This window comes from Amphibalanus amphitrite, unplaced genomic scaffold, assembly GCF_019059575.1.
Source record: "Amphibalanus amphitrite isolate SeventyFive unplaced genomic scaffold, NRLGWU_Aamphi_draft 001340F_arrow, whole genome shotgun sequence".
Classification (NCBI taxonomy): Eukaryota; Metazoa; Arthropoda; class Thecostraca; order Balanomorpha; family Balanidae; genus Amphibalanus; species Amphibalanus amphitrite.
In genome coordinates, this window is record NW_024882833.1 from 1,961 (window position 1) to 74,049 (window position 72,089).

The 72,089-nt window shown below is 47.6% G+C and overlaps 1 protein-coding gene and 2 long non-coding RNA genes across 12 annotated transcripts; 2 read left to right on the top strand and 1 right to left on the bottom strand.

The window, feature by feature from the left end:
• Nucleotides 1–6,945: 6,945 nt before the first annotated feature.
• LOC122372287 lies at nucleotides 6,946–20,838 on the top strand. 2 transcript variants are annotated; one of them, XR_006254845.1, is made up of 3 exons: nucleotides 6,946–7,265; nucleotides 18,667–19,086; nucleotides 19,757–20,838. It is a non-coding gene; the product is annotated as an uncharacterized LOC122372287 (long non-coding RNA). The 2 variants fall into 2 exon arrangements; XR_006254844.1 differs by lacking the exon at nucleotides 18,667–19,086.
• A 5,066-nt stretch (nucleotides 20,839–25,904) lies between these two features.
• On the bottom strand, nucleotides 25,905–32,633 carry LOC122372283. Its single transcript, XR_006254842.1, has 3 exons — nucleotides 32,270–32,633; nucleotides 31,431–31,812; nucleotides 25,905–26,625 (listed from the first exon to the last, which is right to left on the bottom strand). It is a non-coding gene; the product is annotated as an uncharacterized LOC122372283 (long non-coding RNA).
• Nucleotides 32,634–44,748: 12,115 nt separating this feature from the next.
• LOC122372284 (actin-related protein 2/3 complex subunit 1A-like) lies at nucleotides 44,749–70,687 on the top strand. 9 transcript variants are annotated; one of them, XM_043349280.1, is made up of 9 exons: nucleotides 44,749–44,786; nucleotides 49,348–49,423; nucleotides 49,725–49,881; nucleotides 51,126–51,229; nucleotides 54,644–54,816; nucleotides 58,517–58,743; nucleotides 61,843–62,019; nucleotides 65,341–65,521; nucleotides 70,357–70,687. In XM_043349280.1, exons 2-9 carry the CDS (start codon nucleotides 49,351–49,353, stop codon nucleotides 70,393–70,395), a joined length of 1,131 nt encoding a protein of 376 aa, XP_043205215.1. In that variant the 5' UTR covers nucleotides 44,749–44,786; nucleotides 49,348–49,350; the 3' UTR covers nucleotides 70,396–70,687. The 9 variants fall into 9 exon arrangements, with proteins under 9 accessions (XP_043205215.1, XP_043205211.1, XP_043205209.1 ...); XM_043349276.1 differs by lacking the exon at nucleotides 44,749–44,786 and adding an exon at nucleotides 46,899–47,011; XM_043349274.1 differs by lacking the exon at nucleotides 44,749–44,786 and adding an exon at nucleotides 46,943–47,028.
• Nucleotides 70,688–72,089: the final 1,402 nt, after the last annotated feature.

Genomic DNA, 72,089 nt, shown 5'->3' on the forward strand with positions numbered 1-72,089 from the left:
ATATTGACACTTTAAACGACCATAATCGATGCTTGTGAATGATGGCCCATCGTTTGCGCAATCATTTTCTTTTGAATGGCTGCACGATCAAATCACACACGATTCACCTGATCAGGTCAGGTCACCCACTATCACTGAGGCCACGTGATCTTGCACAAGGTCACCCAATGTCGCGCAAGGTCACGCAAGGTCACACAAGGTCACACAGGTCTCCCGGACCGCGCGGATGCAGGTACTCACCAACTTGTACATGGTGATCGGCTAGAGAGATGCTACCCACTGACGCCGGCCAGCGGGCCCAGAGCGGCTTTATACGTTCAGCGGGAAGATGACCTTCCGTGCACTTTCATCGCCACGGCAGTGACCGGTCGCGGATCAGCTGCTGCGGCTTACTGGCCAGCCGTGTGAGCTGGCCGGGGGAGGCTGCGGGGCAGAGATGGACCGGCTATCTACAGCGCCGCTGACCGCCGCTGCGGCCGGCGCGGCGCATTTTTTCTCGTCTCAAAGCCGCTGGATGACCGTGAGGTGTTCTCGCGCTCGGCACGTGCTCCAGTGAACTGACTGGGAGCCATGTATCGCCTGAGCTGTGACGAACACGTCAGCATGACGTTTCCAGAGAGAAGGTAGCTGAGGTAACGGGTTAAAACCGCAGTCCGGCGGTAGAACGCAACGAGATTTTCCCGATTTCGCCGAGAGCTACCGCGGATGAAGTTACAAGAGTGACCACAATGCTAATGTCTCACCTCGCAACCGCTGATGTAATCGTGTAATATCTATTTCATCCTTATTTCGTAAACAGCCATGCCTAAAAGCCGAGTGTCACACGTCATCATTTCCTTCCTGCACACATTTCCGATTAAATATTATATAACCCTTATATAACCCTTTCTATGGTAGGTACGTATGTTCTTGAAATTTGCTCATGAATATTTGTTTTTCAGAATTAATTATGTATCCTCTACCTAACTATTCTGTGTTCGACATTGTGTCATTTTATGGATAATTTATCGCTCCAGCATATTAGGTGGTTATGTATAGGTACCTACCACTTCGATTACATGTGAAGGCCTGGCTACACTATGCGTTTTCTGCGTGCCTTTTTTTTGCGAGTTTGCGTGTTTTGCGTAATATCGTTTTAGAAAAAAGGTTATTATTAATTCAACTTCTTTAATATTTATATAAAAGTTGATAAAACGTTCATATTAATTAAAAGTTTATATAAAAAATATAACAAAAACGTTATGTCGTTTCTTTCTAGAACGATATTCCGCAAATCACGCAAACTCGCAAAAAACGCACGCAGAAAACGCATAGTGTAGCCAGGCCTTGACTTAGAGATATTTTGCGTTTACGATGCTTCTTGGTTAGATAATCGTTATTTTCGGGTTTCGATGTTCTGTCATGAAAGCGACAGTGCCACCCCATTTGACGTGTTTTTTTCGTTATCACCTACTCAAGAAGTTGCGAGATAAAATGCTAAAAAATGACGAATCTGACCTTTGATTCAAGCCGTAATCCTGCAAAACGTCTCACCAAACCACATTTCCAGTTCAGAGGCTAGAATCCCCTGCACCTGTAAATTTCCTACTTATGATGAAGCTGGGAGCTTCCATCGCGGGGTTCGAGTCCCTGCAGCTGCTCCTCGCACCCTGGCTCTCGCGCTCCTGGTCAACACGCTTCCTTCAGCTGCCCTGCCGTTACGCGTGTTGTTCCGCTAATTAGGATTTATCTACTTCGTTAGGAAGTTCACTACATGGGACCGGAGTTTTCCAAAATGGTTTGTATCAATTGGCATGGGAAAGAAGCCTTCAATTTTAAGATCCAAGGAGAAGTAAAGCATAAGAAAGGTCACTTATCACCTGTTATTCTCGTTTCGAGAGTCATGCTGTTAGATTCGCACCATCATATCATATGGATTCCCATTTCTCCCTAATGAAGGACTACCTCTAATCGCGGGCTGACCAATAGGGCCCAGCTCCTGAATTTTTTTTTAAGCTTTAGCGACCTTCAATCGCACCAAGGCATCATGGGCAGTGGCTAGTGAGTCTATCTGCCCTACACTGGTTCAGGCCGGACCGCAGCACCGCAGCTTAGCTGGACATCCCCGACAGATCGGATCGGTGCGGGAGCGGCAGACTCCGTGTAGAGGTCCCCGAGCCTCTGCGCGAGCCGTCAGGAGGTCGTGCTGCAGCCGCTGCGACCTTGATCACAACCGCCAGTGATTTCAGCTGGCATCTTTCCCTAAAGTCTGTCGGTGATTTTCTGCAGAATCTGCCTGATACCCATCTGGTACTTTTGTTGTAACTTCTTAAAGGAAAAGGGCCACCTTTAACATGGGGATTGAAACTGAGATAGCCATCTTGTAGCCCGTGTCCGAAAACCTACCTGTATACCTACTTACGGCCGATTTCGGCCTCCATTCGTAGTTATCGGCAATTTTAAAAGAAAATACGCCAGGAATGCGTCCTTATCCCAGGAATGCGTTCTTATCCGACAATACAGCCACCCGCGGCGAGGCTTTGGTTTTTTACCAATCAGCTCCAACCAGCTCAGCTTTAACCAATCAGCTTATCTGACACAATCCGACGAGTCTGTCTTCTGAACGCTGATTGGCTTGAGTGTGACGTCATCGCTATGCCATCATACAGTAGGTGCCGTAGAGAGTATCAACATAGTACCAATCATATACCAATATGTTAAATAGTTTTAAATACTTTTTCGCGAATTGTGCACTTCTGGCACCAGTTTTAAAAAGAAAATGAAAAATAATAATGTCAAAATGAAAAACAACGATATCTTCATATTTCACGAAGGTGGCCCTTTTCCTTTAAGGCCGCCCCACCCTGGACCTCGCATGCGGGTTGCGAGTTTGCAGGTTTTGAGTTTGCGGGCATAATACTAATTCATAGTAATTAGACCGTTCCTTTATGGTAACTTTATGAATGTAGTGAGGCCGGTACACCTTCAGAAAATTACACATAGTCGCAATACCAGCGCAACGAACCAAAATTCGGCTCCAACGAAAAACCCGCAAACCTCGCAGAACTCGCAGACCTCGCAGCGAGGAAAATCGAAAGTTGACTCAAAATCAACTATTGGAATGCGATGCAAGGTCGCTCGCAAGCTAAAAACATGCAGACTCGCCTGTTAGATGGTAGTGTGGGTCACTTAGCTTAGATTGTATGATTTGAACTTGAATAAACCCGAAAACCCAAAAATTCGCAACCCGCATGCGAGTTCCAGTGTTGGGCGGCCTTTAGTAGTTACCTATCTGACTTCCATTGACGCAGCATTGTTTTTTATAGAGTGTACGGGAACATCCAGCCTGTACTCATAACTCGTACACCTGTAGATAGGTAGGTAGGTATTTTTGATGTTCAGATTAGGAATAAGTAGCTATAAAGCACAATTTTGACAGACTTAACCGAACGAGCAAAGAGACCCCTTTCAATGGGTACTTAACCCTCTCCGGCCGAGGGGGGGGGGGTCGGGTGCCGCACCCCCATAGGGTTTTTTTCGCGATAGCTCCGAACACGCTGGCGATAGAGAGCTGAAACCTGGCATACCTCACTTTTGATTCAAGCCGGATCTTTTGACACCAACCGCATTTTCGGGTCAGGTCAGGTCACTGACCTATGACGTCATAAGTGAACCTCTGCACGGTCTTCAGATGTCGCAACTTCGCAACGCCCTCACTGCCAGAGGTGATGTCACAGGGAAATGAAACTTGCAGGATCTAGTATCCATTATGAGTCTCACAGCTTGTATATCTCGGATTTTTTCTAAAGGTCATATGAGGTCAGGTCATTTTCGTGACCTCACCATTATAAGTCAATGGGGAAAAATGAAAACTGCTATTCTGGCGCAGGGAACGATCTCCAACTATCTCAAGCATACAGAATCGTGATTTGATGCACTCCTTGCAAGGTTAGATGCGTCACTTTTGCAATGTTGACCTTGCGTAACGTCATTTATGACGTCATCAAGGTCATATTAGTTTTTCGTCAATAACTCTTGATCAAATTAAGCTAGCGAGTCGGAAAAGCCACCAATGGACTTAGGAAGACCTGCCGAATCGAATAATATGCGACATGACCTCTTTCGACCAACTTCGTGACCTGGGGGTGCTGACCTGACCTTGACCTGAGGTCAACACCCTAAGCTGACCTGACCCGGACAAAAAGTATATCATTCGACGCGTCTGAGCGAGGCGAACACGATGCTGCCAAAATCGCGGCTCTGCGGCCGTTTTTTGTGAAGTTATTCACCAAAAACTGAACCGTACCCTGGGGCACTTGACCTGACCTCAGAGGTCACCGGTTGACCTAGGACCTTAAAATCGGGTACCAATCTCTGCGTCTCGTAACGGCGCACACGCTCGTTTTTTTCCGCGACTCGCTAGCTCTACCAGGGGCGAAACGGCGAGGGGGGTCGTTCCCCCCTCCCCCTCGGCCGGCGCATATGTAGAAAACCAATAGGTCCGGCGAGGGTTAATATTTGACCTGCGCTTGAGCAGCTATTATTAGTAAGAACGTCTTTTCCTCACAAGTTGTTGAAAATTTCAGACCCACCCAGGTCATTTGAGGTCAGGCCATCAGGTCGCGCCAAAGACCTAACCTAAAAAATAAAACATGCAAATCAGCCGCGCCGCCCTGGCGAGCGGATCACCTCGGCTGCATCGGCTAAGCGCTTTGCTTTGAAACGTTCAGCGATTGATAAGGATGACAGGGTCAAAGTTGATGAGCAAGTCTTAGTCGTTTGTCTCGGTTTTTCGAATCCGGTGAACAAAGGCCAGAGACCAGTTTTCGATCAATCCAGAAAAATGCTAGCCACCCGTAATTCTATTTCTTCAATTCTGAAATATCCCGCAAATAGTACATACATAGGTAATACTCCTCCACGTGAAAAAAACGGTAATGTGAACTTCGAAAACATTCTGACTGTCAGGCACGCTGATATCACATTTCACTGCAGCAATTACTTTTTGCGCTTCTGGCGGTATTCGGGGAGTCTAAACTCTTTAAAACCAGTATAACGCCTTTTGGGGCGACTAACGGAGCGAGCGAGAGGGTGAGCCTTGCACGTGCGAAATTTCGAGGGGGTACCTCCAGCTGACTTGTGCACGGCACCCTACTAACCGGTCTCTAGCGATGTGCCAAATTTGAGCACAATCGGCCCAGCCGTTCTCGAGATCTGGAAACGGCATCCTGCACGTGCGCACGTGCAAAATGGGTCCCAACTGACTTTTGCACGGCACCCTACTAACCGGTCCCTAACCATGTACCAAATTTGAGCGCCATCGGTCCAGCCGTTCTCGAGATATGGAAACGACCCCTGCACGTGCGCACGTGCAGCAGCGCCCCAACTCTGGCACATGGATATGCAGTGCCTAGTGGGTGCCTACCTACATGCCAACTTTCAGCGCCATCGGTCAAGTAGTTACCGAGATATTGCAGCAATTACAAAACGGACACCTCTTCGTTTTGCACGTGGCACGTGCATAAGGGGTCACCCACATGCATCGGGAATAGTCCAATACTTGGTAGAAGGAATGAAGCTACCCTACAAAAATTACCCCGTGTAAATCGGTCGAGTGGTTGCTGAGATATAAGCCTCGCAAAAGCGTGACCACGGCCGGCCGCTCATACTCAGAAATTTCCGTTAATCTAAGAAAAGACTACGCTCGCTTCGCTCGCTCCGTAAAAAAAACCGGTCGGCGATTTTTTTTCGGTAAAGCGGACAAAACTGGCTTTAGGGCCGTTTTGCAACCATTGAAGGTCAATCAGAGAAAGTTGAAGCTTCTTTTCAATGGAAGTCATACTTTAAGTATGAAAAAAATGTGCTACAGATAAATCAATTGAATACTTAATCGGAATTTTGCGACCGTGACCCCAGCCCACCCTAAAAGACCCCTGGGGCCATCTTTTCTGGGGTCATGAAAGATAACCGGCAGCTTTTCGACAATACGCTGTACATATTAGAGATATGCTAGAGCGGTGAAAACACTTTGGATGTGTCGATTTAGTCATTCAGCCGATCTAGTGTTGACACATGACATCTCAGTCTCACATAAATCACTAACTGCCTTGCTGTTTTTGTCACCCTGCATCTTACCCTATGCATTTGTGTTCGGGTCAAAAATTTGCTGACCTCACCACCATTATAAGTCAATGGGGAAAAATGAAAGCTGCTATTCTGGCGCCGGGAACGATCTCCAACTATCTCAAGCATACAGAATCGTGATTTGATGCACTTCTTGCATCAAATCACGATTGATGCGTCACTTTTGCAATGTTGACCTTGCGTGACGTCATTTATGACGTCATCAAGGTCATATTAGTTTTTCGTCAATAACTCCCGATCAAATTGAGCTAGCGAGTCGGGAAAGCCAGGAATGGACTCAGGAAGACCTGCCGAATCGAATGATATGCGACATGACCTCTTTCGACCAACTTCGTGACCTGGGGCGCTGACCTGACCGTGATCTGAGGTCAACACCCTAAGTTGACCTGACCCAAACAAAAAGTATATCATTCGACGCGCCTGAGCGAGGGGAACACGATGATGCCCAAATCGCGGCTCTGCGGCCGTTTTTGCGAAGTTATTCACCAAAAACTGAACTATACCTACCTTGGGGCACTTGACCTGACCTCATAGGTCACCGGTTGACCTAGGACCTTAAAATCGGGTACCAATCTCTGCGTCTCGTAGCGGCGCACACGCTCGTTTTTTCGCGACGCGCTAACTCCACCAGGGCCGGGGCGAAATGGCGAGGGGGGTCGTACCCACCCACCCCCCCGGCCGGCGCGTATGTAGAAAACCAATAGGTCCGGCGAGGGTTAAATCGTTGCGCATCGTGGAGGCACCTACTCGTATAGTGTATACCGATTTTCAGCCAAATCGAAAGACCCCGCCGTTTCCCGTCAAAATGTTAATAGTGTGGAGAAGGAAATCATGGCCTCCCACTCCCGATGGAGGCCCCAAATGTCGGACCCCTATTTTTTGTATTTGTCTGGGTGTCTGGGGCGCATAGCGACACGGGACCGCCGGCTGGCTGGCCGGCTGCCCGTCCGGTCACGTGCTTGCGTCCCGACACCCACCATAAAACCTATGTTCTCTAAATACACGCTCTCACTCCTCCTCTACCGACTGTGACGCCAACACCATCCGCGGACCCCGGCTCCGACGAGGGCGGCCGAAATGGCCGGCCCACAATTGGTGCCAGCGGTGGTGGTTGGTTGTCGGTGGAGGACTTTTGGCTTCAGGTGAGTTCTCTTTTAAATTAATTTTATTTGCTATTTGTAATGTTTGAAATTTGATATTTGAGATTTGATATTTAGTTCCATTCGTTTATCTACATGTGATTTTTTATTATTTGCTAGGCTTACCATGGAAGATGCTACCAGAAATTTTAGTATTGAGTACAGCACCCAAATGAAAGATATTTTAAGGCGAATTGCTCATTTAGAATTAGCTGTAGCAGAAGAGCTTATTGCTCAACAAGATCAAAATCTATCAAAATCTCAGAGCCGAGGACGTGATCGTCAATCTCGTCAGCAAAAATGCCGTTATCGACCTGTTCGCTCAAAATCACTCCACTCTTCGCGTCATTGCTGTCAAGAAAGAAGTCATTGCTGTTCAAATTCTTATCACCATGAATTTTCTAGCTCTCACCGAAACTTTTCACCGCGTCGAAACTGTCGTTCTCTGAGCCCAAACGGGTTCCGCTCACTGCACTAGGGGATGAGTGCGTGAGCGTCGCTTCAGATGACAGGGACCGTTCAGCACATCCCCCGGTTTTACGTGACGTCAAAATTTCGGGTCAAACTTGTTCAGCTCTTTATGATAGTGGAAGTAGTGTCTCTTTAGTTTCAGAAAAATGTGTGCAAAAATCTGGCTTAAAAATACCTTACCAACCTCCCAGTGTCTCTATTCTTGATGTTACTGGAAACCCTATTGACGTTGTAGGTGAAGTCAATCTGAACATTAGCATTCTTGGTCAAACAGTTCAACACAAATTTTTCATTACAGCAAAAAGTTTGCCATTCAAATGCGATATCATTCTCGGAATCGATTTTATCATTGCTCACAAATTGATTTACAATCCATCGAGTCGTACGGTGAACTTTCTAAAACCAATTCTTTCTTCCAATGTAGTCGAAAGACGCTCAAAACGTCTGAGTCCCAAAAGACGTAAAAGAGTACGTTTTCTTTTATCAACAAAGGACAACGAAAAATGTGTCGATCAAATCGTTTATCCTGATAAAACGGTAGACATGTTCACAACTGCAGAAAAACATGCATTAACTATTGATGACGAAAAGTCATATCCATTATTCGTGAAACAAACAGTAGAAATTTCTGGTTACAGCGAAAAATTTGTACGCGTAAAATTACCACATTTTCTACAACCAAATGATTTTCCATACCTAATTCAAACGCATTGTGATCAAAGTATTCGAGACATTCAAGTTGCCCGTTCTATAAATTTCTTGGAAAATTCAGGCACGCTTGTACGCGTGATTAATGCTTCAAGTAGCCCAGTCATTTTGAGAAAAAATCAGAGAATCGCACAAGCCCATCCGACCAAAAAGTACCCCTTCAGTCAGGTCACAGACCGACCCCATCCCACCAGACAGAACGCTGACCTTGCTCAGTACCATGGGTCAGTCAGTGCCAACTGTCAAACAGCGCCGTCTGTTCCCAATTCCGCCAGCGTCTCGCCACAACAAAAAACGGTCGCTGGGCCGGATTTGGCTGCGTCAGACAGCGGACGCATGACAGACGTAAACAGACCGACGACTTCTATCCCGAGGACGTCAGGGCACAGGTCTGTCAGTGACATTGATTTGAAACACATCCCAGTACACTTTCGTTTTAAACTCCGTGAACTCTTAGACAAACATCGACATGTCTTTGGAAATGATATTTCTGACATACAACAGACAGATGTTTACAAAAATCACAATGGATTCACAGACCACACTCCGGCTGATCAACGAACAAGTCTCCCATTTGCTCATCGGGAGATAACTAAGGAAAATATTAAACGCTTGGTAACAGCCAGAGTTATCAAACCATTAGTTTCACCATATAACTCTCCAATCATTCTTATCAAGAAATCAAATGGTCAATATCGCCTCGTTTCAGATTTGCGACTTCTCAACTCCAAAATCAAGGATGACAAGTTTTCTCGTTCATTTACATCACAGGTCAAAGATCAACTTTCTGACTGTGAAGTTTTCTCTACCTTGGATTTCCCTAGTACATTCCACCAAATTTCTTTGAATGAATCTTCAAATCATTCTACGGATTTTGCAAATCATGACGACAAATATCATATGAACGATAAACCAATGGGTCTTCGTTCAAGTTCCTCCGTTCTCAACAGAGGGTTGCAAATTGCACTCAGTAGTCTTCAAGGCATAGATGCATTTCTATAGGCCCGGGCAGCGCTTGTCGAACAGCACTGCGGATCCGAAGGTTGGGACTTTAATTGTGAAAAACCGCCCGCGCCGCCAAACGCAAACACCGCAAAACGCGCAAAACGCACGCCTAAAACGCCAACGCAAACTTCGCAAAAAAACAATCGCCCGCCCGCCGAAAACCGCAGAAAAAAAACGCACAAAATGCCGCAAAAAAAAACGCGCGTCCGCCGCAAAACGCAAACACCGCAAACACCGCCGCCGCAAAAAAAACGCCCGCATCGCCCGCCGCCAACCGCGAAACGCCGCAAAAAACGGCCGCACGCCGCGAAGCGCAAAACGCCGCAAAAACGGCCGCCCGCCGCAAACCGCTAAACGCCGCAAAAAACGACCACCCGCCGCCCGCCGCTAACCCCAAATAACGGCCGGCCGCCGGCAACCGCAAAACGCCGTAAAAAACGGCCGCCCGCCGCAAACCACAAAACGCGGCAAAAAACGGCCGCCCGCCGCAAACCGCAAAGCGCCGCAAAAAACGGCCGCCCGCCGCAAACCGCCGCTAAAACGGCCGCCCACCGCCAAACGCAAACAGCAAAAACGCCCGCATCGCCCGCCCGCCCACCGCCAAGCATAAAAACCGCAAAAAACGCAAACACCGCTGCAAAAAAAAACGCCCGCAACGCACGCACGCCCACCGCCAACCGCAAAACGCCGCAAAAAACGGCCGCCCGCCGCCAAACGCAAACACCGCCAAAAACGCAAAAACGGCCGCCCGCCGTCAAACGCAAACACCGAAAAAAACGCAAACGCCGCCGCAAAAAACGCCCGCCGTAGGCAAAACGCAAACACTGACGCATTAAGACAAATATGGCGTCCTGCGGCAAATGTGGTGCATTAATATCTGCCGTATAAGCAGCCATCCCTTAATTACAGCGCATCCTAATCGTCCAATGATCGACAAAGTTACGCACATTCTGCGCTTTGCGGCAAAAATGGCGCTTTGAGACAAACGTGGCGCACTGCAACAAACATGGCGCATTCGTTCATGTCGCTTAACAATTCATCCACCCACTAAATTCTAGTCCAATCGGACATAAACTGACAAAGTTATGTTCATTTGAATAATTCACTATAAAATATCTCCGCAACGGAGGTGCCCGGATTTGCACGTGTGCCACGTGACCACCGGTGGTGTAAGCAGGACTTGTTCCCTCACTGAATGCACCATTTCAGGCTTCTTAACTGGTGCAGTTTACGTGCTATAAGGCCACAAATCGGCAAACACACGATAATCTGGGAGGTACGTGACTCAAACACGTGGCCACGTGGCAAATGCCGGACCTCTGATAGCTTCACCGTTCACGCCACGTGATGACCCATCGACGTGGCCATCAGCATGTAAAAGATGACCCCGGCCGGTGTCACCGTCTCTGAACAGTGGACGGCTAAACTCGAAAAACGGGAAAATTTAGGGAAATTTCACCTTTCGAACATATAATTCCCCCAGAATTTTCAATTTTTCATTTTACAAAAAATCCGAGATAGCAGTTTTTTAGCCCCCTTCATCCTGTGCCTATACCCGTTTTCAGATCGACCCTATCATAAAAACTGACGGCCTGACGACTATTTCCCCCATTCCTTGCATTTCAAAATGCTAGTATATTTAAGCACCAAAATTGACCCCGTGCCACGGCACGTGCAATAGCACGTGCGCCACGTGACCACTAGTGCGACAAGCTGGACTCATCTGCTCACGGGCTGCACTGATTTGGTGTCGCTAGCTGAAGTCGTTTCCGCGCCATAGAACCCCAAATAGGCCAATGTCGGATTTTCCCGGAGGTTACCCCATCAAACACGTTTGCACGTGGCACGTGCTTTTCAATCGCCCCATATCTGTCCCATACCATGTGGTAGCCGACCACCCGGGGCACAACATATTGGAACATTTTCAAAATCTAACGTGGAAATTTTTTGCAAAATCGATTTGAAAATAATTTTTCGAATTCGCCATAGGCTCAACATGGGGTAACTGTTTGTGACGATTACCCGAAATTTTGTCAATTATATTTTAAATAATTACCACCGTCAGTTGGGGTGCCTGCCCGAGATCCGACCCTAAAAATATCAACAAATATAATTGACGAAATTTTTCGCAAATCGAATTTCCAATTTTCCCCCATGTTAACCCTATGGGAAAATGCACGTGCCGATTACCCCAAAACGGGTTAATTATATTTCAAGCGACCGATGCCAGCCGGTAGCTCCCCGATACGGGACCAAACGCTGAAAATGGCAAGAAATTCTACCGTGCCGTTTTTGAGGGATTCAAAATGACCCAAATCGCGGCAGAAACGCTAAACACCCCCCTAGAGAGGTAGCTCAGGTTGGGATTTTCAATAGAAAATCACAATTCTAAAGAATAGTGATTGTCTAATTGAAAAGTCCCAACCTTCGGATAGGCCCGGGCAGCGCTTGTCGAACAGCTCTGCGGATCCGAAGGTTGGGACTTTAATTGTGAAAAACCGCCCGCCCGCCGCCAAACGCAAACACCGCAAATCGCACGCCCAAAACGCAAACGCGAACTTCGCATAAAAAAAAACAATCGCCCGCCCGCCGAAAACCGCAGAAAAAACGCAAAAAACGCCGCAAAAAAACGCCCGCCCGCCGCAAACCGCAACAACGCAAATAACGCCCGGCCGCCGTCAACCGCAAACGCCGAAAAAAACGGCTGCCCGCCGCAAACCACAAAAAAACGCCGCAAAAAACGGCCGCCCGCTGCAAACCGCCGCTAAAACGGCCGCCCGCCGGCAACCGCAAAACGCCGAAAAAAACGGCCGCCCGCCGCAAACCACAAAACACCGCAAAAAACGGCCGCCCGCCGCAAACCGCAAAACGCCGCAAAAAAACGGCCGCCCGCCGCAAACCGCAAAACGCCGCAAAAAAGGCCGCCCACCGCAAACCGCCGCTAAAACGGCCGCCCGCCGCCAAACGCAAACAGCAAAAACACCCGCATCGCCCGCCCGCCCGCCGCCAAACACAAAAACCGCAAAAAACGCAAACACCGCCGCAAAAAAACGCCCGCAACGCACGCACGCCACCCGCCAACCGCAAAACGCCGCAAAAAACGGCCGCCCGCCGCGAAACGCAAACACCGCCAAAAACGCAAAAACGGCCGCCCGCCGTCAAACGCAAACCCCGAAAAAAAACGCAAACACCGCCGCAAAAAAAACGCCCGCCGTAGGCAAAACGCTAACACTGACGCATTAAGACAAATATGGTGACCTGCGGCATATGTGGTGCATTCATATCTGCCGTGTAAGCAGCCATCCCTTAATTACAGCGCATCCTAATCGTCCAATGTTCGACAAAGTTGCGCACATTCTGCGCTTTGCGGCAAAAATGGCGCTTTGAGACAAACGTGGCGCACTGCAACAAACATGGCGCATTCGTTCATGTCGCTTAACAAATCATCCACCCACCAAATTCTAGCCCAATCGGACTTAAACTGAAAAAGTTATGTACATTTGAATATTTCACTACAAAATGTCTCCGCAACGGAGGTGCCCAGATTTGCACGTGTGCCACGTGACCACCGGTGGTGCAAGCAGGACTTGTCCCCTCACTGATTGCACCATTTCAGTGTTCCTGGCTTGTGCTGTTTTGGTGCTATAAGGCCACAAATCGGCAAACACACGATAATCTGGGAGGCATGTGACTCAAACACGTGGCCACGTGGCACGTGCCGGACCTTTGATAGCTTCACCAATCACGCCACGTGATGACCCATCGACGTGGCCATCAGCATGTAAAAGATGACCCCGGCCGGTGTCACCGTCTCTAAACAGTGGACGGCTAAACTCGAAAAACGGGAAAATTTAGGGAAATTTCACCTTTCGAATATATAATTTCCTCAGAATTTTAAATTTTTCATTTAACAAAAAATCCGAGATAGCAGTTTTTTAGCCCCCTTCATTCTGTGCCTATACCTGTTTTCTGATCGACCCTATCATAAAAACTGACGGCCTGACGGCTATTTCCCCCATTCCTTGCATTTCACAATGCTAGTATCTTTAAGCACCAAAATTGACCACGTGCCACGGCACGTGCAATAGCACGTGCGCCACGTGACCACTAGTGCGACAAGCTGGACTCATCTGCTCACCGGCTATACTGATTTGGTGTCGCTAGATGAAGTCGTTTCCGCGCCATAGAACCCCGAGTAGGCCAATGTCGGATTTTCCCGGAGGTTACCCCATCAAACACGTTTGCACGTGGCACGTGCTTTTCAATCGCCCCATATCTGACCCATACCATGTGGTAGCCAACACCCCGGTGCACAACATATTGGAACATTTTCAATATCTAACGTGGAATTTTTTGGCAAAATCGATTCAAAAATAATTTTTCGAAAATGCCATAGGCTCAACATGGGGTAACTGTCCGTCAAGATTACCCGAAATTGTACCCTATGATTTTTAAATAATTAACATCAAAAGGTGAGGTGCCAGGCCGAGATTCGATCCTAAAAATATCAGCAAATATAATTGACGAAATTTTTCGCAAATCGAATTTCCAATTTTCCCCCATGTTAACCCTATTGGAAAATGCACGTGCCGATTACCCCAAAACGGGTTAATTATATTTCAAGCGACCGATGCCAGCCGGTAGCTCCCCGATACGGGACCAAACGCTGAAAATGGCAAAAAATTCTACCGTGCCGTTTTTCTCGGAATCAAAATGTCCTAAATCGCGGCCGAAACGCTAAACACCCCCCTAGAGAGGTAGCTCAGGTTGGGATTTTCAATAGAAAATCACAATTCTAAAGAATAGTGATTGTTCTTAATTGAAAAGTCCCAACCTTCGGATAGGCCCGGGCAGCGCTTGTCGAACAGCACTGCGGATCCGAAGGTTGGGACTTTAATTGTGAAAAAACCGCCCGCCCGCCGCAAAACGCAAACGCCGGGAAACGCGCAAAACGCCAACGCAAACTTCGCAAAAAAACAACCGCCCGCCCGCCGAAAACCGCAGAAAAAACGCAAAAAACGCCGCAAAAAAACGCCCGTCCGCCGCAAAACGCAAACACCGCAAAAAAACGCAAACACCGCCGCCGCAAAAAAACGCATCCCTCGCCGCCAACCGCAAAACGCCGCGAACAAACGGCCGCCCGCCACCAAACGCAACACCGCAAATAACGGCCGGCCACCGGCAACCGCAAAACCCCGCAAAAACAACCGCCCGCCGCAAACCGCAAAACGCCGCAAAAAAACGGCCACCCACCGCAAACCGCCGCAAAAAACGGCCGCCCGCCGCCAAACGCAAACACCGCAAAAACACCCGCAACGCCCGCCCGCCCGCCGCCAAACACAAACACCGCAAAAAACGCAAATACCGCCGCAAAAAACGCCCGCATCGCACGCCCGCCGCCGCCAACCGCAAACTGCCGAAAAAAACGGCCGCCCGCCGCCAAACACAAACACCGCAAAAACGGCCGCCCGCCGCCAAACCCAAAAACCGAAAAAAACGCAAACACCGCCGCAAAAAAAGGCCCGCCGTAGGCAAAACGCAAACACTGACGCATTCAGACAAATATGGCGCCCTGCGGCAAATGTGGTGCATTCATATCTGACGTTTAAGCAGCCATCCCTCAATCAAAGCGCATCCTAATCGTCCCATGTTCGACAAAGTTACGCACATTCTGCGCTTTGCGGCAAAAATGGCGCTTTGAGACAAACGTGGCGCACTGCAACAAAAGTGGCGCATTCGTTCCTGTCGCTTAACAATTCATCCAACCACCAAATTCTAGCCCAATCGGACTTAAACTGACAAAGTTATGTGCATTTGAATATTATTCTATAAAATATATCCGCAACGGAGGTGCCCAGATTTGCACGTGTGCCACGTGACCAAGGGTGGTGTAAGCAGGACTTGTCCCTTCACCGACTGCACCATTTCAGGCTTCTTGACTGGTGCTGTTTACGTGTTATAAGACCACAAATCGGCAAATACACGATAGTCTGGGAGGTACTCGAATCAAACACGTGGCCACGTGGCACGTGCTGGGCCTCGGGTAGCTTCGCCGTTTATGTCATGTTATGACCCATGGCCGTGGCCATTAGCATATAAGAGATGATCCCGGCCGGTGACACCGTTGATGAACGGTGGGCAGCTAAACTTGAAAAACGGGAATATTTAGGGAAATTTCACCTTTCGAATATATAATTTCCCCAGAATTTTAACTTTTTCATTTTACAAAAAATCCGAGATAGCAGTTTTCTAGCCCCCTTCATTCTGTGCCTATACCCGTTTTCAGATTGACCCTATCATAAAAACTGTCGGCCTGACGGGTATTTCCCCCATTCCTTGCATTTCACAATGCTAGTATATTTAAGCACCAAAATTGACCCCGTGCCACAGCACGTGCAATAGCACGTGCGCCACGTGACCACCAGTGCTACAAGCTGGACTCATCTGCTCACCGGCTGCACTGATTTGGTGTCGCTAGGTGAAGTCGTTTCCGCGCCTTAGGACCCCCAGTTGGCCAATGTCGGATTTTCCCGGAGGTTACCCCATCAAACACGTTTGCACGTGGCACGTGCTTTTCAATCGCCCCATATCTGACCCATACCACGTGATAGCCGACACCCCGGGGCACAACATATTGGAACATTTTCAAAATCTAACGTGGAAATTTTTTGGCAAAATCGAGTTGAAAATAATTTTTCGAATTCGCCATAGGCTCAACATGGGGTAACTGTCCGTCAAGATTACCCGAAATTGTACCCTATGATTTTTAAATAATTAACATCAAAAGTTGAGGTGCCAGCCCTAGATCCGACCCTAAAAATATCAGCAAATATAATTGACGAAATTTTTCGCAAATCAAATTTCCAATTTTTCCCCATGTTAACCCTATGGGAAAATGCACGTGCCGATTACCCCAAAACGGGTTAATTATATTTCAAGCGACCGATGCCAGCCGGTAGCTCCCCCATACGGGACCAAACGCTGAAAATGGCAAAAAATTCTACCGTGCCGTTTTTCTCGGAATCAAAATGTCCTAAATCGCGGCCGAAACGCTAAACACCCCCCTAGAGAGGTAGCTCAGGTTGGGATTTTCAATAGAAAATCACAATTCTAAAGAATAGTGATTGTTCTTAATTGAAAAGTCCCAACCTTCGGATATGTTGACAATATTCTTATCGGTAGCAAAACATACGACGAGCATTTAGAAAAACTCGACAATATATGTTCTCGTTTAGAAGAAATTCATCTTGTGATCAACCCCGCAAAGTGTGAATTTATGAAATCTCAGGTAAAGTATCTGGGTTTCATACTTGACAAACATGGAATTCGTCCAGATGCATCCAAATTACAAGCGGTACAAGATTTTCCTGTGCCAGAAACAGCGAAAGATGTTCGTATTTTTCTTCGGTTTGCGAACTATTATCGCAGACACATTCCAAAACTGGCTGAGCTTACTGCTCCGTTAATTCATTTGACAAAGAAAAATGTTGATTTTATTTGGTCAAAAGAGTGCGAAAAAGCATTCTCATCGATAAAAAGGTCAGTACGAAAATGCGCTTTATTAAAATTTCCAAATTTCGGAAAAGACTTCTACCTATTTACACATACAAGTGATTTCGCCATTAGTGGCGTACTTGAACAAAAATATGGTGATGAATTTCACCCAATCGCTTTTATTAGTCGACAGCTTAGCAAAGCTGAAAGAAATTATTCTACTTCAGAAAAGAAATGCCTCGCAATTTCATGGTCTTTTGATCATTTGCGATCTTATCTTTTAGGTCATGTCACTCATGTCATGACAGATCATTCACCATTAAAATGTATCTTAAAGTCAACTCATCTTAGCGGTCGTTTAAAGAAATGGTTTGTAAAACTATCAGAGTATGATTTTGATGTCACTTATCTACCAGGTATTTTGAATGTTACAACTGACCATTCGTCTAGTGCCGAATTAGATACACAAAACAAAGCAGACTTTCTTGGCCATGTCTCTGCAGAAACCGCAGGATGGACAAAAGAGAAAATCAAAGCTGAACAGCGAAAAGACCCAGATTTGATGCCAATCATTGATCGCCTCGTGAAACCGAAAGCTAAAGGCCCTGATCTGAAGCTGAATGAATCTCTTTCCAACTTTTTCTTAGGTTCAGATGGCTTACTTTACCATGTAGCCAAACAACATTCGAAGATTCGTCAGTTTATGAAACAACTTGTAGTTCCAAATTCAAGGAAAAAACTGATGCTTGAGAAAGTCCATGACACTTTTTCGTCAGGACAAAAGTTATTCAGAAACATTCTTTCCAAAATTCGCATTCAATTTTACTGGAGGAACATATACTCCGATGTCAAAAGGTATGTAGACTCCTGTCGTTTTCACATGAACCAAAGTGCTCACAGATTTTGGAAACGTGCACCAAGGCAGTGCACAAGTACAAAAGAGCACCCTAACATCGATCGTCTTCAAAACTTGGAAGACGATCAAATCGACACCTGCGTCGATTCACAGTCTCTCAGCAACGAATCTGCCATTCGTTCCGTGGGTAATGCCTTACAGAGCAGCAACAACGGTGCACGTTCACCTGTTACACTGCCGGCAAAGCCAGGGACGTTGGTGACTCCTTCTGAAGAGAATGGGATCGACCAGAGTGATCTTACACGGCTGGAGGAAGATTGGCGAAATTGTCGAGCAGGCCGAGAGGTTAGTCAGGCTGATCACCTGCGGTATAACCTCTGGTCTCGCAAAAACATACGCCCCCCAGACCGTCAAGAAGGAACATAGCGCTCACATAGCGCCCATTTAGCGCTCAAATATATTATTTGCCTGCAGAAGACATGCTGCGTTACAATGAGGTTGACGAGGTCCCTCCCGCGCATGTAAATAGCCGACGTACGGCCAAAAATGGTGACAGAGATCCCATTTCACGTGATGCGAACGAAGGTTGATGATTACGTCCCTCGCGCACACCGCCAGCCAAAGGCTGAGCAAAAAGGTTTACTCAATGTAAACAGAAGAGAGCAATTGCAATTTCATTGAGCTCAATTCATTGTAAATAAAGCATCCACGATATAGATATATATGCTAGTATGATAGGTGAATGATTCTCATTTGTATGATTGCCAAAACCTATGTTGTCGCTTGCTGTTGCCATCTTTCATTTCTTTACATATGTTGCAATGTCAAAAATGTCTTGATACTGACACATTAGCCCTGTTTCTTTTTCAGGTTCGTGCTTCTTGTGGCGGAACGAGTGCAGCGTCAAATAATACCCAAAGGACATGCATGCTTCTCGATATTCCCAATTAATTAACAGTATACTTTATCGAACTAACTACTGATTAGCTTTAATTTTGGTCATCTGGTGAACAAAAAACGACTCCTATAACATTGACCAATAACGTTTGGCCATTCTGAACAATTTACACCAGCGAAAGTAATAAGTGGCAATAAAAAAATTGTCCACAGAAAGTTTGCCAATTCAACAATTTACAGCGATATAACTACATTAGAAGTATTGCTGTTTGCATGCCTTCCCAAACGATTTCACGGGTATGACGTGATACACAGATGCACTCGTTCAGAAGACGCCACTCTTTAAAAGGACTTCTTTTTTTTCAACCGTATATTTTTTTTATTAAATAACAAGTAAGTTCTAAAAATAGTTAGATATTCCAATAACACTTTAACCCACTAAAAACATTGGCCTCTTCAATTTATTCGTTAAAGTAAGTCACTTGGGAGTACTATTAAAACCGGTCTTTTGCTAGTCATTGGCTCATTAGCCCCATTTTTTTCTCCTTACTACTCACTTTGCGACGTAAACGATCTCTCGATCGACTGACCGGCGGTACTGCCCGTTTTTAACAATCATTCAATGTTTTGCTACCCGCTGTGTCAAAAACATGTCTTCTGTGTCATTTATATAATGATGTCTTCCAATGAATGTTCAGCCTTCACAAAGTTCATACTGCCGTTTTATCACACAATTGTTATCACACATCAGGGAAAATGTATCACTGACCGGCACAGCGATAGCACAACATTGTAATAAAAAGTGTATGTGGATGCATGTTTGAATACTTGGACACGGAAACAAATTCGAATGTCCTACGGACCCGAATGTTTTGGCCTTTGAAAGTCCATGGGTTCCGTGGCACGCCTGGGGAAGCATTACGACACTTGTGTCGCCCAGTGCTACGTGCCTTTTGTACAAATGTTGTACTGTACAGCTGTAAATATGAATGACTGTTTTGTATGATGTATATGTTGGGGCATTGTTTCGGCACATTTTAATTCGGTTCTTTTTCTATTACAGTCCTTGAGTTTCTGTTACCCATCTGGGAGTGGCCACTATCTGACTCCCCGAGCATCGACTACGGAGAAACGCCGATACGCATCACGGTCTGCAAAAGCTGGCTGATGATAGTCATGATGGGGTCGGAAGCTCATCGCCGATCCGTCTGGCTGTCTCAGTCGCTCTGCATCTGGTCCACGAATCACACACTGCAACTGCGGACGCCATCACCGACTGCAACGGCTGCAACTGCAACCAGCAGGTGGCCTAGGTCCAAAGCCAACGCCTGGCTGACCCACATGGCCGCCTGCCGTCGCTGCTACCTCATCTGCTCATCGTGCTTCGCTGTTCTCCGTCCGTTCGTCCGTCACTCTCGTCGCCCGTGCCAGCCGCCATCAACATGGCTGAGCGCACTATCGCCGCCATCAAGGCGCTGTCGATCAAAGGGGTCACCAACACCCTCGCCAGTTCCACCAGCTTCCGGTACGCTGACGTCTCCGGTATCGGTGCTGTGCGGCGGCAGCCAACGCTCCGTTGACAGGTGTGGCCACACTGTCACGGCGCACCCTGGCCGCTGCCCCTCACGATCAACTCGGACATCATCTACCCGCAGAGGTGCCTGGCGCATAACATCGACAACGACAAAACATGGCGACAACGATAACGACGACGACTAGCGATGACGACAAAACCGAATCGGAGAGCAGCGACAACAGCAGCAGCAGTAGTAGCAACAACAGGCGTACCAGTACCAGTAGCAGCAGCAGCCGTACCTGCAGCAGCAGCAGCAGTCGTACCTGGCTTTCCATGCGCGGTGTCATACGTGGATCTATGCAGTTAGGGTCGTGATTGCTTATTGGTCGCCTCCTCTTGTCAGCTTGTTGGGGGAGGAAAGATATGTGGAGAAGGAAATCATGGCCTCCCACTCCCGATGGAGGCCCCAAATGTCGGACCCCTATTTTTTGTATTTGTCTGGGTGTCTGGGGCGCATAGCGACACGGGACCGCCGGCTGGCTGGCCGGCTGCCCGTCCGGTCACGTGCTTGCGTCCCGACACCCACCATAAAACCTATGTTCTCTAAATACACGCTCTCACTCCTCCTCTACCGACTGTGACGCCAACACCATCCGCGGACCCCGGCTCCGACGAGGGCGGCCGAAATGGCCGGCCCACAATAGGCCGTTGGCGTTAACTCGTTAACAGTACAAAATACCACCTCTAAGGAGTACATTTTCGAAATCAGCACATCGAGGACTGGAGGCCCTGTAATCTGTATGCATACCGATTTTCAGCCTAATCGAAAGACCCCGCCGTTTCCCGTTAAAACGTTAATTGGCCGTAAACAGGGCTGGAAAAAGTGTTTCGGTGGTTGTCGTCCAAAGGAAAACGGGCTTATTTGGTTGTCAACTCGAGATGTCTAACCCGCGCCCCGCTGAGGGTCCTTGATTTCCACGCCCTGCTCGGGAGGGGGGGGGGGTCAAACACCCCGCCCCGGTCACGTAGTGACAAGCAGTAAACGGCATTCGAAAGAACGTCCAAAATAAAAGCGAAAATATGACATTCGTTTTATAGGCTAAGTCAAAGGTCAGGTCACCAGAGGTCATTAAATGAAAGATATTGCCTTCCAATATTTCTTTTTAACACCGGCGCACAACTCGGGAACCAATTATGTAGAGCTGTAGGTACAGCGCCGCGGAAAAGATTAGATAGCCCTTTTGACCCTTTCGGTGACCCTTCGACGGTGCCACTGGTCGACTTCCACTCACCTTTGAACAAAACGTGCTCAAGTTGGTACACTTCAGTCGTGCAGACGCCACGGACCCTGCATGCGAATATATTATAATTCCGCTCCTTTTTGATAGCGCAGGGCGCTCAGCCGTCAGGCTCAATTGTCCGACGGTCCGTGTTCCTCGACCTCGGAAGTCCTGAGCCACCATATCCTCGTGGGTATGACATGGCGTGCCCTCCCCTCGGCCTCATCAAAACATCACCGGCACTGACACGGTCCCACTCAAGATGTCCCGCCGCGGACCTACCCCCAGGCGCCACCGGGGTGGGTTTTGACGTCACAAAAGGAGCCCCGGCGGATTGGAGGGGACGCTAACTGGCCGCCGCGCCGGCCGGGGGCGGCGCTGAAGGGTGCGGGCAGGGGCCGGCCGAGTCCTGGAATGTACTAGATTTGCCAGACACGTGTTGCCAGCGGACAACCACGGCGACCACTTGGTATGCCATTGGTCGTCTTTATGAGGGTCGCCGATCGGCCGTCCGAACGATGGTCGAACGACGCAGTATATGCTAAATAGCTACGGGGAGTTGGAATATGTCTGTAGCTACCAAGAAATTTTCCACTGGGATACCGCCGCGTACGGGAGGTAACGGACTCGAACTGCGAGGCGATGTGATGGGGAGGGGTGCGTATTATTTAGGCCAGGGTTCATAATGTCCAGGGCACAATGTGCCCAGTGCTCGAATTGGCCAGTGCCTTGAATTGGCCAGTGTTCACATTGTCCAGGGATTACATGGTCCAAAAGTGGCCAACTGGCTGCAGCTGGGTAAATTCAAAGAGGCCAGGGTTCATAATGTCCAGGGCACGATGTGTCCAGTGTTCAAAATGGCCAGGGTTCATAATGTCCAGGGCACGATGTGTCCAGTGTTCGAAATGGCCAGGGTTCATAATGTCCAGGGCACGATGTGTCCAGTGTTCAAAATGGCCAGTGCCTTGAATGGGCCAGAGTTCATAGTGTCCAGGGATTACATAGTCAACCCAACCCAACCAAACCTAACCTAACCTAACCTAACCTAACCTAACCTAACCTAACCTAAGCTAACCTAAGGTAATGATGTTTGCCTACCAGGGATAAGGAAATAGTGTCTCGCATGAATAGATTGCAAGCAATAGTAAATCAAATATTTTTAGGTTAAGTGGTTATGCATCAGGCTTCAGGCCTTCGGCCTGAAGCCAGATACATAACCACTTAACCTAAAAATATTTGATTTACTATTGCCTGTAATCTCTCCTAAGGCATTGCCTTCGGCACTGCACTGCTTTGCATTGAGCTGATTCCGTGTTTTTTACATAATGACGTCACTTTCAGTGACTATGTAATCCCTGGACATTATGAACTCTGGCCCATTCAAGGCACTGGCCATTTTGAACACTGGACACATCGTGCCCTGGACATTATGAACCCTGGCCATTTCCAATACTGGACACATCGTGCCCTGGACATTATGAACCCTGGCCATTTTGAACACTGGACACATCGTGCCCTGGACATTATGAACCCTGGCCTCTTTGAATATACCCTATCTGCAGCCAGTTGGCCACATTTGGACCATGCAATCCCTGGACATTATGAACTCTGGCCCATTCAAGGCACTGGCCATTTTGACACTGGGCATAGCGTGCCCTGGACATTATGAACCCTGGCCAGAATGAATGCTCCCCATGGGGAGGGACAGAGAATGGTTTGCCGTGGGCAGAGTTGATTGGGTTGCTTGGGCAGAGGCGGATGGATTGTGCGCTTCTAACCGCACTAAGCGGAAGGAGTTAATCAGTTCAGGCGCTGCGCGTGGTCGCCATAAGATCGTCTTCTCGGTTGTCGTCGACAACGAGAAAACGATACAATTTTTCACCCCTGGCCGTAAACTTGTTAACGGTGCAAAATACCCCCGCCCCCCAAAAATGGACATTTTCGGAATAAGCGCATCGAGGAGGCTCTGTATGCCAATTTTGAGCTAAATTGAACAAGGGCGGCGCCACCGTGGGGGCAGTGGGGGCACACTGCCCCCACTGGCAGGAGGCCGTGGGGGAAAGACTATGTTTTTGCCCCCACAAAATTTGGCTGATGTTGAAATGGAAACAGAAGACCGGTGCAACATTCATGATAGGCGGTTATACCTAATAGCACGCCTGTTTTTGACGGTCCCCGTATCAAGTATATCAGCAGAACGTTCGTTCTCGGACCGTCTGTCGCATATCTCCTACTCCCACTCATTCTCCTACTCATTTTCATTCACCAGGATGCTGCCCTCGAGCTTGACCTCGAGGAGGTTGAGAGGCAGGTTGTCAAAATCGGCCAGAGAAGAGATCACCCTCTTTTAGGAACCCTTAGACTGAGACTGAGCTCACATAGGTATGGCAAAATGTGATAGATATGTGTGTCCGAGTTATCTGGAAATGTATTGGATCGCCCTAATTGAGCTTATTCTGGCATATCAATCGTGTGCGAGAGAATCGCACATATAGGTACGCACTACGGGAAAAAGAGAACTAGGTACTGATTATTGTTTTGAGAAATACACCATTTTACATCTCAACGAACAACATAACGTTTTCACAGGTTTGTGTCTCGCAATCTAATTTTATAGTTTTATTTGCTCGCGACCTTAGCCCGCCCGGGCCCGGGGGTAATCCCAACCATCGCAGCCCGGGGGTACCCCCCCCCCTTGTCTAACTCCGTAAATAAGGCAGCTACGGAAACAAAAATGGTACCAAACGAAAGGTATCTACGCGAAGATTCTAAAGCAGCTAAAATTTTTGACCTCAGGTCAGTTTTCAAGGTTAAAAGTCAAGGTCAAAGGCAAAAACCGGCACTTTTGTAGTGGTCTCAAAGTGCGTGTTCCAGGGGACGGCATGGTGCATAAGACCGGCTAAAATGGATTTTAAATGAAAGACGAGAGTCTGAGGATTCCGATGATGTGCATAACATTCAAATTCAAGGTCATGGTCATGATCAAAATTGACCACAAACTTTGCACTTTTTCTTATATCTTGTATACTAAATTCCGAGATGTTTTGAAATGTTTTGAAGCTTAGCGGGCCCCTATTTGTGCTTTAGCTTACCATACAATGCTGCTACAAGGTCAAAGTCACAAGAGATCCTTGCTAGACTAGGCTATTTCACTTATTCAAGTCAGGAATACCTCATAATTAGACATGTTTTGCCATCCTATCCTGAGGCTCTAAATTAATGCTTAGAGCAAAATGAATGCCATAATCGTGATCAGCGGCTACTAAATCATCACAAACGACCTTTTATGTGTCAAAGGTCATTCGAGGTCACATGAGGTCAACATAAAACTTGACCTTTTCCAAACAATATACATGTCATTCGACATGTCTCGACGAGACGAATGCGAAAGTACCGCTGCCGTAGCTCTAGGACCATTTTTGTTGAAGTTATTTGCGAAAAAAATTTAAGCCCCAGCTTAAGGTCGTTGACCTGACCTCTGACCTCAGGTCACCAAAGTTACTTAAGTATTTTTTCCTAGGTCAAATGCTACACAACCGTGCTCGTAATTTGTCTTATCTCTAAAACTCTATTTTTGGCAGCTGGTGGAAGTTCACGTCTGTGACACCGAAGTTTGCCGTGCAGGAGTTTTGAAAAATCGGCCCTGAGATGTTATCAAGAAGGCTAGGTCCTTTTTTATCAGCATTTCTAACAGCAAGTTTCCTCTTTCTATCCCTAAGCGTTCATGAGGTATCGCAAATATTCGCCTAAGGGGAGGCGAAAAACGCCCCCCGCCCCCTTCCGGGCCCTCGAGGGTTAGTGGTTAAGCTCAATACGTACACTGTAAAAAATGATAGCACGTTTTGTGTTATATGGACAAAAACGACTCGGTACAGCCGTATCTCATAACACGCCACCGTGTTTTCTCATACACGGTAAATCCGTGCTACATAACTCGGTATGAGTTTTGACTTTCCAAAAAGTGGTATTCCGTAACTCGATAAAGACGTGTTACCGAGTTCGATAACTCGCCAACATGTTTCTAGCGTATCGAATAACGTGTAAAATAGCTCGCATTAAAGATGTTAAGTGTCCAATAACACCACTGGTGTTTCTGGGCTCGGATAATTATCGGCTACATAAACTTATTTGTGTTAACATATCCGGAAATTAGATGTTAGTAAACTCGCCATAAACGTGTAACGTGTTTCGTAGCTCGGTTCGTGTTCATATACTTCCCGTCCAGTACCTCCTTTTAGAATGTATATTAACGCCAAATGAGCTGCATTACACGATTCAATGATCACGTTGAATGAATATATGAATATATAATTCATGTGGACTTATTGCGATGAAAGGCGTACCTTCTTTGATGCAAACGGGGCTGTAACAGGCCCAGCCGCGTTTAAACAGAGGTAACGTCTTCAACCGCAATAAATCGACATGAAGTATACATTTATACAACTCATTCCACATAATTATTGAGGCGTGTAACACAGTTCGTTTTGCTTTAACACACATCCTCGTTAGCCAAGTTCATTAAGTCTCAGAGTACAGATCTACTCATTATATATTTCAACAGATTGTTCACAGTAAACAATACACATGCGCTCTGAGCCTCATCAGAAGTAACACCACGGCTTTATATGGTACAACGTTTCTTTGAGCATGATTGTAATCAATAAAAATGGTAATATTGACCTTGTGCTCATAATATCATAATATCATAATATTTCATTGATTAACACCACGGCGGACGAGCAGTGGACAGTGGTCCTCCGCGATCAGCAACACTAGTATTGTGAAAGACACCTATGAACAACACGTCTTTGGACCTGGCGATGGGAGAGTAGAGGTGCCGTTTCACATGCATTCACTGGCGCGGTCTTCAGCTTGTCGAGCCGATCGTCGCAACGATTTTTTTAACGACTTTCCGGTCGACATTTGGGAGAGCTATTGCGTCAATACTAGCTGGGAGTTCTGACCGCTGGGGCATTGAATTTTCTCATTGAACACGGGGAACATTGCCGCACAAACTAGGAGGCGCACACTCAGAGGCGTGTTGTCTTCGGAGATGGCAGCCTCGCTCCCCTCCACCCATGACACTATAGCGGTACGAGAGGAAATTCTAAAAAGCGTCCAACTTCTGGTTCGTGTCTGAAATAAGAAAAAAATCATGTCAGTAAATGACGAAGTGCATGAATGAACGGCATAATGATACATACTCTAAGCTTCGCACGGTGGGGGGTCGGGGGGGGGGAGCGTTGGCCACAGCTGCCAGTTTTTTGCGAGTGTAAAAAAATCGGCGAGCAGCGCTGCGAAACTTGGTTTAGCTTATAATACATCAATTTCACATCGTGAGTAATATTTTCGATCCCGGGTCACATAAGGTCAGGTCACAGTCCAAGTTAAGTGATCATGCCTCTTTAAACTTTGTGATTCAGTCATTTCTAAAGTATATTCGTACATCCCAGAAGTTTGAAACTCATGCTATTGCATGAGCTTGTCAGTATGAACAATTTGCATTTCTCGGAATTTTGATATCTGCGACGTAAGGTCAGGTCGATTTTGTGACCCCTCTATTGACTTTTAGTCAATGGAAGAACATTTAAATCCGCTTCTTTTGGCCGTAAATACCCTCAAACATCGGGACACAGATGAACATGGCACAATGAACCGGAAAATTGCACCTGTGACCCCCTTTAATGCCTCTGAGGTCATTTCAGGTCACGAAACGTTTCAAATAGTTTCTGAAAACACCAGGAATGTGTTCAGCTTAAAGGGACCCTCCCACCTTAACATTAGATTTGAGTTGAGATAGCCAAAATGGGGTCCCTGGCTCACAATTACCGGTTTCGGCACTCACAACATCGAGAAATGCCTTAAATCGGAAATATTGAATTTCAAAATTGCAGCATTTTGATTCAGAGGGGCTAATGCTGAGGAATACCCCTCTGAATGTGTGACGTCAGCGCAGATATCTAACGATTTTTAAATGTTGACTAAAACGTTTTGTAGCACGCGGTGGTAGGGGAGACCCGGGAGGTATGGGCCGGTTTTGTGAAAAGGCAATTTTCTTCCAGTGAGCAGTGGCTAAACCCGGTTTTTCACTCTGTGCACGTGAAATTGCCTTTCGCCTGCAAAGTGTGCCTGATATTAGACATCTGGGATCAGCTATTTTGTCTTGAGATAACTTTAAATAAATAATGCGCTTTTTTGATCTATCAAAATACACCGGGAGGTATGGGCCATGGCTCGGGAGGTAGGTATGGGCCGGTGCCATGTTTCATATTCTTTTCTCGACAATGAGAACAATACTCGTAGCTGGTATCTACCTTGATCTCTCTTAGAGCCCAGGAACCGCATAAGCGGCCAACAGCTTATTTCATGGAGGTCACTTGGGCACATATGTATTTTGGTAAACTCAATCATGCACCATGAAATGAAATAAATAATATTTTTCGGTTCGAATGAAATTTGAAGTTAAATTTTCAACCTTGCGCGACAAAAATAAAACTTATTGAAGATGACACTCATTGAAAGCATCTTTTTATTGATTTAAGATCAACGGGGGTGGGTGGCCCGAAACTCCCGGTTATGACGCCAGAATTTGCGTAGCATCTCAGCTCATAATCCTGCAAGAAAGCTTCAAATTGTCTATCCAGTCTTAATTTGCATGCTTTAAACTTTATGTTAGCATTGGTCTGACATCATAAAACGAGCCTGGTTCAAATTTATCACGAATTTTCTGTATGTGCAGTATTTTACTCGAAGAGGGCAAAAACGCTTACCTATCACCGCTCATTGCCAAAGAAGACTGAGGAAGATTTTGAAAATCACGTGGGTTGTATAACGGAATGGCTGCTACCAGTTTACGCGGTCAAATGTGTAAAGATACGCAACACTTCTTCAAAACTGCGATGGCCCATACCTCCAGGGGGCCCATACCTCCCCGGTCTCCCCTATATGCTATTTGCGCGCAACATCTGCCGCAAACGCCGCACTTCTAAAATAAAGTCGCTAGAAACAGCGGAGATCCCAAAAAAGTAAACAAAAGTAAAAGTCTTATCTTGAAAACCGGTGAATATTTTTCGGTGAAATTTGGTAGATATTCGTTTTCGCTCTTTCTGAACCGAGTGACATCACTTTCATGCCAATTCATAAACTTTTTGAAGGTGGGAGGGTCCCTTTAACCCGCGCCGGGCCGGGGGGGGGGTGTTTGAACACCCCCCCCCCTGCGGTTTTTCGCAGATATCTCAAAAACGGCGGCGCGGAGCGCCGCCGTTTTTGGCACACCTGTTTGTGCATCTTTTCCGCACATGTTGTGAAAATTTCAGACCCAGGTCACCTTAGGTCAGGTCACCAGGTCACGCCAAGTGACCTCACCTCAGAAAAAATAAGAATGCTCGTCATAGCTATACCGATTGATCGATTGCCTTGAAACTTTCAGCGATTGATTAGAGCAACATTATCTATAAAATGTATATCTCGGAATTTTGATATCGGTGACCTAAGGTCAGGTCAATTTTGCGACCTCTCCATTTTAAGTCAATGGGAGAAAATTGAAAAGCGTCTGTTTTGCACGAACGTTATTCTAGACACTCTCAAACATCGAGATGTAGGTAAAATGGACTCACTGAACCGGAAAATGGCAACTGTGACCCCTCGTTATGTCCCCGAGGTCATCTCAGGTCACGAACAGAATCTAACAGTTTTTCGCTAATAACTTCTGATAGAGACGTGCTAGAGCGCTGAAAACGCCTTAGATGTGTTCGGCTCGACGTTGCGGATCGACTGATATGCAACATGACCTTTTCCGGTCAGGTCATGACCTTGACCTGAGGTCAAATTTTCAAGTTGACCTTTTAAGGTCAAATTATAGTTCATTCGACGCGTCTCGACGAGAGGAACACGATGGTGGCAAAAGTAATGTCATGACTCTTTTGAGTCAAAAGTTATTGCCGAAAAAACGTTTTTCGTAAAAACGACTATTTTTGGAGTTTTTGCCCCCTGGAGGCTAAACCGTTGACCTGAGGTCAAATCTGAGAACATTACTCAGAAAGGTCTGTAAAAGGGCTATCGAATGCGCTTTTCCGCGGCGCTGTAGCTCTATCGGTTCCCGAGATAGCCGTTGGCAGTTTCCAAAATGTTGAAATAGTGGACATTTGACCTTTGGCGACCTCTGGTGACCTGACCTTTGACCTGACCCAAAAAATGATCGAAGTGTTTTCGTCCTTATTTTGGACGTTCTTTCGATTGCCGCTTACCGCGTGTCGCTACGTGGCCCAGGAGCCGAGTTAGAAGGGGGGGGGGTGTTCAGACACCCCCCGGCCCGGCGCGGAATCTCAGAGCACCGGCCCGGCGCGGGTTAACAATACGAATCGAATGACTTGCAACATGACCTTTTCCGTGACCTTGACCTGAGGTCAAATTTTTAAGTTGACCTTTTCGGGTCAGCTTATATAGGTTATTCGACGCGTCTCCCCGATGTCATTTTTCTTTGACCTATGACATCACAGGACGGCAAGCAAGGTTAAATTGTAGCAGTTTATAATGACAAACATTTTATTAAAGTGACTTATCATTTAAAAGAGACGACAAAACGTTGTCAACGTTTTCGTTTTCGGAAATCAACGTTACGTTGATACCTATTTAGTCAGGAAGAGAGGGGCAAGTTTCGTAGATATTACTCTAGGCTACTTTCAGTACCTAACAAGTGCTGAAAAAAAAAAATCGGACGTCACAAGAACAGTCGCTTTTTATTTTTTAGTCTTTCAAATAACTATATCACTGGCAGTTTTACAGACACATATTTTGTTAATTTTTAGGATGTGTATGGTTACGAAACGGGAGATGTTTAAAACCGTGACACTTTTTTGAGACACCCTGTAAAGGCAATAGCCAATAAGGAATAGGTAAGGATCTCTCCGACATATGCTCCGTTTTTAACTTCCCTAAATTAAAAAAAAAACTGGAGGAGTTTTGAGTGTAGAAATATCAAAATATTGATATTTCTTTTTCGGAAATTTTGTGGTAGCAGTTTCCTTTGCCATGCATTTTGTACCTAATGTGCGATTTTTGAGTCTTTTGATTGAAAATCTATTTTGTGATTTATTCCCGTGAACGACTTTTTTATTTTTTAGACGGAAAATGTCCGAACATGACCTCAGTTTGACCCCCATAACTCATGACCCGAGGTGACCTAGGACGCATTTTTCAGGAGTTGAGTGAAATTGATGTCCGGAGGAGTACTAGAATCGGCGAGTTAAAAATCGCGGCCGTTTTTGAGTTATCAGCGTAAAACAACAGGGGTGCCTCCCACTCCCCAGCGGGTCGCGGGCGTCGCGGGTTAAGCTCGCACCCTTTACTGAAGTGACCGTCCCTTGACCTCTAAATGGCCATTCCCTGCCATTATACTCTACACGAAAGGCCAACGTTTATAAACTAACACATACTTGGCGATTAGGTAAGTTCACCATCGACTCTATAGTTTATACCTATTATCGGTTACGTCCAACATCAACCCTGATCAACCCAATAGCCAATGCACATCAAAACAACTAACAAGATACCTATAAGAACCATCAAAATACAGACGGCTCAGGCTGAGTTTAGGCGTCCGGATCCGTCCGCCGGAGGAGGCCGTCAGCCGTCGCTATGGCAACGGCCTGGCGCTTGGACAGCGGGACAGCTGACCACGGGAGCGGGACGAGAGAGGCGAGAGAGGGAGAGCGCAGGGGTAGAGCGGGGCGCCGGGGCGCCCGGGCTCTCGTCGGATTTGGGTAATCGGTTATGCTTTTGACGATAATAAATATGTTAAACATGTGATTTTAATTTTCAATATCGGCTTCATATTATAGAAGGCAAAACCCTAGTCTACTAAAATACAACAGAGTCCCATGCAGACACTAATTGTGATTTGTGATATGTGAAATAATAAATCGGCAGAAATAGGATAATACCTTCTTATCCTGTTAGCAGTTGAGCCGCATTCATCAAGGAATGAAGTCCTGCCTCACGGTCTTGAGCTCTGACTGTGGGACTTGGAGATTCACCTTCATTCGGCTCCATAGGCGCGGGAACTACTTTCAGACTGGGGGGCACACCATAATGGAGATGAACCTAGGGTACCCCCAAATCTAGTTTTCTCACCGGTTTTCGGCCACTTATTTTTCATCCCTTGGCTTTTTCAACAAAAAAAGAAAAACACTTGCAAAAAAAGTGCAGTATTTCGTCTCAAAGTTGTGGGGGCACCGCCCCCACGGCCCTAGAGTTGGGGGGGCAAGCTGCCCCCACTGCCCCCCCGGCTCCCGCGCCTATGTTCGGCTCATCTTGAGCCGTATTCTGAAATAAATAAATTGTGTCAGTTCGCAGCCAAACAGATGTCTACCTACTTCTTATCCACAGACAAATAGAAAAGCAGAGGGAGATACCATGGAAAAGAGAGAGAGAGAGAGAGAGAGAGAGAGAGAGAGAGAGAGAGAGAGAGAGAGAGAGAGAGAGAGAGAGAGGGCAAGAGAGAAACCAGGCAGACTAATTATAACTAGCTGGTAGATACATGGCAAAAGTTGAAAAGGTGCAGTCAAAATTATTCATGTAAGTAGCATGTTTACAAACGCACACATAGCCATCAGTGGTGGAGTGGCAGAATGAGAATCAGGGCCGAGGGCTCCTCCTTTCCATCCATAACGCCACACTAGTCACTACACGGATAATATTTATGTAACCACGCCTAAAAGGCATTTAATATCACTGATGTTATTGCTAAGAAAAATTTGGAGCAAGCATCACTTGTACTTACCAACAAGACGTCACACGCAGCACAGACACGACCTCCCTGGATCGCACAAAGATGGCGACTGAGGCCCACGCGGCGCTGCATTTGGCGCGAAACTGAACCGAGTAAGTTAACAACCCACAGTGTTAATTGGTGTTAATGTCCCTCAAGATCGCGGCCCAAATAATCCCATTCGGGTTTTTAAACTCGACGCAGAGGGGTAAAACACGGCAACGTGTCATTCAACACGGTAGAACCGTGCGCAAAAATGCTTCCACAAAATCGTATTCGTGTTTCGGAACACAGTGTCCGCCAGGCCCATGTCGTCCCCTATCTCCCTGTGTGTCCAGGTGCACAGATGACGTCACACGAAGGGGCGGAGTCGGGGGCGGAGCCTGGCGCAACGGCCGCCATATTTGAATTTGTTTTATTATAATGTATTCTACAAATTGGGTTTCAGTCAATTGTTATCGATAGTTTTATGAACGGTTAGCTGTAATATAAGTGATTTACCAAGAAAAAACGCATATTTTGCTTGCAATTTCTATTTAAGTACGACCCGCGCCTAGATTCGAACGCACGATCTTTGGATTACGGCGCAAGCATCCTAACCACTACACTACCGCGGCGGCGCGGCGGCCGGCGGAAGGGAGGCTGCCGAGGCATGGGGGCTTTTTTACGCATTTTCGGAAAAACTAATGGGTTTAGTGAAAAACGATTCTTACAATTATATGAAAGAAAAACATTGACCTTTTTCCTCGAATCTATAGCAAAATTAATGAAAAATCACCTTTTTATTTACGTGATATTTCGGCCAACAGACCATTATCAAACGAAAGAAAGAACAATGTAGAAGACAAAAACGGTTACAGCAGACAGACGGCAGCCTATTTTCATATTTCGAAATTCATCTCGCGGTATTTGTTTACATAAGACTTCAATGGAAGAACATCCTTGGTTATGCTAAGATGTTTCCGATGTACCGTACACACATACATAAAACGAGCGATAAAAAAACGAGATAAAATCAGGACATATAACTCATCATAACACTTTTTGACATTCGATACGATCGATGACTCGAATTCACACGCTGCATACGCTATCTTACACACTTATATGATAGGCCAAGACACAAGACGTTCGTTCAGGGAGGGCTCCGAATCTCTGATAGTGATGGACTCTGCTATCTTTCTGTCTGGGTAGTCCAGAGCCTGGTGCAGTATCTCCACCGTAAGTGGTAGATCCGCCCCTCTGTCTAATGACAGCTGACCGTGAGCCACTCTAAAGTGGTCTCCGAGGGGGGTGTCGGGAGTCGCACTCAGCATGTTCCTCACATGCTCGTTAAAACGCAGTCTGACAGGACGTTTGCTCTCTCCCACATACACCGCCGGCTGTTCCTTGCAGAGAGTACACGTGATCCTGTAAACCACATTTTTGGTCGTGCATCTCCCTGCTAAGCCACACTTACAGCAGTAGCACCCGCGACTGGCACCCGGACAGAGAGGAGGTGAGAAGGCTGACCTGACTAGCGCGTTTTTCAGTTTGTTTTTGTTTCGCTAAGCAAGTCGGATGTTCATTCCCGACCTGCGCACCACACCTTTCACCCGGCTCAATAATTCCTCGTCCACATATGGTAGAGTCAAGAAGCCATCTACATCCTCTTTTGTAGAACCCCGTTTAGTGCCCCCAGCTTTCGCTTCCCTTAGAGTTCTCCTAAGCACGTTTTCAGGGTACCCGTTGCTAGAAAGGAGATTCCACATTTTTGTCACGCTCTTTTCTTCCCTGTCCTTATTCGACGATACTGCTATGGCCCTTCTAAACTGGTTCCTAGCCATGCTAATTTTGGTCGACGACGGATGAGCTGAAGAGAAATGAAGCACTATGCCCGAGTTGGTAGGCTTAATGTACAGTTCAGTGGCCAGAAATGTGATGTCATTGTCAGAAACGACAGAGACCAGGGTATCTAGGTATGGGACCCCCGAGTCCTGCTTCGTGAACTCCATCGTGAATTTTACTGTAGGATGAAGTGAGTTCAAATACGCTAGGAAATCTTTCAGGGCTTCCTCCCCGTGGGTCCAGATTCCCCCGTAATCATCAATGTATCGCAAGAGCAGGTCGGGCTTAGCCTCCCTGTTTTGTAAAGCCAGTCTTTCCAGCCTGTCTAGGAAGAGGATAGCAACGGGAGGGGCGCAAGGGTTACCCATCGCGATTCCCACTTTCTGTTTGTAGAAATCTTTGTCAAAGCAAAAGACGTTATTCCTCAGACACTGGTCCAGGAGTGTGCATACGTCATCGGGTGTCAAACCGAACATGTTGATATCAGTAACATGCTCCTGCAACTTTTCCCGAACAGCCTCCACTGCCTCATCTAAAGGAATGGAACCATACAGGTTTACTACGTCTATGCTGAAAAATATGATGTCACTTGGCATCGTGTGTTGTCGCTGGTAGTCAGCGAGATGGTCCAAAAAATGTTTGGTGTCCCGTAGGTGAGTAGGCACATATCTCAGCAATTGGCTCAAAACACGTTCAATGAGACAAGATGTTTTCTCTGTTGGGCCTCCACAAGCTGAAATCACGGGACGAAGAGGGACCCCCGGTTTATGATCTTTGGGAAGCCCGTAAAACAAGGGGATACGGCTATGGTTAGGTGTTAGGTCATGAATGACATTGTCATCAAGCTTGTTACTGGTAACCTGCTTTAGGGTACGTTTAGTCAAGGCCTCTACCCTGGGAACTGGATTTCTTTTCAGTTGTTCGTAGTTGGATCGATCTCCTAAAATGTTGTTAGCTTTCTCAACATAGTCAGTTTTGTCAAGTATCACAAAACCCTTACATTTATCGCTAGGTTTTAAGATAATGGCATCATCTTTTTTTAGCGTTCTCAAAGCCGACATCTCATCCTGGGTGACATTGACATGATCTGTTTTGTGGTGCTTATAGGTACGGAGTAAATCATCTTTAAGCTGTTTCAGGTTTCTCTCTGCCTGATTATTTGTCGGGGGAGGAATCCGTTTGTCCAAGTCGGGAAAACGGAAGGTCAAGTTTGGTTCGTCATTTTGTGACCGATGCGTACCGGTTGTCGCTGACCCCTGGGCGCCTGCAGAAGCTGACGGTGCTCGCTGGGTGTCGGATGGAGCTCCTGGTGCCTGTTGTGCATCTGTAGAGACCGATTGCGTCCGCTGGATAGCACCGGTGTCGACTGAAGGTCCCGGTGCCTCTTGGGCCCCGGCTGGAGCTGACAGTGCCTGCTGGAGGGCGCCGACACCGACTGGAGCTGACGGCGTACGCTGGGACGCGACTGGGGCTGACGGTGTCTGCTGGACCCCGACTCGAACTGGCAGTGTCCTCTGGAGGGCGCTGGAACCGACTGGAGCCGGAGCTGACGGTGTCTTCTGAAGGACGCCGGCACCGACTGGGGCTGACGGTGTCCTCTGGAGGGCGCTGGAACCGACTGGAGCTGTAGCTGACGGTGTCTGCTGGAGGGCGCCGGCACCGACCTGAGCTGACGGTGTCCTCTGGAGGGCGCCGGAACCAACTGGAGCTGGAGCTGACGGTGTCTGCTGGAGGGCGCCGGTACCGACTCGAACTGACGGTGTCCTCTGGAGGGCGCTGGAACCGACTGGAGCCGGAGCTGACGGTGTCTTCTGAAGGACGCCGGCACCGACTGGGGCTGACGGTGTCCTCTGGAGGGCGCTGGAACCGACTGGAGCTGTAGCTGACGGTGTCTGCTGGAGGGCGCCGGCACCGACCTGAGCTGACGGTGTCCTCTGGAGGGCGCCGGAACCAACTGGAGCTGGAGCTGACGATGTCTGCTGGAGGGCGCCGGTACCGACTCGAACTGACGGTGTCCTCTGGAGGGCGCTGGAACCGACTGGAGCCGGAGCTGACGGTGTCTTCTGAAGGACGCCGGCACCGACTGGGGCTGACGGTGTCCTCTGGAGGGCGCTGGAAACGACTGGAGCTGTAGCTGACGGTGTCTGCTGGAGGGCGCCGGCACCGACCTGAGCTGACGGTGTCCTCTGGAGGGCGCCGGAACCAACTGGAGCTGGAGCTGACGATGTCTGCTGGAGGGCGCCGGTACCGACTCGAACTGACGGTGTCCTCTGGAGGGCGCTGGAACCGACTGGAGCCGGAGCTGACGGTGTCTTCTGAAGGACGCCGGCACCGACTGGGGCTGACGGTGTCCTCTGGAGGGCGCTGGAAACGACTGGAGCTGTAGCTGACGGTGTCTGCTGGAGGGCGCCGGCACCGACCTGAGCTGACGGTGTCCTCTGGAGGGCGCCGGAACCAACTGGAGCTGTAGCTGACGGTGTCTGCTGGAGGGCGCCGGCACCGACCTGAGCTGACGGTGTCCTCTGGAGGGCGCTGGAACCAGCTGGAGCTGGAGCTGACGTTGTCTGCTGGAGGGCGCCGGCACCGACTAGAGCTGACGGTGCTCCCTGAGCCACAACTGGAGCTGACGGTAGTCTGGCTCGTGCTTGTCTAACTATCTCATCCTTCCATCTCTTACCGTAAGCAAATCTTTCAATAGCCTTCTCAACATCAACCAGAATCTTCTTGGTGACATCCTGCGTTATGGCAAAGTTGGGTCCCTTGGCCAGCAGCTTCATGCCTGAATCACATATTGGGCGAGACGACAAGTTGTTCACCCGAGGAGCTGTGTCTTGGGTTTCAACGGTTGTCATCAACACGAGTTTGTCATGAGCCTCTCGCTTGAGACGGTCATATTTGTTCATGAGACGAGGTCTGTTCTCCGCGATGGTCAGGTCAAACACTCGTACGCATGTGCGGCATACCCAAATAAACTTGTCCGCGTCAAAAAATCCTCGAATACGATCGAATAGCCTATCTCTTTCACGTTTTAGAAAAGCCCTTCGTCGGAAAGCTTCGGAAATGGCTTCGTTGAGTAGAGATTTCATAAACTTTTCACATGATTGCTGTACTTTGCTGTTCTTCTCAAACACTGTATTAACTGGTCTCATGCTATCGCTGATGAATCTTGGAGTAACACCCGACTGTCTGCATGCTACAAGGAATTCAATTTGTAGCTCCGTTTTCGCTAACTTTTCTGGGTTCTTTAAAGTTTGGACGAGCACTGGCCTGCGGTCAACAATGGGCTCGATAGTATTAATGTTTGCCAGTGCTCTGGCGAGGAACATGATAGATACAATTATATGAAAGAAAAACATTGACCTTTTTCCTCGAATCTATAGCAAAATTAATGAAAAATCACCTTTTTATTTACGTGATATTTCGGCCAACAGACCATTATCAAACGAAAGAAAGAACAATGTAGAAGACAAAAACGGTTACAGCAGACAGACGGCAGCCTATTTTCATATTTCGAAATTCATCTCGCGGTATTTGTTTACATAAGACTTCAATGGAAGAACATCCTTGGTTATGCTAAGATGTTTCCGATGTACCGTACACACATACATAAAACGAGCGATAAAAAAACGAGATAAAATCAGGACATATAACTCATCATAACACTTTTTGACATTCGATACGATCGATGACTCGAATTCACACGCTGCATACGCTATCTTACACACTTATATGATAGGCCAAGACACAAGACGTTCGTTCAGGGAGGGCTCCGAATCTCTGATAGTGATGGACTCTGCTATCTTTCTGTCTGGGTAGTCCAGAGCCTGGTGCAGTATCTCCACCGTAAGTGGTAGATCCGCCCCTCTGTCTAATGACAGCTGACCGTGAGCCACTCTAAAGTGGTCTCCGAGGGGGGTGTCGGGAGTCGCACTCAGCATGTTCCTCACATGCTCGTTAAAACGCAGTCTGACAGGACGTTTGCTCTCTCCCACATACACCGCCGGCTGTTCCTTGCAGAGAGTACACGTGATCCTGTAAACCACATTTTTGGTCGTGCATCTCCCTGCTAAGCCACACTTACAGCAGTAGCACCCGCGACTGGCACCCGGACAGAGAGGAGGTGAGAAGGCTGACCTGACTAGCGCGTTTTTCAGTTTGTTTTTGTTTCGCCAAGCAAGTCGGATGTTCATTCCCGACCTGCGCACCACACCTTTCACCCGGCTCAATAATTCCTCGTCCACATATGGTAGAGTCAAGAAGCCATCTACATCCTCTTTTGTAGAACCCCGTTTAGTGCCCCCAGCTTTCGCTTCCCTTAGAGTTCTCCTAAGCACGTTTTCAGGGTACCCGTTGCTAGAAAGGAGATTCCACATTTTTGTCACGCTCTTTTCTTCCCTGTCCTTATTCGACGATACTGCTATGGCCCTTCTAAACTGGTTCCTAGCCATGCTAATTTTGGTCGACGACGGATGAGCTGAAGAGAAATGAAGCACTATGCCCGAGTTGGTAGGCTTAATGTACAGTTCAGTGGCCAGAAATGTGATGTCATTGTCAGAAACGACAGAGACCAGGGTATCTAGGTATGGGACCCCCGAGTCCTGCTTCGTGAACTCCATCGTGAATTTTACTGTAGGATGAAGTGAGTTCAAATACGCTAGGAAATCTTTCAGGGCTTCCTCCCCGTGGGTCCAGATTCCCCCGTAATCATCAATGTATCGCAAGAGCAGGTCGGGCTTAGCCTCCCTGTTTTGTAAAGCCAGTCTTTCCAGCCTGTCTAGGAAGAGGATAGCAACGGGAGGGGCGCAAGGGTTACCCATCGCGATTCCCACTTTCTGTTTGTAGAAATCTTTGTCAAAGCAAAAGACGTTATTCCTCAGACACTGGTCCAGGAGTGTGCATACGTCATCGGGTGTCAAACCGAACATGTTGATATCAGTAACATGCTCCTGCAACTTTTCCCGAACAGCCTCCACTGCCTCATCTAAAGGAATGGAACCATACAGGTTTACTACGTCTATGCTGAAAAATATGATGTCACTTGGCATCGTGTGTTGTCGCTGGTAGTCAGCGAGATGGTCCAAAAAATGTTTGGTGTCCCGTAGGTGAGTAGGCACATATCTCAGCAATTGGCTCAAAACACGTTCAATGAGACAAGATGTTTTCTCTGTTGGGCCTCCACAAGCTGAAATCACGGGACGAAGAGGGACCCCCGGTTTATGATCTTTGGGAAGCCCGTAAAACAAGGGGATACGGCTATGGTTAGGTGTTAGGTCATGAATGACATTGTCATCAAGCTTGTTACTGGTAACCTGCTTTAGGGTACGTTTAGTCAAGGCCTCTACCCTGGGAACTGGATTTCTTTTCAGTTGTTCGTAGTTGGATCGATCTCCTAAAATGTTGTTAGCTTTCTCAACATAGTCAGTTTTGTCAAGTATCACAAAACCCTTACATTTATCGCTAGGTTTTAAGATAATGGCATCATCTTTTTTTAGCGTTCTCAAAGCCGACATCTCATCCTGGGTGACATTGACATGATCTGTTTTGTGGTGCTTATAGGTACGGAGTAAATCATCTTTAAGCTGTTTCAGGTTTCTCTCTGCCTGATTATTTGTCGGGGGAGGAATCCGTTTGTCCAAGTCGGGAAAACGGAAGGTCAAGTTTGGTTCGTCATTTTGTGACCGATGCGTACCGGTTGTCGCTGACCCCTGGGCGCCTGCAGAAGCTGACGGTGCTCGCTGGGTGTCGGATGGAGCTCCTGGTGCCTGTTGTGCATCTGTAGAGACCGATTGCGTCCGCTGGATAGCACCGGTGTCGACTGAAGGTCCCGGTGCCTCTTGGGCCCCGGCTGGAGCTGACAGTGCCTGCTGGAGGGCGCCGACACCGACTGGAGCTGACGGCGTACGCTGGGACGCGACTGGGGCTGACGGTGTCTGCTGGACCCCGACTCGAACTGGCAGTGTCCTCTGGAGGGCGCTGGAACCGACTGGAGCCGGAGCTGACGGTGTCTTCTGAAGGACGCCGGCACCGACTGGGGCTGACGGTGTCCTCTGGAGGGCGCTGGAACCGACTGGAGCTGTAGCTGACGGTGTCTGCTGGAGGGCGCCGGCACCGACCTGAGCTGACGGTGTCCTCTGGAGGGCGCCGGAACCAACTGGAGCTGGAGCTGACGGTGTCTGCTGGAGGGCGCCGGTACCGACTCGAACTGACGGTGTCCTCTGGAGGGCGCTGGAACCGACTGGAGCCGGAGCTGACGGTGTCTTCTGAAGGACGCCGGCACCGACTGGGGCTGACGGTGTCCTCTGGAGGGCGCTGGAACCGACTGGAGCTGTAGCTGACGGTGTCTGCTGGAGGGCGCCGGCACCGACCTGAGCTGACGGTGTCCTCTGGAGGGCGCCGGAACCAACTGGAGCTGGAGCTGACGATGTCTGCTGGAGGGCGCCGGTACCGACTCGAACTGACGGTGTCCTCTGGAGGGCGCTGGAACCGACTGGAGCCGGAGCTGACGGTGTCTTCTGAAGGACGCCGGCACCGACTGGGGCTGACGGTGTCCTCTGGAGGGCGCTGGAAACGACTGGAGCTGTAGCTGACGGTGTCTGCTGGAGGGCGCCGGCACCGACCTGAGCTGACGGTGTCCTCTGGAGGGCGCCGGAACCAACTGGAGCTGGAGCTGACGATGTCTGCTGGAGGGCGCCGGTACCGACTCGAACTGACGGTGTCCTCTGGAGGGCGCTGGAACCGACTGGAGCCGGAGCTGACGGTGTCTTCTGAAGGACGCCGGCACCGACTGGGGCTGACGGTGTCCTCTGGAGGGCGCTGGAAACGACTGGAGCTGTAGCTGACGGTGTCTGCTGGAGGGCGCCGGCACCGACCTGAGCTGACGGTGTCCTCTGGAGGGCGCCGGAACCAACTGGAGCTGTAGCTGACGGTGTCTGCTGGAGGGCGCCGGCACCGACCTGAGCTGACGGTGTCCTCTGGAGGGCGCTGGAACCAGCTGGAGCTGGAGCTGACGTTGTCTGCTGGAGGGCGCCGGCACCGACTAGAGCTGACGGTGCTCCCTGAGCCACAACTGGAGCTGACGGTAGTCTGGCTCGTGCTTGTCTAACTATCTCATCCTTCCATCTCTTACCGTAAGCAAATCTTTCAATAGCCTTCTCAACATCAACCAGAATCTTCTTGGTGACATCCTGCGTTATGGCAAAGTTGGGTCCCTTGGCCAGCAGCTTCATGCCTGAATCACATATTGGGCGAGACGACAAGTTGTTCACCCGAGGAGCTGTGTCTTGGGTTTCAACGGTTGTCATCAACACGAGTTTGTCATGAGCCTCTCGCTTGAGACGGTCATATTTGTTCATGAGACGAGGTCTGTTCTCCGCGATGGTCAGGTCAAACACTCGTACGCATGTGCGGCATACCCAAATAAACTTGTCCGCGTCAAAAAATCCTCGAATACGATCGAATAGCCTATCTCTTTCACGTTTTAGAAAAGCCCTTCGTCGGAAAGCTTCGGAAATGGCTTCGTTGAGTAGAGATTTCATAAACTTTTCACATGATTGCTGTACTTTGCTGTTCTTCTCAAACACTGTATTAACTGGTCTCATGCTATCGCTGATGAATCTTGGAGTAACACCCGACTGTCTGCATGCTACAAGGAATTCAATTTGTAGCTCCGTTTTCGCTAACTTTTCTGGGTTCTTTAAAGTTTGGACGAGCACTGGCCTGCGGTCAACAATGGGCTCGATAGTATTAATGTTTGCCAGTGCTCTGGCGAGGAACATGATAGATACAATTATATGAAAGAAAAACATTGACCTTTTTCCTCGAATCTATAGCAAAATTAATGAAAAATCACCTTTTTATTTACGTGATATTTCGGCCAACAGACCATTATCAAACGAAAGAAAGAACAATGTAGAAGACAAAAACGGTTACAGCAGACAGACGGCAGCCTATTTTCATATTTCGAAATTCATCTCGCGGTATTTGTTTACATAAGACTTCAATGGAAGAACATCCTTGGTTATGCTAAGATGTTTCCGATGTACCGTACACACATACATAAAACGAGCGATAAAAAAACGAGATAAAATCAGGACATATAACTCATCATAACACTTTTTGACATTCGATACGATCGATGACTCGAATTCACACGCTGCATACGCTATCTTACACACTTATATGATAGGCCAAGACACAAGACGTTCGTTCAGGGAGGGCTCCGAATCTCTGATAGTGATGGACTCTGCTATCTTTCTGTCTGGGTAGTCCAGAGCCTGGTGCAGTATCTCCACCGTAAGTGGTAGATCCGCCCCTCTGTCTAATGACAGCTGACCGTGAGCCACTCTAAAGTGGTCTCCGAGGGGGGTGTCGGGAGTCGCACTCAGCATGTTCCTCACATGCTCGTTAAAACGCAGTCTGACAGGACGTTTGCTCTCTCCCACATACACCGCCGGCTGTTCCTTGCAGAGAGTACACGTGATCCTGTAAACCACATTTTTGGTCGTGCATCTCCCTGCTAAGCCACACTTACAGCAGTAGCACCCGCGACTGGCACCCGGACAGAGAGGAGGTGAGAAGGCTGACCTGACTAGCGCGTTTTTCAGTTTGTTTTTGTTTCGCCAAGCAAGTCGGATGTTCATTCCCGACCTGCGCACCACACCTTTCACCCGGCTCAATAATTCCTCGTCCACATATGGTAGAGTCAAGAAGCCATCTACATCCTCTTTTGTAGAACCCCGTTTAGTGCCCCCAGCTTTCGCTTCCCTTAGAGTTCTCCTAAGCACGTTTTCAGGGTACCCGTTGCTAGAAAGGAGATTCCACATTTTTGTCACGCTCTTTTCTTCCCTGTCCTTATTCGACGATACTGCTATGGCCCTTCTAAACTGGTTCCTAGCCATGCTAATTTTGGTCGACGACGGATGAGCTGAAGAGAAATGAAGCACTATGCCCGAGTTGGTAGGCTTAATGTACAGTTCAGTGGCCAGAAATGTGATGTCATTGTCAGAAACGACAGAGACCAGGGTATCTAGGTATGGGACCCCCGAGTCCTGCTTCGTGAACTCCATCGTGAATTTTACTGTAGGATGAAGTGAGTTCAAATACGCTAGGAAATCTTTCAGGGCTTCCTCCCCGTGGGTCCAGATTCCCCCGTAATCATCAATGTATCGCAAGAGCAGGTCGGGCTTAGCCTCCCTGTTTTGTAAAGCCAGTCTTTCCAGCCTGTCTAGGAAGAGGATAGCAACGGGAGGGGCGCAAGGGTTACCCATCGCGATTCCCACTTTCTGTTTGTAGAAATCTTTGTCAAAGCAAAAGACGTTATTCCTCAGACACTGGTCCAGGAGTGTGCATACGTCATCGGGTGTCAAACCGAACATGTTGATATCAGTAACATGCTCCTGCAACTTTTCCCGAACAGCCTCCACTGCCTCATCTAAAGGAATGGAACCATACAGGTTTACTACGTCTATGCTGAAAAATATGATGTCACTTGGCATCGTGTGTTGTCGCTGGTAGTCAGCGAGATGGTCCAAAAAATGTTTGGTGTCCCGTAGGTGAGTAGGCACATATCTCAGCAATTGGCTCAAAACACGTTCAATGAGACAAGATGTTTTCTCTGTTGGGCCTCCACAAGCTGAAATCACGGGACGAAGAGGGACCCCCGGACAGACAGCCGACTGACGACAGACAGCCGTCTGTCTGCTGTAACCGTTTTTGTCTTCTACATTGTTCTTTCTTTCGTTTGATAATGGTCTGTTGGCCGAAATATCACGTAAATAAAAAGGTGATTTTTCATTAATTTTGCTATAGATTCGAGGAAAAAGGTCAATGTTTTTCTTTCATATAATTGTATCTATCATGTTCCTCGCCAGAGCACTGGCAAACATTAATAAAAACGATTCTTAGATAATTCGAAGAAAAATGTCTCGGCTTTCCGATGATGCACTTAGCTTTGTGCTAGCTTTAGCAGAGTTTGTTCTACAGCGCTTCAAAAATCGCCCATTTGCATAGGACTTAAACGGGACTTCAAGACTTGCCCCCAGATGACGTCACGAGCTGACGTCACGATCAGGTAGAATCGCCGGACGACCCTACCTGGTATATAGGGCCTTGGTGTCCGCCAATTGCGGGTATGAATACATGGCGATTACTCGAACAGTGTCATTGTACACGGGGATTCCGAGCTAGTTCATCCTGATTTGGACTAACCGTGTTTTGCTTTGCAATAAGGTTTAAATTACTCGATAAATACGGATTCATTAGCAAGTTAGTTGTTTGAACACATCGTTAAAGTGAGTCAGAAAACTCAAACTGTGCTAACATTTTTTACAGTGTATGCATGACACCTGAAACCAAAATAATTTTGAATGGCAGAATCTAGGGGCAAGAAAGGTGCTCATGGATTTTGCAGATCGAGGTATCAGACAACAGTCTGGTCACCTCAAGCTTGCCCCCACTGGCGAAAATTCGTGGCGCCGCCACTGAAATTGAAACACCCCGAAATATGCTGCTGTGAGGCTGATATTCGTTGCTGCTGAATTCAAGATTACTTTACTACTCGCTGAATTGCCAGAAGTAAATTTGTTTTACTTTGAAGGGATTTGGCAGTAAATACACGTAGTCAAAACTTGGCCAAAACCTGCGCTTTGATGACAAAACTTGTAGCATTTTCTCGATCTTTTTTCGAATTGTTTTACAAATAAATGTAAAATAAACAGAAAAAATTTATTATCTAGAAGCCGCCAAAACCTACAATTATCTAGAAGCTTGCTTATGAGCTTTGCGCTGAATTGTAGATAACAACGTTGATGACAGGAAAGGGCGTGTCCCACTTGAGGAAACTCACTGCGGTTCTCATCAATTCTCATTCTGAGGGCTGTTCGGGTCCCTGCAGCATAGATCTGTGCTGCGTGCGTCATACTTGGGTGACGTCAACCGCCTGGCTCCGCCCACTCTCCGCCGGCACGCCGCGGCCGAGCGTCGCCGCAGCCTATTTCAAACGCGGCGAACCGTTGCGCGGGTGGACTGGTGATTGTCGCTCAAATAACGATTAATTTGCGTTCAAATGTGGTTATTAGCAATGTGCCACCGAAAAGAGTGATAATGATACCCAAAAAACAGCATACAAACCACTTACAATAAGAAATATTGGACAGTAAACTTAAATCCGCGCCACTTTCGCCTCCTGCAGCACCAAATTCCGTGCTGCAGGAAAACGAAGCATGCTTCAGTAGGTGACGTCACACAGGCGGTGACGCAGTGGTGTGGGCGGGACTAACAGGCGACGAAGTCCTCACTGCGCATGCGTGCTGCAGCATATTTCATTTTTGCTGCGCAGCCGAACAGCCCTCTGATTCAGCGCCATTGACTCGCCCAAGGCTATATAAACCAGGTAGAACGCTCCCGAAGAAAAAGTGGTGACAAGCGATATTTAGTTGCCGCGACCCTCACTTGTTCAAGACTATATCCGCAAGCAGCATTTACAAGCTAGCGGAAATCGACCAATCGGCGTTCGGCAATACTCAACGCTGATTGGCCCGTTGCTCGTGACGAAATTGCGGGGGACTGCAGCTACTCCCCTATGGCGTTTCATTGACTTATGACTTTTGAAGGGGATTTGTTTCAGTTTTTGTTGGGTTTGAGGCAATTTTTGAGCTTGGATATTCTTTCCGTGACCTTTGACTATATAATAACGACATTTAATCATGACATTTCTATATACTACCGGTGTCACATCGGCCAAAAAGACCGTAAGTACATGGGATAGACGGACCACTGCTGATGGGGCCACACATGCCGGCGTGTGGTCATCGGAGGCCCATGAGGGCTCGACATGGGCCCTTTATGGGTCGGTATAATAGGCCCAGTGGGTCCAGTGCATGCCTACCAGGGGCCGGTGGCATATAATGTAAGGCTGTCTCGGGACGAATTGAGGGCTCATGGGGGCCATATAGGACCATTAGGGACCACATAAGCCAATCAGGGGTCCATTTAGGCCAATAAAGGCGCTTCAGGGACTTGAAGAGGCCATTTAAGAGCCGTGGTGGGCCCATGAGGGGACGGCATTGGTCCATCAGGTGCAGTCAGGGGATGTTGTACGGGTTTCTCAGTGACCCATTTGGGCATATCAGTGACCAATTTAGACCCAGCAGGGGGCTTTGTAGACCTATCAGGGGCTGGTGATGGTTTATCGGAGGCCAGCGTTAGTCCATCGGGGCACGGCATGCCCATCAGAGGTAATTGCGGGCCCACGCTGAACAATGATGGCCCTTCAACGGCCCCTAATGGATCTAGATTGACCCATGTTCCATGATGTGTCATGTATGCCCCTATGGCAGGCCTACTCAGACCCCTGATGGACGTTCCCGGCCTCTGATGACCCTATACTGAATCCTGGTGGGGCTCTAAAAGTCTCCAATAACCCTTCTTCAGCCCATTATTACCATACGCTGGCACTAGAGGCCCCACATCAGCCGCAGGGCAGTCCGTGCCAAGACAGCATGTCTTTTCGGCCGATATTACATCGGTAATATTAATTAAAATCATGATTTTATGGTGCCATTATATAGCTAACAGTCATAAGAAATATATTTCAACTCGAAAACAGCTCGAAACAGCATATAATCTTAAAGAAACCACTCCGAAATCCAAAAGCCTATTCGGGTCCATAGAGAATAACTGCGGTCCCCCGCAATTTCGTCACGAGCGTCGGGCCAATCAGCGTCGAGCACTGCCGAGCGCTGATTGGTGGATTTTCCGCTAGCGCGTGAGTGCTGCTCGCGGAACAAGAGTTCGTCGACAATCCTCCACAAACGTCTGTCACCACTTTTCGTAATGCTAAACAGCCGGAGCGTACCCCCCTGGACTCGCCGATGTGATCGCATTCCTTGGATCGCAGCTTCTTACGTAGACTGACCAGAGTCCGTAAGAGTAAGTTCAAGAGCAGGGTTGAGCATATTTTGTGTACCTATGTTTACCTTTAATATTAAGTAATTGTGTGGATATGAGGCTATTTGTATGGTATTTATTTACTTAAGATTCACAGTGTGACTAATAGCTAATATTTCAGAGGGGTGTTCACGGGCACCGCACACTGCTGCGTGCGCTGTGTGCGGTGCGTCCAGCAGGCGTGGGGGTAGGGGATGGGTAGGCGGTTCTGACGTCACGGCTGCGTGCGGTGGACGGTCCGCTGTGGCCAGTCCCGACCGGCCACAGCGATCGCTGTGTGCGGTGACGGAAGGCTGACGTAGGGACGCAGTGGGCGGAGCTTGGAGGCTGTGTGCGGTCCGACCGCACACAGGAGGGCTGTTCACGGGCCCTGTGTGCGGTCGGACCGCACACAGCCTCCAAGCTCCGCCCACTGCGTCCCTACGTCAGCCTTCCGTCACCGCACACAGCGATCGCTGTGGCCGGTCGGGACTGGCCACAGCGGAGCGTCCACCGCACGCAGCCGTGACGTCAGAGACGCCTACCCATCCCCTACCCCCACGCCTGCTGGACGCACCGCACACAGCGCACGCAGCAGTGTGCGGTGCCCGTGAACACCCCTAGGGCCCGTGAACAGCCCTCAGTTAAAGGGACCCTCCCACCTTCAAAAAAGTTAATGAATTGGCATGAAAGTGATGTCGCTCGGTTCAGAAAGAGCAAAAACGAATATCTACCAAATTTCATCGAAAAATATTCACCGGTTTTCAAGATATTAGACTTTTACTTTTGTTTACTTTTTGGGATCTCCGCTGTTCCTAGCGACTTTATGTGACAGTGCGGCATTTGTTGCGCGCAAAGCAGCATATACCACCGCGTGCTACAAAACGTTTTAGTCAAACATTTAACGGACGTTCGAAAGCCTGATGACGTCATCAGATTCCCGTAATGGTTAAGAGATAGGGACCACGCTGGTCCCACCCTGCAAGTTAAGGGAAGAAATTTCTTGAACACCATAAAGCTGCGGGGGTTGCGACCAGGATAAATGGTGGTTTCTGAGCCTGGCCGCAAACTTGGCTATCTCAACTCAAAACTAATGTTAAGGTGGGAGGGTCCCTTTAAGGTGTTTAAATCCATTCAGAGGGTTATAGTTGGGAAATATCTGTGTCTCATGATTCCAGCCATGAATTTGCATGAATTCCAGGCTCCAGCCATTTTTCTCGAGCACTGCTAGGTGCTGTTACCATTGTGTGCAAGTTCTGCCTTGTCTCCTTGAGTGTATGTTTTTTTTCTGTATGCTCTTGATATGTTGGCTTAACAATGTAACTAATATATAATATAATAATAAAATTATATTATAATAATACAATATGTATAACTTTGACCCTGCATCCTCCAAAATCAGACCTCCACGGAGTGTTCAATGTGCCTAAATATGAAACTGTTTCTAGAAAATCTGGTTTGTGTTATACAATTGGTACAAAAGATATAATTTGCTAATCTTTCACTAACCTTTCCCCAGTAGGAATAATTCCTACTTTTTAGTTTATACTCTTAGAATACTTCATCGGGCACAGACCTCACCTTATGTACCAAACCTTACCATAACTTAACCTTAGACCTACTGAGCACCTCGCAAGCAGCACCCAACCTCGCAAGGAAGGTGGCATGTAAACAAAGAATAGGTACTTATATTCCAATTTGTGAGTTATTAGCAAGAATGAAATTCAATATGATGATCAATATTCAATGCTGTCATACCTTGATAGTGAAATAAGGCTCATCCAAGGTCCAAACTGTTATAAATGCCTATACTTTTCATGCCTTGCTAGTGGTAGCCTTGTGCTACCATAATGAATCTGTTAAGAATGTTTAGGAACTTTAAGCAGTCAGTGAATGAACAGGTCAGGACTGCAAGGGAAATCCATATATTGAGACTTGTTCTGAATTATTTTGATGACTTGTAATAAGACTTCCTACCTCATTCATATTTCCAGTTCATCTTGTCTGTTCCTGTACTCATCCTTATCACTTTGTATTGGTTTTGGCATTCCTTCTTGCCAATGTGTTTTCTTGATGCACACACCAATAACCATGTGGGATAGGCTGCATGGGCTACAAAACACTAAGCTTTTCATGCAGTCATACTAGTTAAGGCACTAATTTATCAATTCAACGCTTCTTGATATACAGTTAGATCAGTACTCTAAAGCAGTTTTCAATTCTTAGCTTAACCATTTCAAAGATCTCTAAGGGCCACTATAACATAAAAATGTGGAAATCATTTCCACACATATGGTAACTTAACCACTCTCATGACCAGCCCATTTTCTTTCTCTCAGGTAATGGCTGTGGCAGAAAAGCACAGTTTTGGCCTTGAGCCCATCACCACTCATGCCTGGAACTCAACAAGGAATAGTAAGTGTGGGTTGTGTGGATGTAGATGTGTTCATTTTTTTAATATACTGATATTTGTATCAATTAAATGTTAATTTTTCCATTATGCTCTAATTTGCTTTCTCCTCTTTCTCTCTTTTGCCCTCCCTCCCTTTCTCTTTCTTTCTTTCTTTCTTTCACAATTTCTTTTACACACACTCTCTCTCTCTCTCTCTCTCTCTCTCTCTCTCTCTCTCTCTCTCTCTCTCTCTCTCTCTCTCTCTCTCTCTCCCCCCCCCTCATCCTGCCATCATTAACCCTCCCTCCCCCTGTTCTTCACCAGAGGTGGCGCTGTCCCTCAACAGCAAGGACGTGGCGATCTACGAGCGGAGCGGCGGCGACTGGCGCCGGGTCGACCAGCTGGACCAGCACGACCTGCGCGTGACAGGCATCGACTGGGCGCCCAAGTCGAACCGCATCGTCACCTGCGCCGCAGACAGGTGGGTGGACGGTCAGGGCGGAGTTCTATAGCCTTGGGCAGAGCTGGTGGCTGAGAGGTATAGCTGAGGTGGTCGGAGTGCCACCGATAACCCACGTCAGGGTGCAGAGAGGAACATGATCTTATTAGGGAATTGGCTGGGGCGTGGTTCTCGAGTTTGTGATAAGTTTGCATCCGTTAGCATATCCCAGCAAAGACACCTCTTATACAGTCAGTCTTAAAAGTACCGCGTAACAGTGCGGGGGATCCATCAAGTCCGACCGCGGAAGGACTGCTAAATTTGAGTTACCAAATCAATGGACATCCTCGTACATTCCCCAGGTCAATTGGTTCGGTGACTTTCAAATCATAGCAGGCCTTTCCTCGGTCGGGCTTGATGGATCCATCGGTACTTTGCGCGGCACTTTTAAGACTGACTGTACTTGACTTGCTTGAGAACTAGCTTCAAAACGCAGGAACTATGATAAGATGTTTTTTTTTTTTAATCGTTCAACGTCCCGTGAACATCGCTGCATCCATAATCGGTAAATGAATATGCATGGATAAGTCTATATGCTCAGAGGCAAATTACTGAAAAATAGAGGCAAGTTCTCTGTGTTCCCAGCCGCAAGACCTTATTGGGCACCAAATGTTAAACGTTCTCGCCGAGAACTTCTCGGTAGGTATATCAGCTGTTTCCGACGCTCGCGAATTGCGGCGACTCGGTCGATAGTTTGACGGTCGCTAGTCACTACCCGTCGGCCTACGAGTCGTGCGTGCTTGCGCTGCCGTGGGCGGCACGGTATGCGGTTGGCCAACGCAGGCATTGGTGATAGCCGAGTTGGTATCCGATCGGAATGAGACTTTGAGTGTCAGAGAACTGCGAGGGATGCTATTGTGGGACGTTTGTGGCGCCGACCGGGCTGACTCAGTCGCGTCATATGTGCTCTGAGCAGGGTTAGATGAGAAGGATGTTTGAGGGATGATGGTGATGACATATTGAGTTGTGTAATATCAGATGACTATTCCTGTTAGCGTTCTTCATAGAACAACGCTTTGGTAATAATTGCAACAGGTATTCAATATCTGTGTGTTGCAGAAACACAAAGACATGACTATGAGGCCGCGCTGGGCATCACAGTATCGTCGTCAGTATGCAGTGCAGCTCATCTTCACACGTGGTACATCCGACCCTGTTGTTAGATGTTTCTGTTATGTTGTGTTTCGACTGTCGGTCTACCATAATCACGGGTCGTATATCCACAGGAATGCATACGTGTGGACTCAGGAGGCCGGCGGCAAGTGGCGTCCGACACTCGTCCTGCTACGCATCAACCGCGCTGCCACCTGCGTCAAATGGTCTCCCGAAGGTAAGAAAAGGACTATGCGCTATGGCCACCCGAAAATCCTGCGTCAAATGGTCTCCCGGAGGTGAGATCTGCTTCTGATTGCCCCTCAAAGCTCAACTCTGCGTTCTGTGATCTTCCGAAGCTAAGCTCTTCGTAGGATGGTTTCCCACAGCCGAGTTTTGCATTAACTAGTGATCAGATGTGAGTTTTGCGTCAAACGTCAGAAGGTTAGTTGTCGATCAGATGGCTACCAGGAAGTAAGATCCGTCTAATAATTAATGGTTTCCTGAACATGATCTATGAGACCAATGAACCGAAGGCGAGTCCTGTGTACAATGGCTACCCGGAAATCCTGTACTAAATAGTCTCTCGAAATGCGTGCTTCATTGTCATCCGTTATACATTGCGCAAGGGGACTGTTCAGTGTTCACGTGTCTGGTATTCAAGACGTTACTGAAGGTAATATGCATGATATGTGAAACGTCACGCTACAAATGTGATGTCAAAGGATAAGTGACTCTTATCACGCAAACATACAGAAAGCACCCAGCCGTAACCTTAAAGTTGTTTTAAGTTTTAACCTCTCTTCCAGAACCGTTCTTCTAGTAGCAGAAAGCAGCCTATTTCTTATATTACTTTTGATGGGTCGAGGGGCGAGGACTGTTACAATCACTTCACTGCCCTAAAAACACCGAAGTATTTTGCTGTGTGGTTCGTTCCTTTTTTGCGAGCTTACGGCTGATTTATGAATGTTTGGTACACTCGGGGGCAGATTGATGTTCCACCACTCCCTACCCATCGGGCTCCCATGGCTCAGCACTGGCTGCTGCCAGTGTTGCCTGCCATCAGCACTGGTCAGCACTGCCTGCCAGTGCCAGCGCTGCCAGTGCTGCCACTGGCAGCAGTCAGTGCTGAGCCATGGAAGCCCGATAGGTAGGGAGTGGTGGAACATCAATCTGCCCCTGAGTGTACCTACCTGATAACGGCTGATTAATGTTTTTGTGTTCCGTGACCTTATTCATGTTTCCTTAACACTCCGAGAAGATACCGATATATTGAACTATATTTGTTTATTCCATGAATATTTTTGAATTAAATGCGTCATGTTGAATGACGGTGAATTGTGCGAAAAAAACTGTAAGCTAAACGTCAGCATTACCAGTGGTTTTGGTCATTCGTAGCGTGTAGAAAACTTCTGCGTCAAAATATGGTCCAGCAAAAAGATGAACCGACGTAGATGAGGTCTAATGGCTTCCTGTTTGTTGCCGTGGCCTCCGGAAGAAGGGGTCGCTGATATCGGCGTACCTAACACAACGCCCATTCACGTCTTGTTTCGGTCAAATGCTGCCTTAGTTGATGATCCAGTGGGGAAAAATAGGAAACTACAAAAAATGAGCCTCGTGAATTACATAACGTTGAATTTAATGCAATTTACATTGTACAATGCAAGAAATTTATCACAGCAACAATGCATTCGTAAAGTCCAGACTCCAGTCACCCTTTTATCTTTTCGATGCGGATTAAAATCGTGATATGCTAATGCTACCAAGCCTACTAATTGTTTGTTCGCTTCCTCGCTCACATATAATCGGTGGGCTTCATTAGCAGTTGTTTTGTTTGTGGCGTTTGATCAGCCTGCTCGGCCGCGGCATACCAGAATGCCACAGGTGAAGGACAGGCTGCCAACGATAGCACGTTGTGTGCACGCGAGGTCTACCTTCAGAGCTGTAATTGCGAAACAGCTGCTCAGAGTCGGTGACGCTAATTGCAGACTAAATGCATTCGTTCGGCGGGATATCCCTAATGTATGCAGGCGGCAATGTGCCTTATGTAAGCGCTATAAATTCTCACGAGCTGTACAAATCTGTTCACACATTTTGTCTTATATTTGTCGCGTTTCGAAGTGAGCGGATGCATTACGCGTTTTTTTTATCATGACTGCAGTTATTTTTTCACGGCCAATACATCCCCATATATGGCCTTGAATACATCTGGCTGTTGCTTCATTGCTCACGTCCGTGCCTGTTTTCTAAGATAATGCATTAACGAGTGGCTCATTAAAAGAGTGGGCTGTTTACGCGATCAACATGCCTTTTTGAAATCTTCATAGATTATAATTACATCTTTTTATAAAATGTCACTTGGTAGGGCATTGTACCTAAGTGCATAGGTTACCTATAGTTACATGTCTGTCGCTAGCCGAAACATATATCAAAGCGTTGCAGCAGCAATTGCAACGACCCCGTATGAAATAGTTGATATGTATGCTTATTGCCGTCGCTATTTTCGGCGGAATGCCTCATAAGCTTTTTTTGGTATTCATATATACTCTTGGCTACAGGCGGAGGTCTATGGGTCAATAGAGGCATACGTCTGGTACTTGCCGCTGCTTTTAGCCTATTCAAAACGATGTCAGATGCGTATTGCAGTAATCAATAGGTACACATCAAAAAGGCTTGTCGGCCAAATGTTACATAATCTTCTTGGGATCCGGGTAATATCCCTTCTTCTCTGATAACCCTTTGATACATTTTTAATCACGTAGAAATCGTCGCTCTCCAATTGAAAGTTAACAAGCGCGTCTCGGTCGATTCGCGCAACATCGGCTCTCATACGCTGGTGCTTGAAAGTTTCCCAATGGTCTTCATTCCAAGTGGGGTGTTGCGAGGCGCATCCCTCCGCAACTGATGCCGAGTCCCGAGGATTAATCAACGTGAGCTCTGTCGGGTCCCTAAGAGCGTTGACGATGCCTAGGATAGAATGTAACTGGCAAAGTTTAGTCTCGTTGAAGATGTTTACATGGGAGTTTCATGTAAGTTTGTAATTGACTTTTGGATGACGTTTGTGTATCCGTTTCGTAACGTTGTGCTTGATGATATGATATGTTATTTTTTCTGCTCTTTCATCGTTAATTATTTTTGTATTTCATTAATTTTTTCAGCTTTTTTCATCTCACAGTACAGTCTACTGTTCTTTTACGTTCCTTCAAAATGACAACACAGTCAATTGCAATCAGGTTCATATCCTCATTCTACAATCATTTAGAAGTACAGCTAATTACACATACGATTTTACGCTTCAAACCCCTGTGCTGCCTACAGCGCGGTGCTAGTTTTCCTGGATATTTTGACATTTAGAGCTGACGCAGTAGCTGCATCTTAAACAACCAATACGATCGTCCTTCGGTGTCTAAGTATCACCTCGGGAGCGTCAAATTCTCATCAATTTGATTACACTCTTAATTAATACAAGTGAAGCAGTCTTGCTGTGTGAGCTTTTTGCGCTGTACCTTAAACTTAACTGCACACAGCAGTAAGCATCCACCTTGATTTCTTCGTTCAAATTACAAAAAAAAAAAACGACCAAAAGGATTCCAACTATCTGATGAGCCTACCGCCCAGGTGACGTTGGACTCACGGGCCGTCTCCGTTTCAGAGAACAAGTTTGCCGTGGGCTCCGGCGCGCGCCTCATCTCCGTGTGCTACTTCGAGCAGGAGAACGACTGGTGGGTGAGCAAGCACATCAAGAAGCCGATTCGCTCGACCATCACCAGCCTCGACTGGCACCCCAACAATGTGCTGCTGGCCGCAGGCAGCACCGACTTCAAGGTTGGTTGGCACAACGAGCTGACGAATGTATTTTTTTCTTCTTCATTTTGAGTACATTTATTTCTGGACGACGATTACTACTCGGCAATGTGTTGTAGACTTAGATTTATGTACTATTTCCACGGTGATTCTTCTGTATTTTTAATGCGTGCAGCTTCGTGTCCCGTTAGAAACTTCGGCACCCTGGTTAAGAACTTTCCAGCCTTCGGTGGCTGGTTAAGAACTTTCTGTATATAATGAAGGCTGATTGCCAAATGGCCTTTGTTGCCGAGGCGTCCTTACACCCAAACCATCAATTAAGGCTCGTTATTGGTTACCACGTCATTAGTGAAGAAAATGTAATGGCTTGCTAGTCGTATGGCTAAATTGATTCAGCAGAACCGCACCAATCATTCAGTTACCAAGCATAAAGCAGGAGTCCGTTTTTGCTCAAATGAACCTGCCTCACAATTATAACTTGCCCACGCCGGAACGGTGCTCCACGCAAAATAGTAACAGGCTGACCTTCTTGCACCGCTATTCCTTTAACCTGCCTCCTGAACTACATAGCAACAATAGGAAAGTCGTACTCGAAAGCTCCTAGACGATTCCGAAAGTACCTCGATTACTTTTAAGTTGAGCCACAGACTTATCTATGTTGAGCCAAAGGTAATGCTATCGTACGTCATGGAAGTCAACCGTACCCAACTCTGATGATTGTCCTCGATAAATGGCCTGGTGATTCTTTAAATTGTCCGGACATCGCAAAAGAAGGTATCTGATAATTTCTTTACAGACATTTTTTGATCATGTCGTGTTTGGCAAACGGTCTGCACAATGCCGTTAAGAATCACCAATGTCCAAATGTCCATTTTGATATGTGCTGTGGATGTGTGATTAAGAAATGTCTCATTTGATGGATTTGTTATGAACCTGTTATAGATATCGCTTATTGCCTAGCCAATATGCCTACCAGACTATATCACTGTTCAATATCAGTTCGCTGATTGTAATACCAATTAGCCAGTCTTTCTGAGCAGACGTTGCTTTCCATGACTGTTACTAACGTAAATGTTCTGCTGAACCTTTTGTGTGCATTTGTCGCAGTAACTGTGCGTAGGAGGCGGCGTTGTTAGCTGTTATAAAGCCGACAAAGCGGATCCCAGTCGCCCGGCACCGGTTCTGAGCCGAGCTGACCAACTGTGACCGTTCCGCGCCCGTAGCAACGGTCACCTCCAGGGTCGTGTGACGTCACGGTTAATGGCGAACAGCCGGATGTCGGGCAGAGTTTTTGTTGGTGTCTCGTTGGACTGACAGATTACCTCAGTGTATCGTTTCTGGTGTTCGGATGTGAACGTAAATTGGGCTGGATGTGTGAGATAAGTGGGTGACTCATGGATCTGCAATCATTTTGGCGCCTACCGATGCGCTGAATGATGACGAGAATCTCAGGTCTAATTCCTATAATTTTTCCTATAATTTTCCTATAATTTTCCTTCCTATCCTATAATTTTTTTCCCTATATTTTTTATAATGCTGCATTTCCGCTCAAATATAGCATATTTGATGAGGTCTCAAAATGATAGAAACTTTTTTACCGCCGATGCAACTTTAATATGATTTAATATGATTAATATTTGCAAATAGCATCAGCGAAACAGTGTCTTTCTTTTTATTTATGGCAACTGAAATATGAGCATTATTAACTAGTCAGAATTTGTAGAAGCCCGATCTATTTTTGCTGCTGCAATAACACTTTTCTCGATTAATTTTTGATATTTGATGCTTGCGGCTATTGCACCAACCGAGCTGGAATCCCGTATGATAGCGGAGTCCTTATTAGTGGTCTCTTGCTAGCTGACCTCGTAGGTATAATTTTTGTGCATCCCTTCGTTGATATCAGATCAACCCAAACCACTTTCCGTTCGTTTGACAGTCGCTAATGAAATGATGTCACCGAAATTTTATCGGCAAAAGTTCACGGAGATAATGGGAGGCGATAAGTGCTGATAACACCACCATTCCGCTTCAGTCGTGATTGTTATAACGAAGAATGCTTTGAAAAAATGTTTTCGAAAAAATGTTTGATGAGCATTGATTGATTTCGACTATTTAGACATAAGCGCTTATCTAACCGTCTAGCGATTTGTTCGCCTGAATGTGAACGAGCATCCAGAGGCGGATCCAGCTCAGAGTTTTTTAGGGGGGGGGGGCAAACCATAACAATTTATCGATTCTTTCCATGCATCGTCTATAGGCGTAATGTTAAAATTATGCCGTTTGGGGGGGGGGGCAAATGCCCATTTTGCCCCCCCCCCTGGATCCGCCACTGCGAGCATCATCGCGATGTGCACGCTGGAGATTTTTCCATATTCTGGATGTCATGTTTACTTTAGGATAAACACCTGGATTGAATTCGTATTTGGTATATTTCCTTCTTGCAACATGCTCACTGTCCAATGTGTAATCTCTGATCTTATTGACAAAGTAATGTTAACAGATTTGGTACTTTGTGCTGCGTGGCATCAGCGCTTACAGTTTTCTACTATTCTTCAAGGCTAGGCATCCGTAGGTATTCTGTGCCTTACATTGATTTTAAATCCAGGAAAGCGCACACTATTTGACCACCTTTGATATCAGCCATTTGATAATTTACGGAAGACGACAGCTCTGAACTAAAAAAGATAAAAAGGGATCCTTGTTTAAACTTAGGGTCTCATTCTAATTAAGATAATGATGAGACCAGCATTTCTGCCGAGACCGCGATCGCGTCACTCGCTAAAACAAAATGACCCCTGCAACGCTGGCTGCGTGTGTGGCGTCTGATAGATCACCGGCATCGTATGATCCACTGCTAACTTCTCGTTTTCCGTGTAGTGTTGCAGGTGTCATTACCACTGAAAATAGAGCTCGACCAGTGGTCTGGCTGGGCGTCGGATATTTACTGTTTAAATTCCCGGTTCGGCAACAACGAGCTTGTTGAAACGAATGTTATGCTCAATTCGATACCCGGTTCGAGTTGACAGACCAAATGCATTACCTCTATCGCTTTGTTGTATTGGTTTACTTTATTTTGGTACGGTGTTGAACCGCAAAAAAAAAACAAATACAACTGAGGCAAGAAGTGCTCTTGTGCTGCACTTGTCTGGAAGCTGGAAGACGTCATATTTCGACAAACCAGGATACAGTGCTTTGTTTTACGCATCAGCAAACTTATCTATAGTGATCACCGATGCGTGCAGATATAGCTGTATATAGACTGACCGTTTGTTATGGTCGATGTCGTACGGTCGTGTTCCTCGACCGTAGCTCCTTAGAATTTATCCTTCATGCCAATATAAATAAAAGGCTAGTGTTCTTCGTACGTCCATTGCGTAGGTCTTTGAGTGAGTATGTTGTTTGTACATATAAATCAAACAATTCTACCGCTCCATTTGTCGAAAGCTGTGTGTTAGATCGAGAGGATGTTAGAAAGAGTTGCTGTAAGATAGTGGTAGAGGCATGGCTTTAGGAAGCTGCTAGCACTGCTTATGAGCTACCATCGAGCACTCAATATAATCAATGTTGCGACCCTCCCCACGTCACTCGCTCGAACCCCGCAGCAGTACACCAGTCACCTCTCCCCATCCCAACCCCTGCAATAGTCTCGCCAGTCATCCCTTCCCACCCGAACCCCTCTGTTGACTCACGCCTCCCCACCCCCCCCCCCCCACCCCCTCAGGTGCGTGTGTTCTCGGCCTACATCAAGGACATCGAGGGTAAGCCGAGCGCCACGTGCTGGGGCACCAAGATGCCGCTGGGCCAGCTGATGGCGGAGGTGAGCGGGTCGGCGGCCGCCGGAGGAGGCGGCTGGGTGCACGATGTCCAATTCTCGGCGAGTGGTCAGCAACTGGCCTGGTGCGCCCACGACTCGTCAGTTAGTGTGCTGGATGCTGCCGATGGAAACAAGTGAGTGAGGGGAGGGAGAGAGAGAGAGAGAGAGAGAGAGAGAGAGAGAGAGAGAGAGAGAGAGAGAGAGAGAGAGAGAGAGAGAGAGAGAGAGAGAGAGAGAGAGAGAGAGAGAGGAGAGGGAGAGGGAGAGAGAGAGGAGGAGGGAAGGAGGAGAAGGGAGTGAAGAAGAAGAGAATGGAATGTAGGGAGGGATGAAGGGAAACGGGGTTGAAAGATCAGGGTTAGGCTGATAAGCAGGGAAGGAAATGAAACAGTGATCGGAAAAAGTTGGTCGGGGAGGTAGAGGAGGGGCGATAGTGGAATAACTGGACTGAGGAAATTGTGAGGTATGCGTTTTGTTTGACGCGTTTTGACTGGGGAAGAGCAGGGAGGACGGAGCAGAGTGCAGAGCGGTGCGGTGGCGGTTGTAAGTGACGGTGTTGTGGTCTAAATTGGGGCGAACCGGTCCATGTTATGGGTTGAGAGGGGGAGTGAATACTGAATTAGGAGACAGGATGTGGGCGGGAGGTCACATGGATTCTCCGAAATGTCTGCGAATGTGACTACCGAAGAGATGCTCCAGCCGTATCCCCGTGTTTTGAGAGCTAGGGAAGTTCGTACATTAATATGAAGTTGAAGCTCTTTCAGCGGGCTGTCTTGTTATTTTAATGCTGGATACACATTCGTTCCGCGACTGAAGCATTAGTTGTGAAGAACCTTTCTAGCATAGTAATGCTTACGAAGAAAGCGGGAGGCCCTTGCAGTTAATTGCTCTGAGAAATATGCTTCGCTCTTGTCGCTTGAGAATCCAAGCACTGAATGCACTACAAGTCATAAGCGTAATTGTTATTTGAAATTCAGTGAGCAGTTCGTTAAGCTAGTTTCAACGACAGAATTGCGGTGGAATTTCAATGTATTCGTCTCTTATGACAAGGTGCCCACTTCCCAGTCCATGCCGTTCCTGATTGCTATTGCTCCTTCCCGCACCTTTTAGTAAATCACAGAAAATAATCTATTTAATGTTAAGAAACCAGCCATGTACATTGTCCAACTTCTTAAAAATCTCCCGGCCTTATATAACTCGGCCGCTGGCTACTCGAGAAGGCCGTCTGTTACCCGGGGCCGCCGGTTCTTGGCACCGCTGGCCCTTGTCGCTGCCGCTGACGGCAGCGTTTCCGTCTGCCTTATTACCAACAGACTCCCGACCGTTCTTCACTCGCTCGCTAACAACCTATTGGAAAAGTGCGACGTACTCGGGGCTCGCCCGACTGCAGGTACAGCTTCTGGTGATTGGCACTTCTCAGCGGTATTGTGACACTCGCAGACAGCACCCCGGTGCCGCGAAAACGCACTCAGTTTGGCGTGTTTGCCGAGTGCTTGCTGGGCGTCTTATTCAACTGACAACTATCTGGGGAAATACTGTTCTGCGTCGCAGCAGCGTGAAGTTGAAGGATGTGAATTGCAGTTCACAGCTGATTGACTTCTCGTTCCATGCAATAGGGTGGTAATTTGAATTTCGTTGTTGATTTGAACGCTTGGTCTACCGTACAGTGGAACATTGGGAGCCCCAATAGGTATGTAGAACCACCATACCTTTCGTGGACATATTGCGCTACTGTTTCAGACTGGGCAATCTACTTTGTCATGATCGTCATATCTCGGGTGTCTTGCTGTGTTGCTTGAAGCTGTTTAAAACGGCAACATCAGCGGAATAACATCCGGGGCATCAGATCCAGTCGTCCTGTTATTGACTAAAGAATCTGACACATTTGAAGCGGCGTTAAATTGAACCTCGCGACCGTGAGCGAACTCCAATCCCGGCTCGAAAGTTTGCACCTGTGCGCTGGCAGGTACCGAATAGCCTCTGCGCCAACTGGTTGTTGATATTACCTACCGTCAGTGTGCTGTACTCATCCACTGTATGTCAGCTGTATGTCAGCTAGTTTTTTTTCTTCGGCTGGAACCTTGTCAAGTGCCCTAATTATTTGGCATTGCTGAATTCCTTATTCATTGCTGATGCATATTATATGCCATGTGAGGAAATTAGCCGTATTTCACCAAACGCGGCAAGGAGCTGGATACTTGGAACTGTTCGATTCCTTACATAAGACTCACATTTGATGTCATACGTACCATGACACGTTTGGCCATTAATCACGTATGATTAATAAGTTACGCATGATCGATGCGCCATTCGTCAGGCGTGCCCGCTGTTCCGCCAACGTGTGGTTTATCGGTACCGTCTGACGGTATCGACTATTCAGGAGCCTGTAAATCGGCAGGCATCAAAGTACCTACTTGGACTCAGCGAGCGTCCTAGGAATATCTGACTCAGCGGACACCAAAACAGCCTATACCAAGTAGCGTCCCAGGGTTTCTGATACAACGTCAAAGCAGTCTGGTCCAGGTAGCGTCCGAACCCCCAGGATTGACTATGGAACACCTAAACAGTCTGGCGCAGTTAGTGCCCCTACCCCCAGGACTGGCGTAATTAACACCAAAACAGTCTGACCTAAGTAGCGTCCCATTGAGGCTCCGCTACATTCAATCAACACCAACAGACTTAAGGCCGCCCCACACTGGAACTCGCATGCGGGTTGCGAGTTTTTGCGTTTTCGGGTTTATTTAAGTTCAAATCATACAATCTAAGCTGAGTGACCCACACTACCATCTAACAGGCGAGTCTGCATGTTTTTAGCTTGCGAGCGACCTTGCATCGCATTCCAATAGTTGATTTTTAGTCAACTTTCGATTTTACTCGCTGCGAGGTGTGCGAGTTCTGCGAGGTTTGCGGGTTTTTCGTTAGAGCCGAATTTTGGTTCGTTGCGCTGGTATTGCGACTATGTGTAATTTTCTGAAGGTGTACCGGCTTCACTGCATTCATGAAGTTGCCATAAAGAACGGTCTAATCACTCTATGAATTAATATTATGCCCGCAAACTCAAAACCCGCAAACTCGCAACCCGCATGCGAGGTCCAGTGTGGGGCGGCCTTTAGTGGTTTGACTCAGATGACCTCACATCACCCTCTGCCCAACCTAACATCACTGTCGGCTGTGTTTAACTGTAACCGTAGCAGCTCAGCAGTACTTACCTCTCCCCCTCCTCTCTCCCACAGGGTGATTACGCTGCGCACGGACCAGCTGCCATACCGCAGCATCAGCTGGGTGGGCGCCAACGCCCTGGTGGCCGCCGGCTACAGCTGCTGCCCCATGCTGTACGTCATCGAGGGTGACGCCATCAAGCTGGCCGCCAAGCTGGATCAGGCGCAGAAGAAGGAGGGCGGTGGGGTCAGGTGAGAGCCTGGGGACGGGCTGGTGAGAGACTGGGGACGGACCGCGATGGAGGCTGGGGACGGGACGGCGATAGACATGGTTCTTGTTTGTCTGGGGTAGGCCGCGGGGCCGTCGATACTGCTGGCTGTGGAGCCTGGGGTATAGGCTGTGGAGCCTTGGGTAACGGCCAAGTTCATTGCGAGCATATTCGCAAGTTCATTGCGAATCTGTATTAGCTGTCATTTTGAACTGAGTTACAGTGTGCGGTCTGGACAAATGAGCATTCGTTTCAGAATTCGTGCATTTTTATCCATCTGCATGCTTCACTGGTGGTATGTTTATGAACTGCTGAAAATGCAAGCTGTAAACGCTTGAAAACAATGTTTTCTAAACAGATCGTAGCATTACCATGAGGACACCAGACCGTCACGTAGAATATGCTGAAATGTTGGAATGTTACCTTTTAATGCCCGCGAATTTGTGGGGCAAGATGAGATTGTCGGCTTGGGAGCACTTCTGGGGCCCGGAGAACAAAAACAACTTGAGACACCACACACGGGAGGTTTTATTGAATGTGGAACACGTGATGTGCGTGCTTGTTTTTGATAAGTGTTTACCTACCCGAAAACACGTGATAAGCGTCGGGTGGGGATTCTGTGGGGATTCTGATATGCGTCTGACATTGGCCAAGCAGAATCCTACACAACGCCACTGAGATCGGATCAGACAGCCCGACGGAGGCGGATTCGAACGCAGCTGGATATTGCTTTTGGGAATAGATGGGGCAGAAGACTATCCAATGTCCATCCGTTTGATTTTCGTTGAAGCGTGAACGCTGGACATAACATAAACTTGTCACGGTGGACTGGTCATTGCCTTCGATGACGTCACAGATTCACAATATTAACGGCAGCAGCGCAGAGCATGCTTATATATTTCGGGCTCCACGGCCTTATCTTACTCGAGGGCAGCGCTTTTCGAGGAGCGCTGTGGCCCGAAGGTTTGGACTTTGAATTGTGAAAAACGCCCGCCCGCCGGAAAACGCAAACACCGCAAAACGCGCAAAACGCACGCCCGAAACGCCAACGCAAACGTCGCAAAAAATAAACAAACGCCCGCCCGCCGCAAACCGCAAATAAAAAACGCAAAAACGCCGCAAAACAATAAAACCGCCCGCCAACCGCAAACAAATTTAACACCGCAAACGACGCAAAAAAAAGAAGAAAACCGCCCGCATCGCCCGCCCGCCCGCCCGCCCGCCGCCAAAGACAAACACCGCAAAAAAACACAAAACGCCCGCCCGCCGCAAAACGTAAACACCGCAAAACGTGTAAAACGCACGCCCGAAAAGCCAACGCAAACGGCAAAAAATCACCCGACCGCCGCAAACCACACAGAAAAAAACGCCGAAACGCCGAAAAAAATAAAACCGCCCGCACCGCACCGACGCTAACTGCTAACCGAAAACGACTAAAAGTCGCCCGCCAGCCGCCAAACGCAAACACCGCAAATAAGCGCCCGGCCGCAGCAAGATAATAATTTATCAGCGGCTGGCATACCGCTAGGCTGGTCATTTTCACAAATCAAAAAGATATCTGCAAAAATCTCCTAGATGAAAGCGCCCGATTAAAAAACGGATGGCACGTGCGTGTTCCTCGCCCCCAACTTCCTTCAGGTCAATCGTCATTTGGGTCATCTAACGCATTGACGTATCTGCAAAAATCTCCTAGATGAAAGCGCCCGAGTAAAAAACGGATGGCACGTGCGTGTTCCTCGCCCCCAACTTCCTTCAGGTCAATCGTCATTTGGGTCATCTAACGCATTGACGACCGGCTGGGTGGAATGAACATTGCGCCAAGAAACGTAAGTATATTGTCAAAAAGAATCCCCAGAGTGGTGGATCCCAAAAGTTTGAAACTACCACTTTGGCCCACTGGACGACACCTTAAACAGTTGCCGACCGGATGACACCCATTGTTTGGTCACCCACGCCATAGTATGCATCATGGGTGCGCCGAAATGACCAAAAGTCCCAATTTCCGGTGTGCAGGGTCATTTTCAACGGCACGTGGCACGTGGTTCTGGACTTTTCCGGCCACTTTGCGACATACCCATGGGTAGTGCACCGAATGGTGGTTGATCTGCATGTAAGAAAATGGGGGGTCGTTTGGATCGTTTTCGAGCAATCTGCCGTGGAACGCATTTTTTCATTTTCCCCATTGGCTTAACACGGGAATTTTTAAAGTCACGTGGCACGTGCACCAGATGGTCCGCGGAGGGGAGACCCATACCAGAACGTAGATCACCTGGCCCACTAGAAATCCTGAAAAAAATCAGAATATTTGGACCAGCCGTTTTCAAGAGCATCAAGTTGTACTGATCTCAGGCAGCTTTTGCCAAATTGTCAGGGAACTCAGATTTGTTTTTCAATAGAAAAACACAATTCTAAAGAATAGTGTTTTAACTATTAACAACAAACCTTCGGTTATGAATGTTGATTTGATGTTTTAACAGATGGGCGCTCAACAACAGCATTAATCGTATTTATATTTGCCTTTTTCTGAATTCCTTATTGTTTGTGACAGCGACTCCGATTTTCCGTCAGCAATAAATGCCGGTTTAGTTTCGTCAGGCAATATTGCTAATGCGAAATAGCTGGGTAGTTGTGCTCAAGCGCTCTTTCACGAGCTGATTTATTAGGACAAACAAAGTTTTTAGAGAATGCAAATAGGCGAGATATTGCCCTAGGTCCACAAGCTGGGAGAGTCCTCACATTACAACTTATTAAACTATCATTTTTTGGCTGCCAACTTTGAAGCATCTCGCTCAGCAACCGCGTGTCCCCGTGAATGTTTCGTAAGCTGTTCTTTGTTTTATCTCTTGAGTTCTGAGATTCTTTTAAATGTTTAAGTACGAGGCAGCGTCAGATTTAGTGGCCAGGCCCCTTCAAAGAACTTGCTCACTCGTACCCGCAGGGAAGGTAGTACGGATGCAAAAATTGTTGAAGTTGAGCTGTGTCGTCAACCTTAGTTAATGACGATAAAACTGACTTAAAACTGTTACATAATATGTCGTTTATGGCTTATGAGCTTGGTATTGCGGTGCCATACTTTCGCTGTAAACGCAACGAGAAGTTCTCCTTCCCTACCTCTGTTTTTTCTTTCTCTCTCCCACGTCTCTGGCTCCAAGATTACTTTACCTCGCTGGCTCTGTCTATTCTCTCTTTTCTCTTTCTCCCCACCTCCCTCGCCCGGGCGTTCTCACTATCAAGTATCAAGTATCAGCCTCTCCTGACGTGACCACCGCCCGCTCTCTCACCACACTCACCTCTCTCCCCGCAGCGCCATGCGCAAGTTCCAGTCGCTGGACAAGCAGTCGCGCTCGGACGCGGACGATACTTCACTGGCCACGCTGCACCAGAACTCGATCTGCGTGACGCGTGTGTTCGAGGGAGACCGCAGCAGCGCTCGTCGGATCAGCACCAGCGGCACGGACGGCCTGCTGGTCATCTGGGACGTTCAGGTTAGTGGCAAGACGGTCTGCGACTGCTAGTTATGTCCAGGCTAGTGGGAAGACGGCCTGCTAGTTATCTGGGACGTTCAGGTTTTTGGCAGCTCGGCCGGATGGTGATATCATGGATGATATAACACTGGATTGGTGTCTCGTGGAAATTAACATTGGGATCCGCGACATTGGGATCAGGCCTGCCATCTAGCGAGAGAATTATCGTAAGTTAGGAGCAAGCCGAGTGAACGCCATCTCTCAGCATTATGACACACGTGGGTGTGGTGTGTTAGTTGGCTTGAAGTGCATATTCCCACGAGTTGGAGGTAATCTTACTTGACCTGAGACGACAAAAAATGTCTTAAATGCTTGAAAGCCAAAAACGTCAAGCAGCCTTTAGGTAATAACGAAAATAAAATGCGTAAGACGGTGTGTATTGAAACGCCCAGTCCGATCGGCTTGTACGACCTTTTATGTGGTCATTTACTCATAAGGGTACAGCAGTTTGACAATATGTCATACATATTTGTTAGGCTTATTCATTCTTCTCCGAATTTCGCCCGATTTTCTTAATCTTAGTTAATGCTCCCAGCCAGCCATCCCAAATGGGGCCCACATGGGCTAGAAGTGGGGCATCTGGGCGAATGTGGGCTGGGCTACATCTGGGTATGTCATGGGCGTCCAACTGGGTCCCAGATGGGCTAGATGTGCTAACTTTACGTGCTGGACTTGGCCAGCGCCTCCACTGTGCCGCTAACCTGCCTGATCTGTGCCGCTACCCTGCCAGACTCCTGATCTGACAGCCGCCTGGGCACACCCCTGCCCGCGTCCCTGCGAGGTCGGTCGCTGATACTGTGTCGCCGGCGTTCGTTGCAGTTGATGACTATAAATAGACGCAATACGGCGCTGACGGACCGGTCGGGCCTCTACACTATCGTTACAAACTCTTCCCCTTTTTCACAATAGGTACGCATCCACGCTTCCGTTCTCTACCAGCCGCCTGCCGCCAACCTGCAGTGGTACTGTAGTGTAGTGGTTAGGGTCCCCGCATCATGTTCCATAGGTCTTAAGTTCGAATCTCTGGGGATCTAGTGAGAGGCAAAGGGTACGCGGTTCTCCCACGTGTGAACACATTGCTTTTTGGGATTCACGCGGAAATAGTGGACGACATAAGCTAGGTACCAAATCCCAATTAAATTCCATGTGCGCTTTTTGCATGTGTCCGTCTGAGTCCCAACTGGGAAAGCCCGTGTGGGACCCATATATATGCATATATCCCAGCTGGGTCCCATATGGGCCCCACTTGGGCTGCCCATGTGGGTCCCAACTGGGAAAGCCCATATGCGGGCTCAATACGGGCCCCAGATGGGTCCCACATGGGCCCCGTCTGGGGTGCCCAGATGGGACCCAGTTGGACGCCCATGACATTCCCATCTGGGTCCAAGGTGGGCAGCCCAGATGGGTCCCAGTTTGGAGTCCACTTGGGACCCATGTGGGCCCCACTTGAGAAGGCTGGCTGGGCTACGACACGGGCCACGGGCCAACTTAGGGGTGTCGAAATTGTTCCACATAAAGTAACTCCGCAATGGCTGGGCCCATTACAGTAAAACTTCGCCAATAGTTAGGCACCCAGTGGCCAATGCATTTCCATGTGTCACTATGGGGGGTGCTACAGCACGTGCGCACGTGCGGGGTGCCGCAGCGCCGCTTCCATATCTCAAGAACGGCTGGGCGGATAACACTCAAACTTGGTACACAAATGTCACATCGATGCTCGCACTGCATTGATCAGTGCTTACGTTGGTGCAGAGTCATTAGGAAAACGATGAAATGAGATGCGTGGTGTTATGTCTTTCTGTTCCAGCAGCTGATTGATCCGCAACAGGAGATCCCTGTTTGTGAAGGCTTCGTCTCCCTTTTCCATTCCTTGTTTAAAATAACATAACAATGTACGAAGAAGATCACACATCAAAGTTGTTTTAGGCGGCTATCTTGGGCCAGGGCTGCGGAGTTGAAGTCAGAGCCAGCGGTTCTGTTCCGACTCGGAGTCGGTTGATTTTTAAAAGCTGTAGTCTGAGTATGAGTCGAACGTCACCGAAAAGTCATCGACTCCACAGACTTACCAGGGCTGCAGAGTCGGAGTCAGAGTCGGAGTCTGTGTGAATCGATAGTTCTGCCCGGAGGAGTCGGAGTCGATATTTGAATACCGGAATCGGAGTTGGAGCCAAAGTCACTGAAATTTCATCGACTACGCAGCACTGGTTGGGTCCTTTTCATAGAGCGTCTTGAATTACATATTGAGCGGCAATGACGTTAGCAATTCCGTTTAACTTTTTCATTATACTTATAGATAGTAGGTATTCACGTTCGTTTTGTTCTTTGATCCGGACAATTTGTTTGATTTAGGCCAAGTAAAGTCTCATATGAAAAATAGCGAAAACGACACGTGCTGGCGAAGTCTCCAATAACTCCCTGTTTCACGAATTAATGAGGAAATAACATGGAACTGCTTATCTTATTACTGACCCTGCACATAAATCTATTAATTTCTTCGCCTTTACTGACATATAAAGACATAACCTGTTGAAAAATTGCACAACAAGCCTGCTACTACACCACACTCCCGTGTGTCACAATGCTAATCAGCGGCGTTCACTCGGCTTGCTCCTAACTTACGACAATTCTCCCGCTAGATGGCAGGCCTGAGCTCAATGTCGCCAAAAACTGCGAAGACACCAATCCATTATTATCTCATCCATGGTGATATTAACCTTCCAGGCGGTGGGGGGGGGGGGCAATTTTTTGCCCTCCCCCCTTTAGTTTTTTCGATATATCTCGAGAACCGCTGCGCCGATCGTCACCAAACTTTCAGTACCCTCCCGGGAGCAGCTAGCGCACATGGTGACCAAAAATTTTTCCAAAGGCTACGATAGGTTGGCCGCTAATGACGTCAGAGTGACGTCATTTTTGCCATTTTCGACCCAAAAAAAGGTTTCGCGGGAAGAGCTGTCAGGCCTACAGCTTTAGAGATACAGAAAAATGTTTTAGACATAAAAGGTGTGGAATTAAAAGAGCTACAAAACTGCTATTTCGGTTTTCCGAATTTTTTGGATTTTGACCCCCAAAAATCAAAAAATAGTTTTTTTGAATATAATAGCCAAAAAATCCAAAAAGTTTTTTGAATTTCGAAAAAAACGGAATATATGTGATAGCCCCTACCGCCTTCTATCTACATACCAAATTTGAGATCGATACCTCTTTTTTTGGCCAAGTTATAGCGAAAAAACTGTTCAAAATTGATGACGTCAAATTTTCAAACTCAATTTTTAGCAATTCTAGACCTCGTAGCGCAAAACAAAGACCACCATTAGACTCCCCGTGACGAGCTGCATCGAATCGATACCCATTTTATGCAAAAATATCAACTTTGAAATTTGACCTTTTTTGACCTGACCTTGACCTGACCTCCACCAGAAAGTGACCTAAACCGTACCTGATGGTCTTATAACCAACACCATTGAGTTGGAAATGAAAAACTGGCCATAAAACATGCATCGCATAACCTTAGTAAAGTTGGGCTCATGTGGTGACCCTTGGTGACCTTTGGTGACCTGACCTGTGACCTGACCTGGTATGACCAGTGACTTCTAATAGCAACATATGTACTAGACAACTGGCGCCTTATCGCTGATTTTCGACAAAATGCGTTTTACTCGGTGTTATAGCGCTTTCCCTAGAAGCCCCGTGAACGGTGAAACATTTTATCTTTGACCTGACCTGTGACGTCATCGGTGACCCCGAGGTCAATTAAATTTGGTTTCCCTCGACAAATTTGACAGGGCTATCGAACGCCGTTTGAATTTTCCGGATCCGTCCAGTAGTTTCGGAGATACGGGGGGGGGGGGCAAAAAAGTGCCCCCCCCCCCACCGCGCGGAAGGTGGCTGGTAGGCCCACCGCCTGCCGGGTTAAGGTTAGTGGCAGGACGGACTGGTAGTTATATAGGACGTTCAGTTTAGCGAGGGGACGGCCTGATGTTTATATGGGACGTTCAGGTTAGTGGTAGGACAGCGGCAGCAGGGGTGAAGGGAATGATACACTGTCGGTGAACGGTGAATAACATAACTCAGAAACTCGGTCTGTGATCCGCTAGAGCTGCTAGAGCTTGTTTCGCCCTCCCAAAAACAACGTTCTGTTTCGTTAGGCTTTTGAGTAATTATAAAAATGTCTCTTGGTATGCAATAATTAACAAGTAAATTAGGAGCAAGGCACATCCGGAATCACAGTTTTCCATAAAACGGGACCAGTCCCCATCAGCTGTTGACTGTGGTTAGAAACGTTTGGCACTGCGGGACGGTCTTGGGCAATGGGCGCTCATGTTGCTCATTGGCGTTTCATTGGGAGATATTATTGGGCTATTGGGGGAATGAACGGGAGGCCGTCTGTGGTTTGGTGTACGTCGGGCAAAGTATGGCGTATTCACTATTCATAGATCGGTAGTCATAACTTGCTCCAAGAATGTTTGACATTTGGAATAGAGGCAAATAAGGCGCTCCCCAGTGGCGGGCGGGTCGGTGAGCCGGGACGGGAGCGGCGCAGAGGTCAGCGTCACGCCGCCGCGGGGGTCCTCAGACGTGCGTCACAGCCGGGCGTGACGTAACGACGAGGAATTACCAGTTATAGATGTGCAGTGACAGATCGCTGATGCGTAGAATTGATATGGTGTGGCGATGGTGGGTTGTTTGGTATTGCGCTGCGGGACTGGGGGTGATTGCGGCGAGTTATTGGTGTGTGATATCCGTCGCTGTTGTGGGTCGGCTGACTGTGACTGACTGTGACTGGTGGTCTGTTTCAGTCTCTGCAGTCGTCGATGGCCGGACTGAAGATCAAATAAGGGAACAAATAAGTGCGGCCGTCACTGCGTATCCGACCAGCGGTGACGGTCCAACATTCCACCGGAGCCAGCGCCAAATGAAGCTCCACCATACCCGATTTGAGCCTTTTTCTAATCATAATCCAGACTTTTGTATCAATGCTTAAGGTCGGAAAATGGCATATGCGCCTTGTGTTATACGATGATTAAAGCAATCTTGCTTGACAAGTGCAGACAGCTTATGAGCTGTCTAGGTTAATTCGCTGCTTTTCTCGGTACAAGCTGACTTGTGAAATATATTTGCCTTGTGAAATTTGTTTTTCATCCGTAACATGCTTGTTCTATTTTGCGTTGTTATGATGGTATAGCTAACTTTTTACTGCAAAACACTGTCGAATGCCTGATAATCGCAATATTAAGCATCAGCAGTGCATCGAAATAACGATTCTTCAATGACGCGTTAGCGATTGCGAAGTAGAACGGTATTTCAAAACAGGCCGAATCAATTATCTTTTGTTCATAACAACATAACGCAGTAAACCCTGAAACAGTCGGAATGCGAACCGAGCGGGAACGAACCGAATCCGTAATGCCATGTGCAAGGTGTGCGAATCGCAAAACAACGTCTTACGCATCATCATGCACAATTGCACAATCACATACGAGTAGCAGATCATACTATTGGGCTGTTGGAGCTACCGACTGTGTATGTGTTCTCGCTACTAGCGACTTAGCGAGTCACTTGTTCGTGTCGACTCATTGAAATTCATTCATGCCAGCGGATAAACTAAATAAGTGGGCCGATGTACCACACCTTGAAAGAAACTGCTTTAGGATACGGCCGCAGCCGGAGGCATGCCGATAGATCCTTTTAAAAAGTTAAAGCATTTCATCGAGCACAGACCAATGAAGTTTCTTTCATTTTGAATTTGCGTTATAGAACTTCGTTGATTAAGTCAAATGTTCATGATGCAATGCCAATTGCGGTAGTCTGGGAGGCATCTATGAAGTTAGTTCAGATTCCTCTCTATGCATGAACCAGACACTTACGAATATCCACCGACTCGTGTGCCGGTGGAGCGTAAGGAACCAGCAGACGGTGCGCACTACACCAGCTGCACCAACACACGGCCACGCTTCACCAGCTGCACCAACATGCAGCCAGTGATCCCGGGGAACGTTAACGCTTCCCGGCCGGCGGCTCAGGAAGCAGCCGCCTGCGCGTCTGGCCCAGACCGCCACGGGGGAGCGCTCCAAGTTGGGAGTTTCAAACTGTTGGCTCACCGCTCACCATATGGATGGCTTATACTGCGCAGGTTGGGTCTAGTATGAATATGGACTTAGGTGAGTCGGCATAACTTTGAGAGCATAGACAGGATATGCAAATGGTGGAGGATCTACCGCGGCATGATAGAATGGAGTAACTTTTGACATGTGCGATGACAGAGGGATGGTTATGCGACCCCTTCGCTTCCACATGGGTACACCTTGTGCTGCATATTTTACGCACAAGTAAAAATTTTAGGCCCAGGTTACTGAAGGACAGGACACAAGGTCGCATTAAGTGACATATATTTAAGAAAGCAGTACCTAAATGGTTACCCCGTCCAATCCACTGAACCAAGATTCTTCTCTTCCGATATTTGTGATCTAGCAGCTAATAACTAGGACTCTAACCCCGAGGTTTCATGAAATAATTTCACTTTACCAATACC

Bases quoted from the DNA above. Each gene is read 5' to 3' on its own strand.
- LOC122372284 (XM_043349280.1), top strand. From the start codon at position 49,351: ATGGCTGTGGCAGAAAAGCACAGTTTTGGCCTTGAGCCCATCACCACT. The intron at 51,230-54,643 runs GTAAGAAAAGGA...TCTCCGTTTCAG, and splicing joins CGTCAAATGGTCTCCCGAAG to AGAACAAGTTTGCCGTGGGC. The intron at 54,817-58,516 runs GTTGGTTGGCAC...CCACCCCCTCAG, and splicing joins CAGGCAGCACCGACTTCAAG to GTGCGTGTGTTCTCGGCCTA.